This window comes from Gigantopelta aegis, chromosome 8, assembly GCF_016097555.1.
Source record: "Gigantopelta aegis isolate Gae_Host chromosome 8, Gae_host_genome, whole genome shotgun sequence".
Taxonomy (NCBI): Eukaryota; Metazoa; Mollusca; class Gastropoda; order Neomphalida; family Peltospiridae; genus Gigantopelta; species Gigantopelta aegis.
The window spans coordinates 41,829,749-41,890,696 of record NC_054706.1 but is presented as its reverse complement, the minus strand read 5'-3'; the positions used below and the strand labels follow the sequence as shown (position 1 = coordinate 41,890,696).

Below are 60,948 nucleotides of genomic sequence, written 5' to 3'. Positions count from 1 at the left end.
GGGTACAAATTCAAATATAATTTTTTGAAGTAAACGAAATCTTGGCTTAAACCAGGGGGAGCAGACGAAGATGTGCCTAAACTATAAGAAATGTCTTGGATGAACAATTATAAAATGACTTTCCAAAACATATTTGAATAATTTAGCTCCCTGTGTGTACAAGCTTTCATCATGACACTTTCAAGGTATATAAATATAACTTGTTTCATTAAAATAACACCAAATATTTTTATCATGTTTGTTTTGACCGTCAAAACAACGAGGTTTTTCTTCAACAGATGGATAGAGTATTCATTCTAGAGCCGTATCGCAATATTATTTTAATACAGCTGTAAGACAAAATGTACTCACTGTCGTGTATCGAAGCGAGCTTTGTCCGCCATTTTGGTAGTGGTATACGAAGTTCAAGCACGTGTCATACGGTTTAGGTTGGACCCCTTGAATAATATTACATCGTATGATAATGGAAATAACCCCAGTTCACTGAGGGATCCTATATTACTGCATCTTCTAGGCACCTCTAAAATAGATTTAGCAATTTTTATTACAGCATGATTGGTTTTCCCAGTTATAAAAAAAGATAGCTTTAGCGTTTGTTAATTATGTCTGATCCCCAGATTTCATAGGCATATGTATATATTGGTTTGCATATGGCACTGAACATTTTAAGAAGAGTGGCAGTAGGCACTTGTTCTGCTGAAGTTAGTTTACAGCGTATTTTAAACCAGGCTCGAAGTGATTTTGCCTGTAGATCTTTTATAGCCGTTGTGAAAGTTCCAGTGTAAGAGAAGATAATGTCAAGATAGCAGTAACATAACATAATTTGTAGTGGAGTGGAGTTATAGATAAAATTGTAATTTACACACTTTTGTGTAGTGCTACCATAACCATAACTTTTGTCTTATTTGGATTTGATGAGAGATCCCAAGTGCTGCAATAGGTTTAAAGCTTATTAAGACTATATTGCAGACCAGCTTCAGTTGTAGAAAATAACAGAAGGTTATCCACAAAGAGTAAACGTGGGATTTTTGTATCCGCTAATTGATGTGGATTAATTGGTTCTGACTCGAGATAGCAATGGGCTCATAACACACCCCTGTTTAACTCTTATATTCGAAGGTATTTTAGAGGACAATCCATCAGTAGTTTTTATAATATATTGAGTGTTACGATACATGGTTTGAATACTCCTCAATGTGCGACTAGTAACACCTAACATAATTAATTTATAGAGTAAACCATTTCGCCAGATTGAATCAAAAGCTTTGTTAAAATCCACGAAACTGACAAAAAGCTTGCGTTTTGTTAATCTGTATTTATTGATATATGTATGTGTGTGTGTGTGTGTGTGTGTGTGTGTGTGTGTATATGTATATGTGTGTATATATATATATATATATATATATATATATATATATAATGTATGTTCGAAATGGTGTATGTTGTTAGTGCCAACGAGACCTCTCCATTTGAAGTTGGACTTCAATGGCAGAAGGCATCTGTGTAGTGAGACCTTAGAAGTGAATACGAGAACCACATTATTATCTATATGGTTCAACATAATCGAGTTAATAATAATCATACGAAGCACACGTGGACTCAATCTAATTAAAATTAGCTCCACTATTACATGTGGATCTAACAGCAGCCCGTTGGAGCTCATGTCCAGTTGACCTTTCATTCGACCAATCAAAACCTTACTTGCAAAATCATGCCAGTGATTTGAAAAGAATTTGAAAACATTCGGGATTATGCCGAGGGTATACGAAATGATTCGGGTGAATTACGAAGTATGCCGGAATCTAATTTCAATATCAAATTCTATATAAATTCGTTTCAAGACGAAAAAAAACCGTGAGGGTATAGCCATAAAATCTTTTTATACTAGTATACAGAATTTATTACTGCACTTTTTCTCCTGTTTTTGTCAATGTTGAAATACACCAACAAGTTCGCCTATTGCATAAATAGTCTCGCCCGATATTTTTAGAATGTGTATGCTCCCGAATAACGCTATAAAAGGCGAAGTGTAATTGGTTGACCGACCGTTCAAAATTGCGCCAAAATTTCCTCAACAAAATTGCGAAATACTTTCTCTTTGGCATTAACGGCTCCATTCAAATTCCACAGCACCACCACCACCACCACCCGCCTGCTACCGATTCAATGAAGTGACTCTTATTAAAGAAAATCATCCTAAACACGCTCAAGATGTATAACAACAATTGTTTGTTTGTTTTTTGGTTTGTTTGTTTCATTACTTTATTATTTATTAGTGTTACACATGATTGCCAAACCACTTGTCATACTAAGAGAGCTAACTCTTTATGATCGTTACAACGGCAAGACCTGTGTGGTACCAACATGGCCGTTATAACGAGAGTTGACTGTAATACATACCTAGCCACCTTGATATCCTGGTTTGCATGGGCAGTAGGTCGACAATAAATACCTTGGCCAGTGTTTTGAAGCCTTTTTGGGTTGTGTTTGTATGATGATTTTCAAGTTCAAAGCAAATGAAGCCAAAAGTGATAAAAAGACTAAATGGAGATGTTGAAATCGTAACCCCCCCCCCCCCCCCCCCCCCCCCCCCCAGACTAAGTGACTTAGTCTCTCTGGCTTCAATATACTTTTGTTACGGTCCCTTAATAAAAACACAATAAAATTGCTTACAGATACTCCTAATAGGTGTAGTATTAGAATAGGGATAATATCACTGTCTTTCGTTGTTAACAATAAGGATTTATCACAAATCGCTCGGGCAATAAAAAAATTCTGACACTCGTTTTGTAAAACCAGTATGACACACAAGCTCGTATAATAATCTCTATATATGACCGTGATGAATGAACTCTCACCCGGAAGTGAACTGTATAGTGCAACTTAAACCTACACGCGAACATGAATGTTGTATGCTATTTATTTGTTATGTATGCTTTATTTAATTTTTCTGAGACCTATGCATCTAAATATTCCGAGGAAGCTAACATGAACTTGGACGAAGAGGAACGACCATTTCGAATAGCTAAGGTCAACATGGTTTGGGAAAAAGCCAAAAAGGTAACTGGAATGGCGAAGGCCCAGAAATTATCTCCCCCTTAAGGGTCGCGTCGTTATTACAGGTTCTAATAGACCAAATCAATTCCTATTGCCGATAATGTTAACGTTTACTAATAAAACTGAAGTAAGCAGCGTTTCAACACACTCAGGAAGTACAGCAATAGGAAGTGTGGCACCTCACATCTAATCTGCCTGCAAGAAAATGGGGGTCACGTATCATTTAAGAGATTTAAGTAATGTTTTTAATAGCAACCGTAATTTTGCTGAAAATTGCAGTGCCATTTTGAGGGGTAGGCCTACCCCGCATTAGTTTCAACCTCTGATATATACTGCATAACAACTGTATAACAAATAAAAGTGTATTTATTTATTGTCAATGGATAATAGTATTTGCACAAATAATCAATGTCACATATTACTACCAATCACACCCACAGCTGCTTTTACTCTATAAATATTTGATGGTGCACATCAAACTTTGACACAGATACTCTTCTTTGGTACTGACCGGCCTCGGTGGCGTCATGGCAGGCCATCGGTCTACAGGCTGGTAGGTACTGGGTTCGGATCCCAGTCGAGGCATGGGATTTTTAATCGAGATACCGACTCCAAACCCTGAGTGAGTGCTCCGCAAGGCTCAATGGGTAGGTGTAAACCACTTGCACCGACCAGTGATCCATAACTGGTTCAACAAAGGCCATGGTTTGTGCTATCCTGCCTGTGGGAAGCGCAAATAAAAGATCCCTTGCTGCCTGTCGTAAAAAGAGTAGCCTATGTGGCGACAGCGGGTTTCCTCTAAAAACAGTGTCAGAATGACCATATGTTTGACGTCCAATAGCCGATGATAAGATAAAAAATCAATGTGTTCTAGCGGCGTCGTTAAATAAAACAAACTTTACTTTTTTCTTCTTTGGTACTATGCAGCCTATAGTGACTGCCATTTGTAAAATATTCAGCAGCTAAAAAAAAAGGTCCCCAGAATTTGTTTACGAGTCATTGCTCTCCTTAGAAATTAGCATACTTTAATTGGTAAAATGTAAATGTCACCAAACTGATAATAATATTCAACAATAAAATTAATATCTGTTCATGTTTCACTGTCATTTATAATTATACTAACCATCCTTTTCATTTTAGTCCTATTAAAGGAAGGGACAATTAAGGCATTTGATCTGGTATGCATATTCAACGATATATACTCAGCTGTCAAAAAAGAAACACACAGGTGATAGAGAAAGAAGAAAAGTGTTTGATTTTACAAAATATAGTTTTTTTGTACATTGTTGCTGAATGACCATGTTTGTTAATGTTGCTGGAATGGGACAGCATACCCATATTTACCTTAAAACAAATTTAACGCACGTTGTGCGACAATTGCAGGAAATTGGAGTCAAATGGTCAGATTTTGGTGAATGCACGTGAAACTCAGGGAAAAGATTGGGGTAGTGATGGGTATTTAAAGCTGCAGTGCTCGCAATGATGCCTCATTTCCATTTCAATGTAGACGAGTTACAAGATGCCAAGACTGAACCTGCCGAATCGAAACATTGCAATAGGCCGCCTCCAGTTAGGTGAATCGCAGTCAGCAGTCGCACGCCACATGAATGTCCATCAGAGCACCATTTCACGTCTCTGGGACAGGTACCAGCAGTTTCAATCAGTTGAAGACCGGCCCAGAAGTGGAAGACCTCACATAACAACTGCAGCACAAGATGGCTACATCCGGGTTCCGCACTTGCGTCACCGAACTGCCACAGCAAAGAACACTGCTGGACGCATACCTGGTTTGAGAAGGGTGTCTGCACAAACCATTGGGAACCGACTTCAAGAAGCTGGTTTACGGGTTAGGAGATCGTATGTTGGCCCTGTCCTGCGATGTCATCATTGACATTTACGTGTTCGCTGGTGCACGAATGTACAGGGGTGGAACTTGGGGAAACTGGCGGCGAGTATGGTTCAGCGACGAGTTGTGTTTCCTTCTATAGCAACGTGATGGATGACAATGTGTTTACAGACGCCACAATGAACGTTTTGCCAACAACTGCGTCGCCCAAGTTGACAGATTCAGTGGAGGGAGTGTCATGATGTGGGGAGCCATCTCATACACCGGAAGAAGTGAACTTGTGTTCGTACAAGGCAACCTGACAGCTGTACACTACCGGGATGAAATTCTTCGCCGTCACATGCTTCCCATTTTGGATCGACAGAGAGAACTCATTCAGCAGGACAATTCCAGGCTGCATACGGGATGTGTAACAATGGATTTCCTACAGAATGAGAACATTCATGTGCTGCCATGGCCATTAAGGTCGCCAGATCTCAACCCCATTGAACATCTATGGGACGAACTGGACAAATTTGTACGCCAGCGTGACCTGGAGCCTCAGACACTTCCACAACTGTCACATGACTGCAGGAAGAATGGGCTAGGATTTCCACACGCCCAGATTCAGATACATTTAGTCTATGCCAAGGAGATGTCGCACAGTGATTGCTGCTGCTGGTGGCCACACATGGTACTGATTTCAGCGCCCTCGTGTGACACTCTTTGGTGACGAAAACGCTTCCACTGCCATCAGTCCATAGCATGAACATTATCACATACCGGTACTCATGTCAAATTTGACTGATACGATCATTAATAATGAAATTATGCCACTTTGTATTAAAGAGATAATTCCATGAATATTTCGCCTATGCATTTCTTTTTTGACAGAGTATATAATGCACATTACTACTTAATATCAACAAGTATAATCTTATAGTTAATTAATAAAACGGTTAAATGTGACGGCTATTATATATAACGGGCGCAGCCATTTTGTACCATTGCAGTGAATATGCCCTCTGGCGCGCTGGTGGTTACGTAATTAACCTAACGTGTCATGTCAGGAATTAGTCTTCGAACTGAAGAAACAAAACATACCTGATTTTTGCGGATGGATCGCAATATTCTGTAATAATAGCCATCCCATTAAGCCAGCAACAATGACATATTATTTTTAATACAAAATAAACCACCATTGTCAAAGTGTTGAAATAACTGTCTTATGTTTTGTACGTAAATTAACCCACGTACTGAAATAATAATCGGAATGTTTTCTTAGTTAATTGGTCTTTTCTTTCTGTGGCTTGTACTTATGGTTCCTGATTGGCAGGTGTATATTTAGACAGTCCCCAGACACTGTGTCTAGACACACTAAAAAGACGTGCCTCTTTTATTAAGATCACAGGGTATTGTGTGATAACCGCACGGACACCTCTCTAATGGTAGTGGACATTATCAGCCATCCTGCTTTATTACTGTAAGTAATTCTGTAAAACCCTTGATTAAGTAGACTTTCCCATCTAAAATCACAAAACTGACTAATTACGTAGTCCCAAAGAAAAGAAAATTATCACTTGGGTATTGTGAGTGGTCATTTTTGCTCGAACGTAGCATACCAATAGGCCTAATATGCATTTTTTTCTTTGGATTTTTTATGCAAATTGAAATATATTTAGTTAAATATACTCTGTCAAAAAAGAAACCCATAGGTGATGGGGAAAGAAGAAAAGTGTTTGATTTTTCAAAATGTCGTTTTTTTGTACAATGTTGCTGAATGACCATGTTTGTTAATGTTCCTGGAATGGGACAGCATGCCCAAATGCACCCTAAAACAAATTTAACGCACATTGTGCGACAATTGCAGGAAATCAGCATGAAATGGTTAGATTTTGGCAAATGCACATGAAACTCGGGGAATCGATTGGGGTAGTGATGGGTATTTAAAGCTGCAATGCTTGCAATGATGTCTCATTTTGATTTCGACATAGACGAGTTACAACATGCCAAGACTAAGCCTCCAGTTAGGTGAATCGCAGCCAGCAGTAGCACGCCACATCAGAGCACCATTTCATGTCTCTGGAACAGGTACCAGCAGTTTCAATCAGCTGAAGACCGGCCCAGAGACTGGCCCAGAGACCTCGCATAACAACTGCAGCACAAGATTGCTACATCCGGGTTCTACACTTGCATCACCGAACTGCCACAGCAACGAACACTGCTGGACGCATACCTGGTTTGAGAAGGGCGTCTGCACAAACCATTCAGAAACGAGAAGCTGGTTTACGGGCTAGGACATCAACATCGACATTTACGTGTTCACTGGTGCATGAATGTATGCTTCAGCGACAAGTCACGTTTCCTTCTACAGTATCGTGATGGACAACAACATGTTTACAGACGCTGCAATGAATGTTTTGCCAACAACTGCGTCGCCCAAGTTGACAAATTCGGTGGAGGGAATGTCATGATGTGGGGAGCCATCTCATACACTGGCAGAAGTGTTCATACAAGGCAACCTGACAGCTGTACGCTACCGGGATCAAATTCTTTGCTGTCACATGCTTCCAATTTTGGATTGACAGAGAGAACTCTTTCAGCAGGACAATGCCAGGCTGCGTACAGCACGTGTAACAATGGATTTTCTACAGAATGAGAACATTAATGTGCTGCCATGGCCATCAAGATCACCAGATCTCAACCCCATTGAACATCTATGGGACGAACTGGACAGACCCGGAGCCTCAGACGCTTCCACAACTGTCACATGCTCCATGTCAGTAACATCGCGGGTGATTATAAACGTCCAGGGGGAAAATGTCAAAAACATCAAGATCTCAGCCTATTGCTATCTGGTTGTGTTCTTTGCATCAATGCTTCCAAAACAATTCAGTTTAACGAGCAGGTCTACCCTGTGGAGCTTCCTCTTCTTCCCGGCAATGCGTTATGTCCAACCATAGCTGTGCTCTCTTTCATCAAAGTTGTAGGAGATTTAGCACCTTCCTGTCCTCTCTTCTCTTTTGTCGTGAATGGGAACCTTACCATCTCTGTACTTGAGTGTTTTGTAATAGAATCAAGGACTTGTTGATCAAGGCGGGGCTTGATAGTGCCAATTACAATACGCATTCCTTACGTCGAGGGGGAGCCACTTGGCTTGTGTCCTCTGGGGTTCCTCTCCCTGTCGTCCAAGTTCTAGGGGACTGGAAAAGTGACGAAATTTTTGATTACATCCAGCCTTCACCTCAAACCAAACATTTAATAATACAATCTGCTACCAAAACAAATATCTGACTACCCCTAGTTGGGATTTGGGAATTCAATTATATATTAACTAAGTAGTAATACATGTACATTGTTGTGGTGGAAAGAGGAATATCAGATGAATTGTTTTCTTAATATTTTTATTGTTGTAGTCGGTGTATACTTGTAGTTTAATTGAAGCAATAAATGCCTCATGCCCGTATTTGTGTGTTACGTTTTAAGGACATTTTTTACAGTTCGTGTCTGGCTTTCAGGATTTATGCTATCTTTTAGATAATCCCGGAGAAAGAGGTTCTATTGACCATAGATGTATGGGCTCCCATTTTTGTAGGGGGCAGGATGATTTTTGCCTGAATTAAATGAAAATACCCAAATATGGAATACAACATTTATTCATATCAGCATTATTGCCAATCAGCTATACAGGGTTGCAAACAAATTACGATGCTCATTTTGCCTAAATACTTATATCGTTTTTGCCCAAATTTGAGGAATTGTCGTTCTGAAATCCATTTATATTTTAAAATACTTGCTAATTCCCTCGCATTTTACAAGTTTTAAATGGTTTGTGTGGCATTGGAAATGCATAATTATTAAGTAATAAGTAGACATACTTACAACTTATTGTAATGTTTTACACTGTCAGTAACTTGCTATTGGGCGCTAATGATTTACGGTCAGTGCCTTTCTATTGGGTGCTAATGATTTATGGTCAATCCTTTCTATTGGGTGCTAATGATTTATGGTCAGTCCTTTCTATTGGGTGCTAATGATTTATGGTCAGTCCTTTCTATTGGGTGCTAATGATTCACGGTCAGTGCCTTTCTATTGGGCACTAATGATTTACGGTCAGTGCCTTTCTATTGGGTGCTAATGATTTACGGTCAATATCTTTCTATTGGGCGCTAATGATTTATGGTCAGTGCCTTTCTATTGGGCGCTAATGATTTATGGTCAGTGCCTTTCTATTAGGCACTAATGATTTATGGTCAGTGCCTTTCTATTAGGTGCAAATGATTTATGGTCAGTGCCTTTCTATTGGGCGCTAATGATTTACGGTCAGTGTCTTTCTATTGGGGGCTAATGATTTATGGTCAATCCTTTCTATTGGGTGCTAATGATTTACGGTCAATCCTTTCTATTGGGTGCTAATGATTTATGGTCAGTCCTTTCTATTGGGTGCTAATGATTCACGGTCAGTGCCTTTCTATTGGGCACTAATGATTTACGGTCAGTGCCTTTCTATTGGGTGCTAATGATTTACGGTCAATATCTTTCTATTGGGCGCTAATGATTTATGGTCAGTGCCTTTCTATTGGGCGCTAATGATTTATGGTCAGTGCCTTTCTATTAGGCACTAATGATTTACGGTCAGTGCCTTTCTATTAGGTGCAAATGATTTATGGTCAGTGCCTTTCTATTGGGCGCTAATGATTTACGGTCAGTGTCTTTCTATTGGGGGCTAATGATTTACGGTCAGTGCATTTCTATTGGTGCTAATGATTTACGGTCAGTGCCTTTCTATTGGGCACTAATGTGATGATTTATCCCAAAATATATAGACAACAAATTCATCACTGAAATATCAAAATTATAACAATCATTGCAAAAAACAAATAAAAAATCATGTGTAATAACTGCACAATATTTTACTCCAAACCGCAAAATTATTTACTCTATAATGTTTCTAACCACTAAATATTTTACTCAAAAACCCGTTACCTTCACTTAGAAAAAAGTTGATTTATGTTGTGTATTTAATCTACATCACTGTAAGTAATTTTTATTTTTAAAAATATGTTTGCACTAACTCTAATCTTAATAGTTTACCAGTGCCAGCCAATAGGTATACATATGTTATTATATGGCTTCCTTCATTTCAAATACCAGATCCTTAATAGTTTACCAGTGCCAGCCAATAGGTATACATATGTTATTATATGGCTTCTTTCATTTCAAATACCAGATCCTATATTTTGATATTATAGATAGACAAGAAGAAATATACTGTGATAATACTCACAAACTTATTTTGTGGTAGTTTTCCTTGAAATCAACACCCCCCTCAGTAGCATGCAATCTCTCAAAAACGCAGAGTAATTTATCCATATCACCAGCATGATATCACCTTGCAAATTGATGACTGTATTGAACTGACAAAAGTGTTGATTTCTGCCTGTGGAATATTGTTCTATTCCTCAATTAATGCTTGTTGAAGTTCTTTAATGTTTGACGGCGGGTTGGGTCGACGCCTTACATGTCTGTTTAGACTATCCCAGATGTTATAAGTCATTGGTATGTCCTGTTTGATGAAATTGTGTCCGAAGATTCCGAATAGCATGGCCAGAGCTCCCAAAAGCTCTACCAACCTCTTCTTATTTGTCAACATCCCAGCATCAAACATGCTGATAGCACGTTCATGAAAATGTCTTGGTTTTCTAGGCACATCAAAAAATTAATAAATTTCAATAAATTACAAAGTTTTACATTTTATTCTTATTGACTGCATTCTCATTCGGCCTGTACAGGATAAAGCAGATATCTGACGTCATTAACTAGTTGGGACGGGACGTAGCCCAGTGGTAAAGCGCTCGCTTGATGCGAGGTCGGTTTAGGATCGATCCCCATCGGTCGGCCCATTGGGCTATTTCTTGTTCCAGCCAGTGCACCACGACTGGTATATCAAAGGTCGTGGTATGTGCTATCCTGTCTGTGGCATGGTGCATATAAAAGATCCCTTGCTGCTAATCGGAAAGAGTAGCCCATGGAGTGACGACAGCAGGTTTCCTCTCTCAATATCTGTGTGGTCCTTAACCATATGTCCGACGCCATATAACCGTAAATAAAATGTGTTGAGTGCGTCGTTAAATAAATCATTTCCTTCCTTCCTTCCTTCATTAACTAGTTATTATCTTTATCCTGCAGACCATAAAAATTAATTGGAAAAGCTATTATTTCTGTTTTTTCAGTCACATTGAACGATGACCTAGGGGTCAAATGAGTGATTTTGTAATGTACATGTAGGCTATGCATGTGACGTCAAAAGTCATATCAAGCTAGTAGCAGGATATGACTGCTTTATCCGTCATCGTATTCTGTCAATAGAAATGGTGGTTACAGGATAAATCAACTTTCACGTTGTTGCTTTGTTTCCCTACACACTCTGTGAATAAAATGATAAACTCTGACACTCAAAATGACAGGAGAACATTTGTAATAACACAAATAATTAGCTCCACTAAAATCATCTTTGTTAGCAATGTTACCTTACATAATATTGGGGGAGGGGCAAATTGACAAATAGATGGTGGCAAACTGACAATTTGTTAGGGCCGAACTGATGAAACGGGGGCTGAACGGACTTGGGGTGAAATTGGCATTGGGGCGAAACATGTTGTACCCCATTATTCTTGTAGAGATAACTGATCAAACTAAACTAAATGTAGATAAATATAGAATTTGACTTTGATATAATTGCAGCGTATTTCTGGGCTGAGGCTTGCTGAGTTGTATGCTGATTTGAAAATACACGACAAGGAACAGCTTTCTCTGAAGAAGTACAAGGCTGAGAACTTGGATGAAGATGGACTGAAAGAAGCTGCTGTAAATACAAAGTTTAGAAGTATGACAGGCACTGACCGTAATAATTTTCAGTGGTAGCCTGCTGGGCTAACAGTTTATAAAAGCTGGTAGCCCTCAGTAAAAATTGGTATTTTTTAATTTCAATGAAAATAGAGAGATAAATAGCAGACAGTTATTTCAGGCCAAACAAAAGAATTGTTGTGGATTCCATTTACCTGACTGTCCCTAGAAAAACTGTGACTCTAAAGTCTAATGTGTTTAATTAAACTCACAACAAACACAAACAATTGCTGACCATCTGAGTCTAATTAATATCATCAACAAGCAGATTCTACACAATATTAATTTTAGAATTAAATTGCATTTTGATGTTTATCCCAGCTGTGTTTTGAAATTAAGAGAAAAGACAGAAACAGAAAGTAGAAATTTCTACAAATAATATGTTTGTATAGGTTAATAAAGCTACATACTCTTGATTTGGTGTTCAAAAATCACCATATTTTTGTGTTATTAGTATGCAATTGTTGAATGGCCCCATTTTTCTTTTTAGAGGGAGAGTAAACTCAAACATGAGCCTTGTGTGTTGGAAAGATGCATACCCAGACCACCAACACATACTGATACTTTAACAAATGAAAAACTCGTAATTTTAGATAAAAAAACGTGATTATTCCTGCTAACTGGGGGCAGCCATTTTCTTTTCTTTTCAAGGTGTCCAGTACTCTAGCTTGGGGCAAAGTGACGTCAGCTCCAATCAACTCCTGTATGCACAGTGTAAACAAAAGCAGTAATTTACAACAAGGCGCTTTTCTTTGATCAACCTGATTTGTAAAACAACATAAATGACGTGATAATATAATAAACTGTTTATCTAAATATATTTCAAATTGCATTAACAGAATGAAATGGGGAGATAGTATTTTTCTCTGTTAAATAATCCAAAGGAAAAATACACTATTAGGCATGTTGGTATGCTACGTTGGAGCAAAAACGACGATACCCAAGTGATAATTTTCTTTTCTTTGGGAGTATGTGATTGGTCAGTTGTATGATTTTAGATGGGAAAGTCTACTTAATCAATAGTTTTACAGAACTATTTATAGTAATAAACCATGTCCATTACCATTTTAGGGGTGACAGGTAATGTTAGATACTACCGGTATATATTTTTGTGTCTAGACAGCGGTAACTAAGAGAGGCGTATTCACTGGAATGGAACAAAATGGCTGCACCCGTTACATATAATAGCCGTCACATTTAACCATTTTATTAATTAAATGTAATAATATGCTTGTTGATATTAAGCAATAATGTGCGTTATATATCATTGAATATGCATACCAGTCCAAAAGCCTTGCTTAAGCATTCCTTTAAGAAATCACACTTGCTAACACTCTCTATAGATAGTACTAAACCAAATAACTTCCAGCTGGGTCAAAGTTCGAGGTGCACTCAACTTTTGATAGAGAAGTTAAGACCACAAGTCTTGATTGGTGATAAATGTGATTGTGTTGGTTGTCAACAAAAATAGTTACAGGGCTAGCTCTGGCACTCGCCAAATTCCCCAATTGTGAATTTTAGAAACAATTGGTGAATTTTATTTTAATTTAGCGAAATAATTTCAAGTATTAATTGATATTTTGTTACAAAATAGCTGTGTTTCTGTAAGTTTAATAGATAATTTGTCACCAAATAGCTGTGTTTCTCTAAGTTTAATAGATATTTTGTTACAAAATAGCTGTGTTTCTGTAAGTTTAATAGATAATTTGTCACCAAATAGCTGTGTTTCTGTAAGTTTAATAGATAATTTGTCACCAAATAACTGTGTTTCTGTAAGTTTAATAGATAATTTGTCACCAAATAACTGTGTTTCTGTAAGTTTACTAGATAATTTGTCACCAAATAACTGTGTTTCTGTAAGTTTACTAGATAATTTGTGACAAAATAACTCTGTTTCTGTAAGTTTAATAGATAATTTGTTACCAAATAACTGTGTTTCTGTAAGTTTAATAGATAATTTGGCAAAATAACTCTGTTTCTGTAAGTTTAATAGATAATTTGTTACCAAATAACTCTGTTTCTGTAAGTTTAATAGATAATTTGTTACCAAATAACTCTGTTTCTGTAAGTTTAATAGATAATTTGTTACCAAATAACTCTGTTTCTGTAAGTTTAATAGATAATTTGTTACCAAATAACTGTTTCTGTAAGTTTAATAGATAATTTGTTACCAAATAACTGTGTTTCTGTAAGTTTAATAGATAATTTGTTACCAAATAACTGTGTTTCTGTAAGTTTAATAGATAATTTGTCACAAAATAACTGTTTCTGTAAGTTTACTAGATAATTTGTTACCAAATAACTGTGTTTCTGTAAGTTTAATAGATAATTTGTCACAAAATAACTGTGTTTCTGTAAGTTTAATAGATAATTTGTCACAAAATAACTGTGTTTCTGTAAGTTTAATAGATAATTTGTCACCAAATAACCGTGTTTCTGTAAGTTTAATAGATAATTTGTCACCAAATAACTGTGAGTTTAATAGATAATTTGTCACCAAATAACAGTTTTTCTGTAAGTTTAATAGATAATTTGTCACAAAATAACTCTGTTTCTGTAAGTTTAATAGATAATTTGTCACAAAATAACTCTGTTTCTGTAAGTTTAATAGATAATTTGTCACAAAATAACTGTGTTTCTGTAAGTTTAATAGATAATTTGGCAAAATTTTCTGCTGACCCAGAGCTAGCCCTGAGTTTCATCTGGGCAAAAAATTTATGCAATTCTTTTTCATCTAGTACCAATGTGTTAAGTAGCCTTGTGCTTGAAACATGTATGGGGTACCTGTAAAAAAAAGGTACTAAAATTTTGTGCAAAACTACCTGTTTCTCTGATTTCAATGAGCTGCTTGACCCTTAATTTTTACAGATTCACTTTAAGGGTCTGGGGTGGTAGTATTTATATTCAAGCTGTTTATGATGATTGCAGTTAGGAGTTTTAGCCACATATGTTACTATTGTCGTCTATGGGATTTGATCTGGTAGTATACACCCTGTAGAGCACATGTTTATGATCAAAGGATAACATTTACTGTAAAGCAACTATTTTTCACTTGCAACTAGGCCTTTAACACAAAAAATTCATGACAAGTTCATCATTAAGTGACCATACCCCATTTCCCCTTCATTGGTGCTTCCCATAAAATATCCCAAATTCTATATTTTCTTTTTCACAAGAACACATCGAATGTCTGTCACCTGCTTGCTAGTTCTTCATTATTGTAGCTTTCACTTCGTGTGCTTTAGATTGAATCAAAGTCAAGGCAAAGTACAAACATGCTATACTCAAAATATTTCGCCTCAGAACCATTGAAATGTTAAGTTTAATTAGATTAAAATAATTTGAACATTGGCAACCCTTCATCAGCGGTTAATGACTAAACTTTAATAACAAAAAGAACCTTCCTGTGCTCAGAAAAGACCAAAGTTCTCGTGGCCAAATTAGTGAGATCTAAAACCCTGACCACATATTAAAATTAAACAAGGTGTGGTGCTTTGAACATGATAGGGCTTTACTGAATTTTGCTCTTGTAATCCGAAATATCGGTTTCAGAATTGGGCTCTGTAGGAAATTTATTATTTTTGCAGATTCACTTTCGTGTCTTCAAACTTTACGCAATATGAAGCTGGATTATTCCTTAATTGGAATGGTGATACGAAAGTGTCTTTTTATCCATTGCGAATAAAGATATGCCATGTTGGCATCAGGGGTAATGAAAAGGCAGATTCAGCTGCCAAGTCTGCTTTGGATTTGCCTCATACCAGGGTTGGTGTGCCTTATACTGATTTAAACATAGTATCAATCAATTTATCTTTTCGACTTGGCAACATGATTGGGATGGTGCGGTTGCGAACAAGCTTCATGCTATCAAGTCAGTCTTGGGAGAGTGGCAGTCCTCCTGTAGGCAGTGCAAGAAGGCTTCAGTGTGTGTGTGTGTCTGTAACTTGCCTCTGTTTCCCTTTGCAAAGGATTAGCATTAGTGTTTGGTGTTCGGTCTGAAAATGGTATTCGAATATTCAATTGAAATGACAAGCGAATATTCAAATACTAACTAAATAACAATTGACTAAAACTAAAAACTTTTAATAATCCATCACTATTCCCCTCAAATTTTTTTTGTTTAAAAATGAAGTAAGTTACAATGGGAGACAAATAGCTACCGGTAATGATGTATTTTGACTTCTTGTCTAGTATTACTGAATTATAGTAATAACAAATTATGAAAAACAGTTTGATCAAAAACCACCAGATCAGTTCATTGTTGTTTTTTGTGTTTTTTTGTGTTTTTTTCCAAAACATCAGTTTACAATACTAGATAATATTTCAAATAAATATAGCAAGGTTTTTCAATAATTGTGCATTAAAAAAAGACGTCATGCCTTTCATTTTAAAAATGTTAGGATTAGTTCTATATATATATATTTTTTTTTTCCTAATGTTTTCAATATTTTTATTTTAACAATGTTTACATAGTATGTTTTCTTTAGGAATTTTAAACGATCTACAAGTTTCTATTGATAATCTTACATTTGATGTACACAATTTAGTTATCCAGTTATCATTTTGGTACGATAATCTCTTCAAATAGGTTTTTTTTTTAAAGTAAAATTCTGTTTTGAAAGATGTATAAAATTGGCCCCTATAGAAGAGTTTGTAATATCCAAAAGCCACTGTTGTATAAAGTGATCGCAATGTTTTTCTTTTAATTCTTGATTATAGAATTTGAAAAGAATATATTGATTAGTGAAAATATATACCCTATTCTGATATTATCGAAAATACTTTTTATGAATTACAGCTGCCCGTGTGACATCACTACTAATACTCTGTTCTATACTCCAGACATGCTTTATTTTCCCAACTGAATGCACGTGGCAAGCAGTAAGCAGGATCAACCTTAGAAATCAAACAAACTGTATTACCTTTCTCATTTAGAGTCATTTTCCCCTACTATCCCAAACACATATTCGAATACTGGAATATAGTATTAGAATATTTTGAATAGCAAATTAGCAAGCAAATATTCAAGTATTCAGACCGAACACTAATTAACATTCATGGGGTATTGACTCTCTGGGTGTTTTATATCCTTTTGGGCCAGTTGTAGATCACATGCAGAGTAAAATCATCTTATCCAAATTTACATCTGTTGACTGCAAACTTGGAATTAATTAACCTTCTTCAATATCTGAAACATGTAATGACCCACAAATGATTGGACATAGTTGTTCCAGTTGCCACATGGAAATTCAGTGTGCAGCCAATGCCTTGACCTTGTAGTAGGTTATCCCTCCTTTGGATGTTAATGTACCTTATTAGAAGTACTGTACACTTGTTTATTTTGTATTTAGTACAATTATATAGCATGAGTATGTAAACATAAAATTAGAACAGCCAGCATAAAATGATCCCCTTTTTCCCCCAAACTGTGAACTAGTACATGGGATGAAAAACATAACATTTGTTTCTTTTAACCTACTGAAACACTTTCTTCCATAAGAACAAATCTTCTACACTGTTTAGTTTTTTTCATAGGTTTCGGATTTCGATCGCTTAACCGGCAAGTTCCTGATTTATTATAAAATAGTGGCCACACACTTGCCATGGTGCTGCCATCATTGTAAGTGTACCACACATGAAGTAGACTTTAAACTTTTGAGATAACAAATTGGGCTTTCTGCCAGAGGGTAAAATGGGTATGGCACCATACCTAATTTGTTTTGCAGATTTTATATTTTTAAGTTGACCTTTTAACAAAATTAATGACTCTTAGGCCAAAAAAAAAAATTAGTTGTGTTTCCGGTCGACCGACCGTCCCTAGTTTTACCCCCCTGACCATAATTTTTTTTTCTCTTAAACTGAAAAAAAACCTGAAAAAAAATAAAATAATAAAAAATAATAATAATTAAAAAAAAAAGTAAAAATAAAAGAGGACAACATCACCAAACAAGAGTATTTCCTTCCTTGCACACTGTTTACATACTATTATACGATACATTTTGCACATGTAATTCCCTTCCGAAAAACATCGAGAAATTATGGAAAAGCTTTTGTAATAGAGTTCCTTACCCTGATTAGCTACCACCGAACAGCTTGGTTGGTCACGGAAGTAACCGAATGTACGAACATAGCCTTGGTACAGGTTATTTCGATTAAATATAATCGTATCAATTCAGCTTAACTCTCGTCTTCACTTAAATCAACAGGTCTTATTATTAATGCATCTCAAATGTTTGCATAAAGTATTTAAATTAAGAACAACAAAATTAATACAAATGTCCCATTAATTTAAGGAAATACACAAACAGTGCATACCAATACTACTACTAGGCTACTACTACTACTACAACAACGACAACAACAATAATGATAATGATGATAAATAATAATAATAATAATAATAATTATTATTATTATTATTATTATTATGATAGTATTCAATTAAAAAAAAAAAAAAAAAAAAAAACCTACCTACCTACCCTAATTTTTTGGGGGATGCAGTCGGAAACACACCTATTTTTTTTGTTTTGGCCTTATCATTACTGTATGATTTTCTTAACCCTAACCCTAAACATAACCCATTTTCTTTCTAGGGGAGGTCCCCTATACCCCCTATCGACTGCAGTTGCATTAAGCACACACATTGTATATATTTAATTTCATAGTGCCATACCCAAACATTTTCTAGCAGAAACACTGCAAATATTGGCCATTTTTTTAGTTGGCAGTACAAATTTTAGAACTGACCTCATATATCTTTAAACAATACTTTCAGCTCCCTTTAAAAGAATTCTGTATTTAGTTTGTTTTAAAGTGCTGTTCCAGATATATGATGTATTGAGCTATATTAATCAACATATTGTTTAATATGATCAGAAATTTTTTGAATAAACTATATACCGGTATATTTCCGATTTTAAAATATTCCCCTGAAAAACAGAACCAGCTGAATTTGTTTCAGGAATTACCGTAATAGCCAGCGCCATTATTCATTGCTTCTTTTGTGATTATTATGGTTAAACAGTGTGTTGTTTGGTGGCTGTAGCAATACAGAAGCCGATGACTTTAGTCTTCACGCATTTCCTAGTAATGTTGCTGTGAGAAAGCTGTGTGTGAATGTGATTAAAACAACGTGAAAAGACTGGACAAAAGAAATGTCTGAGTACGTTGCGACAGCAGTGGACACTTCAGTTTCGATTCATTCGAACTGGCTTGTCAGCTTAATTTAAGCGAGATATTGGAATACCATGTATTATGTTTTTTTAAAAGATGCCATACCAACAATTTTTCTATGACACAAAGCAAGTGACAACATGCCATTGCCGTCCATACCGAAACGACCTAGGGGTGCATATTGTTAACGTCCCAAACTGTGATATGCTTCCAACTCTGTTCAGTTTGTTTTCTCATGTATGGTTTGTGCAGTCAACATCCGATTTGTTGTTGTCTGCTTCCCGTTTGTGAGGTTTTTCTTTACAGTTCGAGAACATTTTCGTTAACGATAAAGTTAGACAAGTAAATAACTATAGCTTAGTCCGTCCCATCCTCCTACATAAATGTTTAAAAAAAAAAAAATTCAGTTTGGTTTGAAGTAAGAAGAAAAATAAAAGTGTTTTCGAAATAACAAAAAACCAAATACTATTTGTATGCAACTTAGAAAACAATCGGCTCAGAAATAAATAACTTGTAAATTCCATAGTATAAAAAAAGTATTCCCTGTGGGACACTATAAATACAAAACTTTACAAACCCCTAAAACTATTAATTTTACTATACCTTCCCACAAGGAATATCTTTTTTTTCACACTTTGGAATTTACTACAAGTTATTTATTTCTGAGCCAATTTTTTTTAAAATTGCACACAAATTTTTTATTTTTTTATTTTATTTCCAAAACACTTTTACTGTTTTTCTTACGTCAAACCAAACTGAAGTTATTCATAAAAAACATCTTTATAGGAGGATGGGACGGACTATATAAGTCGTTTTTGTTTATTCATTAAAATTACCCATATTGGGTCCACTTGACTTGTAGAATTCAAGTATTGTTTGTCATCTTTTCTACTACGTCACCAGTACCAGAACATATAGTGTAGCAAAATAATTTGCATAAAAAGCTAAAGAACAAAACAAGAATAAAACTTGTCATTCAGTGGTAAGCCTTCTCCCACAACCATTTTGGTCAAGCCGGTGGTTTTTCGGAAGACATTCCAGGTTCAAACTGATAAGGCATTATTTGTTGTTTTGCACAAATATTAGTCAAGTCATCATCACTACACTATTCATCAACGAAAAGAAAAGAATCGCATGATAATTGAGCTTGGCAGTTGCTGTCGGTCAGTCATCTTGTGGTAGGTTTCTATGACGTGAGTTTCCTTAATGATGTCACAACTGTTTACAGGCAAATGTTTTTACCGAGAATTTTACTCAGTCATTTCCAGCAGTGTTCTACAGGAGTGATTTTTTAATACTTTTATGGGGCATTTTTTACCGGTGTAAAATATTATTGTAGTGAATTTAAAATTTTAGTGTATGGTCTGGAACAGTACTTTAAGAAACTGCATCTGTTCATTCCCACTTTTGTAATACCACTTACCTCGTCTTTCATCAAAGTATTACTTTGATGGATCAAACTGACATGCTTCAAAGGTTAAACTTGATAATGATTGATGCCATTTTTGTTCGTTGGGAATTTTATTCTTAGTATATTTCATTTTTTGTTATCAGTAATACTCTTTTTGGTCATTGCATTACTTCAGATTATTTGTATTGATCCACTGTGTTAAAAAATCCTACCATAAATATATATACAAAACTTCACATACGTTGTTTTCGCTTCCTATTTATATTGCACAAGTTTATTTTGCGCAAGAATATATATACTACGAGACCGTGTAGCAGTCAAGTGGTATGTTCTTATGCAAAATAAACTTGTGCAATAAATAGGAAGCAAAAACAATTTATGTGAGGTTCTGTAATTATTACATACCCTTTTTTTATTTTTCACAAAAAAACAGTTTTTAATTTAATGTCATAACTACACTGTCTTAAATTTGTTAATCAATCCTCCTTTCATGAATTTTCTTAACGTTAAGAATCATACCCTGCAGAAATCTTGTGTAATGTTTAGAATAAAAAGCCGTTAATGCCAGTAAATATAAAAAGGGAATTCCCCATTTACAAGTTCCAGACCAGATCACACATATGTGTGATACAGGATAAATTTATCACTATAGTAAAGTTAAATAGGTATCTTTAATGTCACACAATTGCCACCTGTGAGTTAGACTAGGAGAACAATTAACACTGTTACAGTGACTACGGTAATAGCAGAACACGCATCTGAAAGGTGGAATTTCAGACACTGATGAATAAGCATCTTGTTGATTGTGGAGTCACTGGATATGCCAAAGAATCATAGTAGCCCGGCAGCCTACCAGGTTTAGACATCTAGTAGCCCAAGCAAGAAATCGGTAGCCAAAACACCCTGGGCAAAACTGGATGTTTAAAGGATTTTTACCACGTACCTGCTGAAAATTAACAACATAACATTAGAGACGGTAAAACATTGAACAGTGAAATATTATAAAATCTTAAAATATGCAAACTGAGGGAAAGTTGAAAATCAACACTGAATAGATACTCTCAGAACAGTATTAGGCAGTAACTAGTTTTGTATCATGATAGGCACAATTTCCGGAAATTACCAGTAAACCGAATTGGAAGTCATCGTTCAGTGCTTTATTTAATGTTTATTGTATAAAGCCCCCAATTCTGTCCATTTTCATCCAGTCTTTTTGTAGGATATTGTAAGACATTTGTTGAAAGTCTCTTTTTATTTTTGTTTGACAGATATTATTGACACTTACCAGCTACAAGAACATTTTAAGACCGATAAGAGATATGTGAACAGTGCCAATGATGTTCCACTAGAAACAGAACGTGACACAGTGCCAGAGTTCACAGACAGAAAGTTGCAGAAGATTTGGAAAAAAGCACTAATGACTGGTTTTGATGGTAACTTAATTTATTTATTCCTTATGCCCTGTTCTCATGCAGAAATTTACTCATGTAATTATATTTGCATATGGATTATAAATACTCCCATGAGCAAAAGTATATTTACTTTGTATTCACATGTGGTAATACTGACGGATGTAATTTGATATGGGCATATCAATGTTGTCAAAATATCACTTGGTTAACAGCATCCAACATGAGTAGTCTACTCATTGCAAAGAAGAGGAGAGATTTTAAATATTACTTAAAGCGCAGGTCTTGTTCTTGGATTAGTTCAGGAAAAGATAATTTGGAGGAGGGAATGATCTCGTGACTGGTGGCAGTAGATTGTGAAGGAAACTTTTGATAATGATCAATGGGTTAACTTTCGAATGACAAAAGAAACATTCTATTGTCTCTGTGAAGAGCTTCACCATTTGTCTGGCTGCCAGTGTCAAACTATCTCTAGATATGCTACTGTTTGATGCACTAGATTGCAATTGTGTCACTTAGGAAATGTGTTAAATCTGTTTTCAATTCTTTTGCTCACATGAGCAAATAAGAAATCTGTTCACATGACAAGATTTGCATAGCAAGTAAATTTACTCATACTCAAATATACAGTCAAATCCGCTTAATGGCATAGCCCTGGTGCATGTCAAATTTATGCTAATAACCCGTATAACCGATTATCCGATAGAGCCCCATTTCCAGATTATAACCAACGGTAAACTTTACAAATGCCTTGTGGACGGTCTATCTTACTCTTAACTGCAAAACAGTGTCTGAATGCCAATACATGTATGCGTTTCATTTGTTTATACATGTATTTTAAAATAATAATAAATAAAATAACAGTATAAACATTGTAAGATTAAATATTTTTAATTTTGCATTGATACAAATCTGCGCTTGTGTTTATTGATGCTATTTCTAGCTACTAACATTCATGTTGCAGTTTGTTGCACAGCTTTTCTACAGTTCAGACCTATTGTTCTATTGTTCTGAGGGGTGTTGAGTAGTGAAACTGTGTTACTTAAATTCCTTGTAACAAGCTTGGAGTATACAATTATCGGTTTTTAATAACAACACCCAATATTTAATAATACTAATATTCCATTTCCTCCTGCTAGCTTCCTTGTCATACAGTTACAGATAGTGTAAATGTAATTTAGGTTTCATTACAAAATTGTAGTAGGCCTAATAAAGCATGCAGTCATATATGTTGAGTCTTTTGAGAGATGACAATCATAATAAAATAACCATTAGTGTTTATAACTACTTAATAATAACATAAACAACTAGCATTAATAAAATGACACTGATAAGTAACTGTTTGACTGAAGCAAAACATCAATGCTTAAAGCCATGGGTCACACAAACGTTACTCATTGTCATTAAGTGACAGTGATATATTTATAAGTGCAAAATAAGTGGCTTATGAATAAGTTTTTATTGAGCAAATTAAATTTTAATTAAAACAAATATTGGATATACTGGCTAGTATACAAAATAAACAAGAGAATTACATAAAGTGATATGCTTCAACAGTCAGTAGCACATTTTACTTTTACCATCAGAGTTACATAAAGTGATATGCTTCAACAGTCAGTAGCACATTTTACTTTTACCATCAGAGTTACATAAAGTGATATGCTTCAACAGTCAGTAGCACATTTTACTTTTACCATCAGAGTTACATAAAGTGATATGCTTCAACAGTCAGTAGCACATTTTACTTTTACCATCAGAGTTACATAAAGTGATATGCTTCAACAGTCAGTAGCACATTTTACTTTTACCATCAGAGTTACATAAAGTGATATGCTTCAACAGTCAGTAGCACATTTTACTTTTACCATCAGAGGCGGGTGATTTACCCATTTTTATACGCTCGTCTTTGATGGGTCATATTATGGTATGGTGTTGTCTGTCCGTCCGTCTGTTAATGTTTTCTTGTTCGGACCATATCTTGCATACAGATGCATACAAGACCATCAAACATCACATGTAGGAACAACTTGGGATGGTAGTGTGTCGCATACTTTTACTAGGTCACTGTGACCTACTTTTCACGGTCTACTGCACATAGTAAATCCTTGTTTGAAACATATCTTGCATACAGATGCATACAGGACCATCAAAGCTCACATGTAGGAACAACTTGGGATGGCGGTGTGTCACGTACTATTACTAGGTCACTGTGACCAACTTTGTACAGTCTACTGCACATAATAGTAACTCCTTCAAGCCTTGTCTGGATCATATCTTGCATATAGATGCATACAGGACCATCAAACTTCACATGTAGGAACAACTTGGGATGGTAGTGTGTCACATACTTTTACTAGGTCACTGTGACCTACTTTTCACGGTCTACTGCACATAGTAAATCCTTGTTTGAAACATATCTTGCATACAGGACCATCAAAGCTCACATGTAGGAACAACTTGGGATGGCGGTGTGTCGCGTACTATTACTAGGTCACTGTGACCAACTTTGTACAGTCTACTGTACATAATAGTAACTCCTTCAAGCCTTGTCTGGATCATATCTTGCATACAGATGCATACAGGACCATCAAACTTCACATGTAGGAACAACTTGGGATGGTGGTGTGTAGCATACAATTATGACGGGCTTATCATGTACCTCACCGGTACTCTTGTTCACAGAGTCATGGCCTTTGAACTTAGGAGATACAAAAAATATTCAGAATGCTTGTTATCTATGAATAAATAGTCCTCAAATTCTTCACCATTCATTTGTGATTGTGTAAAATGCAAGTTACTGTTTTTACAAGGTGACACCAATGTCGCCTTAAGATATTGGCAAGGGAGAAGTCAAGTTGATCAAAGCGAAGTTTTAGCTCACTTTACCCATTGGCATAAGGCTTGGTTGATCTAACAGTTATCTTGCCATGATAAATACTTGTTATTTTATCTAATACTAATACTATTTCCATGGTTACTAAAATATTGTTATTCTTGTCCATAGCTGAAGAGCTTGACAAGTTGAAAGAGGAGTTCTGGCATCAACAGATGAAACTAGATGAGTACAACAATCTACTGCTGGAGCTTGATGAAACCGAAGGTCAGAGCCAATAAAAACATTGATGATATCTTTGACTGGGAAAATAGATGATGGTAGAATCAGTTGACTGAGTATACTCAGGGATAGGATGTTTCTCAATGTTAGACCACTCACCTGAGATCTGTTAGTGGCAGTAGTAAGCCAGATATTTTTACACAATCCATTTTTGTTGGTTATAACTTTTTTCAATGCTGATTATTCATCTTTAGCATATATAATATTCTTATTCAACTTAGTGTGCTAGCACAACCAATATGCTATACAACCTGAGTCATAACCTCCACTGCAGAATTGTCTTCCCTTGCCGGTTGTAGTAGTACATCTGCGCATGGGCAGACCATCAACCTCGTCTACAATTCTGTAGTCGTCCATTGTTGAAAGTTAAAGTTTGTTTTGTGTAATGACACCACAGACCCTGCATTGTTGAGTTGTATTCTTTTTTCTTTCATCATAAATTTAATTTTTATGTCTTGTAAATGGTGTTTATTTTTGTCTCTTGTTATTACCGTGTGTCGTTTAGGATTGGTTAAGTTTAAGTTTGACTAGGCTGGTGGCGTATGCGGAGAACGGATGCTTTAAGAAGCTGTCGCTGTTTGACTAGCAATGTGACATCTGTTCCATGTGGTCTGTCAGACCTGGACCAAGTTGAGGAAGCAGACTTGGGGTGCTGAACCCAAGAGAGAGGTGATGAGAGAGTGTGTGCCGGCGGTCAGCAAGTCGGGTAGCACTTGAAGAGTATGAGGAAAGGTGGTAGGCGCAAAAGCGCTTCTTCTTCCTTTCTCCAAACCATGGCGATGCCAGTAAACCTGTGATACCAGCCGGTGATGCTGATGCTCCCTGTTTCTTTGGAATCAGGGAAGTCTTTTCCTGCATGAAACTGGTGGAGGGAGGACCAATGAATTTCTTTTTGAGTTTCTTGGCTTGGTTACAGGAAGTACCCCAGTTGGGGTTGATGTTCCAGGCACAGGCTTTAGTGGTGGAGCAGTTTGCAGATCTGCACACGCATGGTCGTTTCCTCTTAGGTTGGTGAACAGCGCAACCTTTATGAGGGAACAATCTTTTTCAGAGGAGGAGTTTCCCCCCAAGTCTGACTTCGGTTCGGGGGAGGGGTCGGCATTGGGGTTGATAATCAGTGATGTCCCTTTTTTGGTAGGTTTTTTGCTAGAGTAGGGATACGATTATCAGGCTGTCTTCAACTTTGTTTGTGGAAGAAGTCCAGCAGTTATTCCTGGATGCTATTCCGTCAGAGGATTGTGTTCTCTCATACCAAGGTGTTTCCTTTGAAAACAGTCCTTTGGCAAGATTTACGCTAGCTGAGATCGCATGTAGCGATCGATTTCTGGGCACTGTGCTTGATGAGTACCTGGGCCCGTATTTATCAAAGAACTTAAGTTTTTAAAATTGACTTATCTAAGTCAAAAACTTATGTTGGTATTCATCAAACAACTTAAGAAAAACTTAAGTCAGTTGTCGTTAAGGAAGTCTTTCCTATTTATAAACATTCGGTGAAACTCTTTTTTTTTTAAAAAGAGGGAGAAATACATTATAATGGTGGGGTGGGGTAAAACAATAAATAAATGGAAAATTATTTAATAAATAAAAATAAGATAAGCTAATGTACATAAAAACTAATTTTTACTATTTACCAACACATTTTATTTATTTTCTTTTATTAAATTTAGAAATGTTTTTATTAATAATTTTTTCTTCTAATAACAGCATTAAAAAAAGTGTCAAAACAACACAATGTCATCTTGCTTGCAAAGTTGATAGATAACAATTTGACTAAATAAAATATCGATTTAAAGGAGAACCCAAGTCAAATATGAGCCGTATGTGTTGGAAAAATGCATACCCGGACCACTAACACATACTGACACTTTAAGAAATAAAAACCGCATAATTTTATAATTAATAAAAAAATGTGATTATTTCTGCTAAATGGGGGCAGCCATTTTGTTTCTTTTTCATCGCTTCCAGTACTCTAGCTTGGATGGAAACAAACACAGTAAAATTTACGACAAGGCGCTTCGCTTTGATCAACCTGACTTGTAAAACAATATGTCTTGATAATATAATAAACTATTTAACTAAATATATTTCAATTTGCATTAACAGAATGAAATGGGCTTATAGTATTTTTTCTCTCTAAAAAAAATCTAAAGAAAAAATGCATATTATTAGGCCTATTAGTATGTTGGAGCAAAAACATCTACCCACAATTACCAAGCAGGGGTGGGGGAAAAGCCCTTTTTTCCCGGTCTGGAAAGGAAAGGAAATGTTTTATTTAACAACGCATTCAACACATTTTATTTACGGTTATATGGTTACAGACCACACAGATATTGAGGGAGGAAACCCGCTGTCGCCACTTCATGGGCTACTCTTTTTGATTACCAGCAAGGGATCTTTTATATGCACCATCCCATAGACAGGATAGCACATACCACGGCCATTGATGTACAAGTTGTGGAGGACTGGCTGAAAGGAGAAATAGCCCAATGGGTCCACCGACGGGGATTGATCCAAGACCAACCACACATCGAATGAACGCTGTACCACTGGGCTACGTCCCGCCCTTCCCCAGTCTGGGACCGATTCTCGATCTCCAAAACTAATATTGTTTTTTAAAAACGTATGTTTGCCGGTCCTATTTCTGACATTCTTGTCAGTCTGAAGCATGTGTCCGTTTTTATTAATGGAATTTTTTTTAATGTTTTTTGGGCATTGCATCTGCACATGTTTATTTGTCAACATCAATAAACTGATGTGCATTTGATTCTCAGGACTTAACAGGTCCCACATTTAATAAAAAGTGGTCACTTGCATGCACCACTCCACTAGGCTAGACATTCATTCAAAGCTGCTGAGTCAGTCACCAGATTAAACAGTTGTTAACAATAACACCATTCTTGGTGAGAAAGCTATCAAAGCATTACACTCCAATTAAAACAAAGGACCCAGAGTTTGCAACTGGTTACAATCATTGTCCTGTCTCTATAGAAGTGTCATTGCAAGCAACACCTGTCATGTCGTGTCAAGAGTTCGACAAAATTGCAAAAGGCCTTTGTGAAATAAACACTGTTTTAAAATAACATAAAATGTTCTGGAATAATCTATAAATGTATTTATTGTGGACTGTTCAATGTAGTGTACCTAATAATTATAAAGGTTTTGAAAATTATAAATGGTTTCAACCTTTTTTTGTTGTTATGAGCACCAGTAATTTCGAGACCCTAAGGTTTGACTTGACCATACTTTGAAAGTGACAACAATACAAATGTCACTTAACTGTACATAAATATGTTTATAGTACGTAATGTCAAATGAAAATAAAATCAATTTGAACACTGCTGATATAATAAACACCATTCCAAACACACAACCCCCTAACACAAATGGCGTCCGGTTAGAGTATTGTAAAGTCGAGAGTACACACACTGTTGCTTTCTATGAGGTCACTTAAAAGAAATGTTTTGTTTCTTGAACATTTTATTACATTTCTTTTGTCTTTAAAAAAAATATCCTTTTTTTAACCAACTGACCAAAAAGACAGTAAAATTCATAAAACAGTGAATATTGAAATATCATAAAAAAAATTAAATGGTGACAACTGTGGAAAAGTGAAAAATCAGTATGGAACATACAGTTCATTGTTTTGACTATTGGACCTACAGTGAGGGCAAAATAATCTATCACCTCTCCTGATCACTCTTTCTTTGGTGCAGTACATTAAAAGCAGAATTTCTGGCATTATATACCACTCTCAAGTAATCTATTAGTGTTTTATTTGCTGTTTATTTGATAAGACCCTCCCAGCTCTGTTCGTACCCATTTAATTACTTTATTGTGGCCTTACAGAGTATCTCCCAATGTGTCACGTGACCGAAAGTTGTCATTTTTGCCATCCATCCCAAACCATTTTTGTTTACTTTCGTATTTTTGATAATGCGGAGTTTCCTTTCCGGGGTGAAAACAAAGATTAATGAAAACAGTTAAAAACTATATAAACAAACATTTTGTTCTGGTTATACCTGTTTGTATCGCATTATTTGTATGAAACTTGTTCGTAACCTCTTGATGTCTCTTCTGGTGTTTTTATTGGCAAAAACAACAACTGAAGTGCGATCATGCTCGTGAATTTCACGAAAATTGCCGAGAGTCATGCTGGCGTATATGTCTGTCCAGTTCGTCCCATAGATGTTCAATGGGGTTGAGATCTGGTGATCTTGATGGCCATTGCAGCACATTAATGTTCTCATTCTGTAGGAAATCTATTGTTACATGTGCCGTATGTGGCCTGGCATTGTCCTGCTGAAAGAGTTCTCTCTGTCGATCCAAAATGGGAAACGTGACGGCGAAGAATTTCATCCCGGTAGCGTACAGCTGTCAGGTTGCCTTGTATGAGCACAAGTTCACTTCTGCCAGTGTGTGAGATGGCTCTCCACATCATGACACTCCCTCCACCGAATCTGTCAACTTGGGTTACACAGTTGTTGGCAAAACGTTCACTGCGGCGTCTGTAAACACGTCATCCATCACGTCACTGTAGAAGGAAATGTGACACGTCGCTGAACCATACTCGCCACCAGTTTCCCAAGTTCCACCCCTGTACATTCGTGCACCAGTGAACACGTAAATGTCAAAGTTGACGTCGCAGGACGGGCCAACATACGGTCTTCTAGCCCGTTAACCAGCTTCTCGAAGTCGGTTCCAAATGGTTTGTGCAGACACCTTTCTCAAATCAGGTATGCATCCAGCAGTGTTCGTTGCTGTGGCAGTTCGGTGGCGAAAGTGCAGAACCCGGATATAGTGATCTTGTGCTGCAGTTATGCAAGGTCTTCCACTTCTGGGCCGATCTTCAGCTGATTGAAACTGCTGGTACCTGTCCCAGAGACATGAAATGGTGCTCTGATGGACATTCATGTGGTGTGCGACTGCTGACTGCGATTCACCTAACTGGAGGCGGCCTATTGCAATATTTAGATTTGGCAGGCTTAGTCTTGGCATCTTGTAACTTGTCTACATCAAAATGGAAATGAGGCATCATTGCGATCATTGCAGCTTTAAATACCCATCACTACCCCAATCTTTTCCCCCTGAGTTTCACGTGCATTCATCAAAATCTGACCATTTCACACCGATTTCCTGCAATTGTCGCACAACGTGCCACAACATTTGTTAAATTTGTTTTAGGGTGCATTTGGGCATGCTGTCCCTTTTCAAGAACATTAACAAATATGGTCAATCAGCAACATTGTACAAAAAAAAAATATTTTGTAAAATTGAACACTTTTCTTCTTTCCCTATCACCTATGCGTTTCTTTTTTGACAGAGTATATATTTTTTAAAACATAACAAAATGTAACAAAAGTGTAAATATGTGTTCATTAAGCACAGCAGGTGTTCTACTTCCCAACACAAATTTGTACTGAATCTTAACTGTAGCAATAATGTGTCCAACAGTGAGGCCCCATTTGCTGAGTGAAGAGTCAGCAGAAGCAGAAACATGGTTTATGGATGGGAATTTCTCAACGGCACCGGACATCTTCTGCCAACTTTACATCATTTGCGGACCACTAGGAAACTCTGCCATCTCAACCGATAACATTGCTATATTTGTTGGAAGAAAATAGTTCTATGAAAACATTTGCCTGATCGACAATGACTAACTTTAATCATTTATTGCAAAACAAAACATACAATAATAATGATGTCTGTCATATATATGTACATGTATATATAATTATGTACTTTTTCAAATAAAATATTTTTCTATTATTAGCACTTCCTTACTTATTTGTGATTACTGGGGAAACAAACAAAATATACAAAATCTTATGACTTCTTTTCCATTGACATTTATTCCTTTGACTTTTTTCCCTTAACTTTTTTTCCTTTTACTTTTTTCCACGTACCCTTGCATACAGATGCATACAGGACCATCAAACCTGCCATCTAAGAACAACATGGGATGGCAGTGTGTCGCATACTATTACTAGGTCACTGTGACCTACTTTTTAGTCTATTGCACATAACAGTACATCCTTGTGCGGACCATATCTCACATACAGATGCAGACAGGATCATCAAACCTCACATGTAGGAACAACTTGGGATGGTGGTGTGTCACATACAATTACTAGGTCACTGTGATACAAATAAATCCAATGATTTGTCTATATTCTGAACATGAATCTTGTTTAGCAAATTGAATCATACCCGTAACATATTCATTAATAACTATGGTTTTCCATCAAACTCCTGATGGGCGTATCATGTATCTCACAGGTACTCTTATTTTTAAATATATAAATGCATTTTTGTTAAATTTGTGTTATTTCATCATATAATGAACTTGAAAAATAAGTTTGCAAGTCTTGCAATTTTAATTATGTAATGTTTGAAAAAAAACTAAACTTTAAAAGGTTCGCAAACAAATGGTGACATGCAACCTTAAAAGACAGGTCACGGTTTGTATTAATACGCCTACACTGTTTTATAGTAACAGCTGTTTGGGAGTTAGTGGTTACAAATCTATTAACCCTACTTCTGTATGTTCTGTAAATTTGTACCGAAAATACAAGAATGTAAACAAAACCCAGACCACCACCTCAATATGCACTTTATGATCACTATTCCTAATTATTAACATGTTATTTGTAATATGTTTATTTACAAGTGCAAATACCACTGACTATTCCAAATAAATTAATATATATTATTTAGTGTGCTATTGAAAAAAATGCAAAACTGGGTCTTTACATATTAAAAAAAGCACATTAAAAAAAATATATATATATATATTCACATTATTTAATTATCTTAAATGCCAAGTGCTCTTCAATTTTTTGCAGGTAAATAAAATATAAGGAATTACATTTTTTGTATGTACTGCCCAAGAAGATCAATACATTGTTTAGATCAGTTTCATTACAAAATGATAACATTATCAGCAATGGAAACTAATTTGATGTACAGTACATTACTGGTTTCTGGTTTACTTCTACAGTGTGTTGCTTAGAAGTAAATAAAATTAAATTGGTAAATAGATTAATTTTTAGATGATTAGATTTTGATATGAGATTGGTAAATAATTGGAAATTTAAAGCTAAGAAATTGGGAATTTTCTGTGACATTTGCTTTTGGGAAGGTGCCGATGTTTGGTACCATACAAACCCTGGAATAATCCCTGTTAAGGATCATGAAGTCACTTAGCCTTTGCAGTTAACATTGATATAAAGTTAGAACATAATATGACAAAAAAGTTTTTTGAGAAAACAACCAATGTACCAGATTTATTTACCTCCACCAAAATCGATTACATGACGTTTTAATATTTAACATTCTAGGCCACACGACCTTCACAAAAAAATATGGGAGATAACTCTCATGTCTTATGCATTTGGCAATTATTATCACTTAGCAAATAAACTGAAAAAGTTACTTCATGGATGTCCGATACCAATGAATACATTCAAGATGTTCCGAAAAGTCGGTAACAAATTTATTATTTAACTAATTCGCACTTCTTTGCAAAAAATATTTTAATCATTAAAGGAGCAATTATGACTACCATAAGGTTGCTTTGTGGAACAGCTGTAAAATTTACATGTGCCAGCTGTAAAACTCACCCCAAGTCACTACAGTTAACCTTAGCTACGATTCCTTTGTGGAACAGCTGTAAAATTTACATGTGCCAGCTGTAAAACTCGCCCCAAGTCACTACAGTTAACCTTAGCTACGATTCCTTTGTGGAACAGCTGTAAAATTTACATGTGCCAGCTGTAAAACTCACTCCAAGTCAATACAGTTAACCTTAGCTACGATTCCCTTGTGGAATGGGGCCCTGGTGTGTCTCATACTATATATACTCTATATATACTACTTAAATTCATTTTATGCAAAATAGAAATGGTATATTTCTCAGAAACTAGGATCAGTGACTATATCATACTATTGCTGAAATTATTTAATACTTTTAGGTGAAGATACAAAATTTAACTGAATTTGTTTATTCTATTTTATAAGAAATAGTATGATGGTGTTTTTTTCAGATACATCAGACAACTCTATAGAACGCTTCAAGAAAACTGAAATGGACCCCAAGTCACTGAAGGAGAAACATGCTGACATGAAAGATGTTCACAAGAAAATCCGAGATGGCTACTTAAAGTTGGAGAGCCTGACCGTCAAGAAGGATTTAGAATTCCAAGACCCTCGGGTCTATCAGCTGTGGGCACTTGCTCAGAAAGCAAATATGAGTGAAAAAGACTTGGAATCATTTAGAGTAAGAGTGCTGATAAAGATGATTGATTTTAGTCAGGTCCAAGAATTTTTAATTGGGGTAGTACCCAGTGTTTAAGATTAACGGTATCCTGATATCCTGGAGATACCAGAATTTAATTTTGGATACCAGACTTCAAGAACCCAGTATCCCACCAGGATACCATATAATGTTGGGATTTTTTAAATTCTGCGTTGTTATTTTTCACTGAAACAATTAAAGTCATCGTTTACTGGTTAAGTAAGTTAAGTAACAGTATTTTTGAGCTCGTACCCAGTCTAATGCTATGCCGTAACAGTATCTCCCCCAACTCGTACCCAGTCTAATGCTACTCTGGAGAATTGGGAACTGCCAAGTCGCTATTGTTTTTGTTGGATGTTTCCTCCATTCAAATTTTATTTGAGATATTGATTCCACATCTGCAGACAATTGATACAGGTAGGTTTATCATTAGTAATGTCAGAAACACTTATAGATTACTGCTAAATATTAATTTATGTCAGTATTCATATTAAAAAATAGATTCAGTAAATCTTTTTGCCGATTCTGTTTGATTGCGAATTTCACGATTTCTATTGCGGCGTAGAAATAGACTGGGAACGAGAACAGTGTCGTCCAAGTTTGTTATGATGTTATTTATGAATTTCGTTTAAGTGGGATACTCAATTCTCAGGTGGGATACCAGATTTTGAAATGTTAGAATCCAACTGGGATACTGCCCAAAATTTTGAATCTCGAACACTGGGTAGTAGGAGTGCTGAAATGGAAAATATTTTCACCAGCCCACTGAACCAAAACCAACAAAAATTTACCAGCCCGACAAAATTTCTACTAGTCTGCCAGACCTTGATTGACAAATCAATAAATTTTGAAATATTCTGGTAAAGACAATGTTTCCCACGTTTTTTTTATATAGATTTACAAAATTCAAGTGACATCCCGCAAGTATTTAAAACCATCTATTCAAAACACACACTGACCACATAACTTGTCCGTTATTCATTAAAAAATTTTTATGACTGCTAAATTAAATTCTATTTGATCTTTTTTAATGAAAATATTGGTTAAAATCACAAAAATACTACTAATAACCCAAAATGATAGGATGCTTTTGGACCTAACCTGAAAGATTTGGTCAGAAAATCCTTGGCAGTGGATGGCCGGCATTAAACGTGATGCACATGCTAAACGTGTAATCTCTAATTTAAAATTTTGTTTCTGACAATCTTCACTGTGTTCCACCAGAATACATTACTATCACTAGAATCAGGTTTATAAGGCTTAAATTACATGTTAATTTGATGATGCATATGTCTGGCCTCATCGACTAATGCGTTGTACTTGTTTACATTGAATATGTTCTGTCATAGTGGGTTTGAATCCCTGACCTGAAATCATAAAAAGTTCAAATTGTATTGTTTCACAGCTGTTAATTCTTGAAAAATAATCTACACCTAGAACAAGATAATGTTTAGCAGTCATAATCTTTGAGAATATGTGTCGCAATTGCCAAATGTTTGACCTCCATTAGCCAGTGATTCATAAATCAAGGTGCTCTGGTGGTGGTGTTAAATTGTTGTTTTTTTATGCCATAGCAAGCCATGAACCTTGTTTTGCATGGGCTTACCTGGAATATGGTATTGGAAGTTTTATATGATATTCTAGTAATGACAAAAAAAGAGATAACTTGTGGTCAATTCTTGAGATTTTATGTGTATGGACTTATGTTTAAACGCCAAACATTTAAGCAGTTTTAGAGGAAAGTAGGGTTCCTTGGTAGTGTAACAAGTGTGTAACGAAGACCCATGTTTCCATTTTTACAAAGGAAATAATCATTTATTTATCTTTTCTTTTCTACTTTACCTGACCTCAAACAATGGCATATTTCCCTGAGGATATTAGTCTGGTCCGAACATCCCAACAGCCAATGGGATGGCCTAAAAATCTACCGATGAGTCTTTCTTCCTGTTCCGTTCTGGTCATGTGACTGTAACTCTTTCTCCTTCGCTGATTTGGTTTGGACATCTTTGCTTTTTACTCCAGTTTAATCTGAGCCATCAGGATTTTCCTTCTTTCTTTTTTTATCTCACAAATGTCATGATTATTGTAAATAAATTTTATTTAGTGTATGTTTTAACTGCAATTTGTATAAATACTGCATGTTCATTTCTCGTGATTGTGATTTGCATGCATGCTCTTGACCATGTGTGCAAAATTAACAAAGACAAGGGAAATAAATGAAACTGCAGTTAAATATTCATTGATGCGAACAACTGTTGTTTTTCACAAATTAACATCAAGATTTACTTGCATGTAATCTTATTGTTTAATGTCCGCAACGATGTCTCTTGACACGTGAGGTCTCAGCTGACTAAAAAGTGTGACCTGTATTAACACTGACAGCTTGGGATAAACCTACTTGTCGTTTGGCCCTAAACTAGCATGTGTATTGAAATTAACACACATTGTCAGTCAGTTTTTATTACTTTGGTTCAGACTTTACAAAGTTAGAATGACATGTTGAACACATGCCATTAAAATTAATAACCGTAATTATTAAAATAAGCAAACATCATTACGCTATAGGCCTATTCTGGATGACACTGTTTCTTGTTACTGGTCGCGAGATCGCTATTTACCAGAATTTGTGCAGACTTATGTTGTTCTTTATCATTACATATTGGTTACAACTATGTCAGATACTAGCACTACTCGAGTGGTTAGAGCGTGCTTGAAATGTAAGAAGTTCATGGCAGTGGGGGGTGGGGGACCGCACAAACTTTGTCCTGGGTATTGCACTCCATGTGACTTGGCCTCCAGATGTGCGTGTATACTTTGGCTGCCGTTAGGAGGTGTCGAGTTTGATACTTATCTCCAGGTGGTGGCCGTTCGGGCCAAGAAGACGGAATGGGTGTCTGAGTCTTTCTCTGCTGCGCTCGTGTCTACATTCCAGGCTTCCATCGCGGACTCTGTGGCTGAGATATTGAAACATATCCTGCCGGCCATGATGAAAGAAACCTTCGATGCCATAACCGCTAGCAAGGCTCCCACTCCTGTTCCTGCATCTGCTATAATTACTTCAGCACTGGTGGAGACAATCCACTTGGAGTCTTCCACGGCTCCCATGCCAGCTTCCATGACGGTGCCTAAATCAGCATCATCTACGGTTTCTGCAGCGACTCCAGCTCAACAGTCTGCCCACTCGTCAAGAGACAGGGGTTGCCAGGGTGCAAGTCATCACTCCAGCCACCATTCCAAGACCACAGCCATTCTCCATGGTCATCCGTGGTTCGGACAGAGCAGCGACACTGATCAAGAAGTATCGACAACCAGCCTTCCTTTGACCTTAACTTGTGCTCGGCTACTGCGGGACTTTCCAAGGATGTTTCAACATACATTATGTTGGTGGAAGATACTCATGCGGCCAACAGGACGACAACGAGGGACTGCTTAGCTGTGGTCTATGATTTTAGTCTGTCTTTGCCTAGACAGCTGGCACCTTGTCACAAGGGTCCTGTGCCCATGATTGCAACTGATGCCATGCCTGATGATGATGTGATATGGTCTATCATGGCAGGTTTGCTGATTTCCAGTATGGCGACGAAACTGGACAGTATCTTCCGGGACACACTGGCATCGGTGTCCTTTCCGCACTAGTCATTTTCAGCTTATGCTGTCTTCAACATGCCTTTCAAGGATGTCACTCCCAGCAATGATGACCACGACATCAACCCTCTGGGGAAACATACATCAACTGTGGAGTTTCTCCGAGAAGACAGTTATGTCGATGGATTCCACTGATGCTGTTTGTCCTGTCTTACCTAGACATATTCCTAGCAGCACTGGCCTTGCAGATTAAGGACATCAAGGACTATGCGTTGCTTCAGTAATCAGCAAACATGTTGCCATACATGACTTCAACCATATGTTGGCTCTGATGACCCAGCAACATCGATTGATGCTCCTGAAGCATTCCAATGTGGATTCCAGTCACAAGCGAGATTTGTTGGCGCAGCCTTGGTTGGCTAACGACCTGTTTGCCGGCAAGGTATTCGAGGTGGTAGCAGATAGTGACAAAGCACAACAGTCATCAGCAACGGTCAAAGCCCTACAGTTTATTCCAACTCAGGAAGCACTGAAGCGGAAGGGTCCCATTCAGGTCTCCTAATCAGCCTAAAACATGAAAATCATCAACTTGCAAGCGATAGCCCTTTTTCCGATTCAACAATCATCTCAAGCCTTTTGGGCCTTGTGGTTGACTTACAGGGAAACTGTTTAGACGATGACTGCAGCCTGCTAATCATGGATTGCTGTCACTCTTTGGACCTTCGCCTGCCACTTGACTTGACTCTGATAAACGATTGCATCCTTACGCTTTCAGTGTGTCCAACACCAGTCAAAATTGCCATGGTCGGAAGCTGACTCCAGCTCTTCTGACAGGACTTTTGTTAGGATAACATTAGCCTTTTAGGGTGTATACTACCAAAGCAAATCCCATAGACGACAATAGTAACATATGTGGCTAAAACTCCTACCTGCAGCTTATCAATCAACATAAATGCCATGGATATAAATACTACCACCCCTCACACTTAAAGTGAATCAGAAAAAATTGGGGGTCAAGCTGCTTGTTTCTGAGATCACAGGTAGCGTCTATGACTACCCTAGTTCCGCACAAAATTCGAGTACTTTTTTTTACAGGTATCCCATACATGTTTCAAGCACAAGGCTACTTGACACATTGGTACTAGATGAAATAAAATTGCATATTTTTTTTATCCAGATGAAACTACTATTTTTTACAACCAACACACTCACATTTATAACCAATCACAGGACTTGTGGTGTTCACTTCTCTATCAAAAGTTGGGTGCACCTCAAACTTTGACCCAGCCGGAAGTTATTTGGTTTAGTACTACCTTTAGCACAGCACATCGGCAACATGTTTCCACCCTGTTGGACTAACAGAAACTTCTTTTACTAACCTGGGGCTGTTTAGTTCAGTGTTATGATGGATGTACACATTATGTTGTTTTTATTAACTCCAGTTGTATGGTTGGTTACCTAACACCAGCATCCTCGGTGGCTACGCCTACCCACTCTGTGAGAACCCTGTAATAATGAATGGCCTGTTCTTGGTTCTCACAAACCATGGCCTAATCTTCCATGGAAAGAAGACGAATACATTCTCTGAGCATGAAACCCGCCACCTACTGTTGAATGCTGCATTTGTTTGAGGTCAGGTGAAGTAGAAAAGAAATGAAGAAAACTTAGAGTGTTTTTTCTTTTAAGAAAACTTCACCTGACCTCAAGGGTTTATACCCACCCAGCTTTCCCACTCAGGGGAATGAAGGAAGTTCCAGTCACGTGACTGGAACAGGAAGCAGAGTATACTCATTGGAAGATTTTTAGGCCATCCCATTGGCTGTAAGAATGTTCATACCAGTCTAATATTTCTTAGGGGAATATGCATTTGTTTTAGGTCAGGTGAAGTATTCTTAAAAGAGAAAACACTTCGTCTACTCCAAGTTTTTTAAACTGGGTAAAATGTTCACCAAATCATCTTTAAAATATTATTTCCATGTCCATTGATACCCAAAATACAGGGTTTGATACCAAAAATCCATTCCTAACTGGTATATAGCCAAATAACCTGATTTGAACTCAAAATGTCATAGGGCATCTGAGCAGTGAGACATTAGTTCTGGTACACATCGTACGCAGGAAGTTTTAAAGAATTAGAAAGGTTGAAGCATTACAGGTCAAAATCGATGCACAAGCTGCTGGACCAGGGCATGCTCCCTGTTTAAGGCTTGAATTGTATAGATCCTCTCACACACTTACTGGGACATGTTAAATGAGCTTTTCTATTATAAATCTGAGGTGAAGAATATAAGCCTCATTCCATGTCGAAAGTTCCACCACCTGAGGTGTACTTTTTCTATCCCACATGACCACATGATGGAAGAATTTTTTCTCATCCATTCAGTAAATAAACTATTGTTGTACACGAACAGATAAAGATGCCTGAAAAAGTAACTTTTATTTGACCATTTTATCATAAATAAACTACATTATCGTATTTGCCATGTTTGTTTCATGTGTTAAATATAATTTAACACCACACAAGTTAACAAGATAGCTATTATAATGTAGGTTGTAATAACAAAATATTGATTTAAAATTGTCTGATGACTTCACTTCAACATCTCGCTTTAATATGATGTCACATTACAAACAACATCATATTAAACACAAGCATGTGATATCCCATGTGGGATAGAAATTTCTTACATAGCTTTCTTTCATGGGATAGCTCTGTCCCATATACCTGAGGATGAGAGAAAGTGAGCTCCTCCCCTTTACTCCGTTTACAGAACAAAAGAACTGATGAATTGCCTTGCTATATACTATTTAAAGGTAAAATTAATATGCAAACATATTATTTTCAACTCATAACATGTTTTGCAAAAAACATTTATAGAAATAAAGACGTTTCTTAACAAATTATCATCAAATTGTATAAATTAAAGCTCATTTTTAATACAGGGGTGAAGACAAAATGCTGAAACGGCCAAGTATGCAGTTTTGCCAGAAGTAATAGATGATACAGTACACAGAGACTTAAGGCAGAATTGAGGTGTTTCACCATGGCTGTTCCATCAGCTGCCTTTATCCCTGTATCAAAATTAGAGGTTCAACCTGTAGTTTGATGGTCATTTGTAAAGAAACTTAGATTTTGACAGATTTTAAACAAAAAAAAGTTTTGCAAGTTGGTATTGGTTTAAAATATAAGATGTTTTGATATGAATTTTAACGTTATTCATTATAGAGTTATATGCCAATTCATCTGGTCCCTTTTTGTCTCACAAAGTAAAAAGGTGAGATATAGGTATTATTTTAACAGCAGAGGCAATGGTGTCAACTTTTGCATTAAAGTTTAACATTATAAAGTATAAGTCCTAGATCAGTGAAACTTGGTTTATAGTTGAACCTATGGATGTTCATCACAAAGCATATGAAACTAATTACATTTGCTTTTTTGCTCAACATTAAAGTTTTGTGTTTCGATCATTTCTCACAAACAATAAGTCCTACATCATTGAAACTGGGTTTATAGTTGTTCCTATAGATGTTCATCACAATGCATGCGGAAAAAAAAGAAAAAATTAATATACTTTTGCATTTAGCTGAACATTAAAGTTTTGCATTTGGGTCCATTTAACACAAACTGTGAGTCTTAGATCGATGAAACATGTTTAGTAGTTGTTATCGCATTGCATGTCAAAAGAATTAAAAATTAATTAATTAAATTTTTGTACTTAGTTTATGGCATGTGGGACATTTAATTTCGTGGAATTCTTTTTTTTATTATTGAAATGGACTATAACAATTTCAATTGTTAGTTGTAAATTTATACATTATTTTATTTTCTGTTCCTGCTACTTGTTTACAGTTGTGACATTGATAATTTTGTAAAGTTTGTACCATGTTTATAAAGTTCACATTTGTTATTTTTACTTCTAGATGGAGTTGAAACATTTTGAACACAGAATTACAAAATACGAATATATCAAAGAACAGGTTTATTACTCAAAGCAGTCGTTGAAAGATGTAGGCAAGGACCGAGAGCTTGAAGATAAGCATCTAGAGTTGGAAGAAAAAGAAAAACATTATGCACTTAAGGTTTGTTCATTGATTGTTAAATTGCTAACAATGGGAATATTTATTTGTTCTTAAACTTATAAATCATTTTAACAATTTCTTTCAATGAATATATACTAAATTAGAACAAATTAAACATTTATAAATTGTCAGTGCACTATCTGACATTGGCAAAGTTGGTTCTCACATTGTTTCCATCTCAAAAGCCCCAAAAGTGCCTATTATGACTTCTTAAACATGCACACACCAGGCCTTTCCTCACGATTTGTTTTTTATTTCGCTTACATTTCAAGCAAAAATAAGTGTATTGGGTTAAATGTTTGCCTTCAAACCAGCAAATCATGTTTTTATTTTTTATAGGTTCTCGGCCTTGGCTTGGGAACCTATTGTTTGTCCCGTTTCAAGCAGGGGTTTTTTCATTTTTAAAACCCAAAGTTACAACAATATTGCTTTCACTGTTGTAATCTACTCTTTAGAGTGTACCGGCCTCGGTGGCGTCATGATTAGGCCATCGGTCTACAGGTTGGTTCGGATCCCAGTTGAGGCATGGGATTTTTAATCCAGATACCGACTCCAAACCCTGAGTGAGTGCTCCACAAGGCTAAATGGGTAGGTGTAAACCACTTGCACCGACCAGTGATCCATAACTGGTTCAACAAAGGTCATGGTTTGTGCTATCCTGCCTGTGGGAAGCGCAAATAAAAGATCCCTTGCTGCTAATCAGAAAGAGTAGCCCATGTAGTGGCGACAGCGGGTTTCCTCTCAAAATCTGTGTGATCCTGACGCCATATAACCGTAACTAAAATGTGTTGAGTGCGTCATTAAATAAAATATTTCTTTCTTTCTTTAGAGCGTAATAAACTGTCGATTTACATTTTTTAATTTGTGAAATTTTTCAGATAGATTTTGTAAATGAAAACTGCACATATTTGCACAGTTTGTATCTTTAAATCTATGAAGTAGACAGAAATAAAATTTATATGTTAGGATTTTTCATTTACTGCTTTATTAACTGTTAACGTGTAAAACATGAAAGAAGTGCAATGTTATTTGTTAATATGGGAAGACATTTAATGAAATAGCCTAACCACAATACATTTTGGATATGTGATTACTTCAATGGTATGGCCAAGGGCTGTTGAACTGGGCAATAATAAGAGGTCAGTCATCAACAGCTGTAACTAGTCTTAAAGGAGCAGTTACCTGTGGTTTAAAAAAAAAAAGTATTGTTATTTGTAAATGAAGTTCTGGGCTGATTTGGCTGAAATTTGGTACTTGGTTAGGTAATAGTGTGTGTGTGTGGTTTGGAGTGGGGGAGTATTGCTGTAATTAACTAACATACAACTATGAGTAATAGGTGACAGTGTGTGCGTGTATGTTGGTGGGTGGGTAATTATTGCTATAACTAATTAACATATAAATATGTCTGAACAATGTACAGCTATTATAGCTTAGAAATCCGTCATTTCCGCATGCGGTTATATTTATTAAGTTTCCAAGCCTTTTCGGATTGTTTTTGGTGGGATTATTATTAGTTTCTGCAAGCCAAGGCTGGGGAACCTATTGTTTTAGCTGGGATTATTATTAGTTTCCGCAAGCCAAGGCTGGGGAACCTATTGTTTTAGCTGGGATTATTATTAGTTTCTGCAAGCCAAGGCTGGGGAACCTATTGTTTTAGCTGGGATTATTATTAGTTTCCGCAAGCCAAGGCTGGGGAACCTATTGTTTTAGCTGGGATTATTATTAGTTTCCGCAAGCCAAGGCTGGGGAACCTATCGTTTTTGGTGGGATTATTTTTATTATTTATTTTATTTTTATGTCACCTCTGTTGTGTTATCTTGTAAGAATGGTTCTGTGCTGATTTAGCTGTTGGGTACTTCAGGCGGGTTGATTGTATTAAAAAAATGATGTCATTGGTTGTGTGTATTGGCCTTAATTGCAAAGGTTGGCCCTTTTGTAAAAAAAACTTTCTGGGCCCATATAAGTGAAATTTGGAAGATAGTTAGGTCCGTCAGGGGGGGATTGGTTGTATTAAAAAATGATGTGTATTGGCCTCTGTCATAAATTTCGTACTGTATGTCAGTTTCTATGAAATTTACGAGTAAAAACTCATGAAATTCTAGATTTAATTTCTACTGCCTATCTAAAAGTGTCATAATATTGAATTACTTCCGGGGGAATTGGGATTTTTAATGTTAAATCCTGCCCTTTTCAGACAGTTTTTTTATTTTTAAAATACGAAAATAAGTGTAAGTCAAGAATTTTTATTTTTACTGTTGTAATCTACTCTTTAGAGCGTAATACATTGTCGATTTACCTTTTTTAGTTTTTGACATTTTTCACATAGATTTTGTAAATGAAACTGCACATATTTCCGCAGTTTCTATGTTTAAATCAATTAAGGTGACAGAAATAAAATTTATATGTGAGGATTAATCATTTACTGCTTTATTAACGTGTAAAACATGAAAGAAGTGCAATGTTATTTGTTAATATGGCAAGACATTTAATGAAATAGCCTAAACAAAATACATCCTGCATGCGTGGCTACTTTCAATTAGTCGAAATGCACAAATTTTTTAAAAAGGATCTACTAGTCAATTCTTTTGATTTCCTTTCATACGCAACAGTTCACTCATGAATATATGGTCACTAGTAATCTGTGCCCACATCCCTAAAATGAATATACCTACTGATGTAATTTTATTAAAGGGACATTCCTGAGTTTGCTGCAATTTTTAAGATGTTATCGATTAACAGAGACTTTTTTATGACTGTAATTACATATCAAATATATTTTTCTGCATAAAATATTAGTGGCTGTATATTAAACGTGTTTCTGATCGTTCTAATATTTGTACTAGGTTAAATTTCATTTTATTTCCTAAAAACTATTTTTTCGTACATACGAAATTATTTCAAGACAAAATCCAGTTTGGGTTTCTTACAAATATTAAGACGACCAGAAACACATTGAATATACAGACACTGATATTTTAAAAAAGAAAATATATTTAATATGTAAGTTTAATCGTAGACATATTTTATTAGTCAGAAACATCTTACAATGTAGCAAACTCGGGAATGTTCCTAAGTCCAAGTAAACAAAACGTTCCCATGAGAGTTTGCCACCACATTTTCCTGTAATCACTGGCTTCAAAACAGTTGTTACTCTAACACAGTGCAGGCACAATCATGCAAACTATGACCAGTCTTTTAAGGTTGCACATAATCATATATTTGTGCAAACTTCAAACAAATTTTTTTGTTTTTTTATATATTTATTATTTAAAAAAATTATTATTTATAATATAAAAAGCAAAACTTGCAAGAATTTATTTTCAAGTGCATTATAAGATGAAATAACTCAAATTTAAAAACAATGTACCTACATTAAAAAAAATTGGTTTCCATTTTATTTCTCATTTTATTTCTAGTTTGTGGGTGGGAGTATTATACTATAAGCCTTTTCAACTGTCATACAATTTTTGCTCACATATTTCTTCTTCTTTTTTTCTCTTTTTTTTTTCTCGGGTAGGGGGGAGGAGAAGGTTGGTGGGGAAGGCAAGTGCTTTTTCAGATACCAATTTATAAGTACTTAACAAAGCTAGCATTTGTTCAATGTTTAATTTCATTCATTACCTTTGTTTCGTTCCAATAGACAATTATTTGTTTGTGCTGGGGTGACTTTAATTATTAATTTATAGTTTAATGCTGTTAAATGTTGTACAAGATAACATTATTTTAAACTGATAAAGCATATTTTTCTAGACCAACTAATAAAAGTAGCCACTGACTAATCCTCCCATCTGTTGTGTAAAGTGACAAGCCAACAAGACCCGTGTACCTAATTGTAACATTTTCAAAGATTTGACATCAAACTAATCTGTACTAATTGTGATATCATATTATCGATGGCGGCGACTTTAGTACTGTGATTTACTAAAAAATTAATTAAAATGTTATTTTAGAAGTGTTATAGGATAAATAGAATTCACTATACTCATGTTTTTCAATATGTAAAATATCAACCTCGTCTAGTTAATCGGTATTTGTCTCAGCAGAGCCTCAACAAATACTGATTAACATAGACTCGGTTGATATTTTACATATTAAAAATACTCGTGACGAATCCTCTATTTAATATTTTTATCAGTGATTCAAATTTAGAAAGTGAATTTTTAAGCATGACCAATGAATGTTTTAATCCACTGGTTAGTATGGGAAGTGATTTTTTTTTTTAGATTCTGGAACCCTTGATATACATACAAAAGTAGGTTTCTGGATATTTAATCATGGCAATAGTGAATTTTAAAATTCACCGGTCCCACGGTTAGTGGATTTTTTTTACTTCTAGAAGCCCTGGATTTCAGTTCAAGAAAATAAATGACAATCAGTAATTCAGTAATATGTATGTGCTTGTGCTTTATGCAAACTGCCCATTGGTTTCATGGTTAAACATTACACATTCTGAAATTAAACTTAGCAAAGTTTTGAATATATATACCCTGTAATTTCTTACACTTCTAATCAGTATTTGAACTACATGGAATATAAGACTCCATCATGTGGGATAGAAAAAGTACACTCGAGGTGGTGAAAATTTTGACCTGGGACAAGGCTTGCCGAGGGTGTACTCTTTCTATCCCACATGACCACATATGATGGAATCTTTTTCTCTCATTCATTCGGTAAATAAACCATTATTTTACACTAACAGACAAAGATAGCTGAACAAGTAACTTTTATTTGACCATTTTATCATAAATAAACTACACTATCATATTTGCCATGTTTGTTTCATGTTAAAGTAATTAGATATCTTTTAAAATGAAGGTTTTAATAACAAAATATTAATTTAAAACTGTGTCTAATGACCTCACGTCACCATCTCACATTAATATGACGTCATATATTACCAACAACATCTTGTTAAATGCAAGCGCATGATATCCCATGTAAGATAGAAATTTCTTACATAGCTTTCTTTTATGGGGTAGCTCTGTCCCATATACCTGAGGATGAGAGAATATCATATTTCATTCCTCAAAAAGAGCAACTCCTGCAGAGTCTGAACATACCGGTTTGAATGGCCACCTTGTAGCATGTTCTGCACACATTACATTGAACCAAGGTGGCCACTCATTCGCACTATGCTTTGTTTGTTGATGATAGTCATTAAGGATCCTACCATGTTGTGGCCATTAAAGCTGTAACGATATGGCGATACAGTATTGTATCGCGATAAGAGGGCCACGATATGATACATCGATTCAGGACAGCTGTATCACGATACAATACACTACATTCATGTTTTAATAATTTTTTGTAAAAAAGTTGAAGCAGAAATTTATGAACTTACAAACTTACATCAGTAGAGGAATGAAAATGTAATTTTAACTTTCAGTTGCTTCAATTCCCCAGGATTTTAGGTGTCTATTAATAGTCCTCGATGCACCATAGGTTTATTTTTTGTTTATGAAATTTACTAAGCTGTCCTTTACTATGGTGGAAGACAAATTCAGTGTACTTTCCTATGCTTGCTACAGTTGCCAAAAACTATCCGTGTGTTCCCTCTGCGTCTGTACCATCTGAAAGGGTTTTCACTACAGTAGGGGATGTTGTAACTGCCCAGCGGTCTGCACAAAAACCTAAACATGTTAACAAGTTGATTTTCCTCAAGAAAAACCTGAAATTCCATTGAACTGCATTGAACAAACATGTTACATTCATTTGTATTTTGAAACATTTTAATTTCATTTTATTGTCAGGTGACAATAAAACTATCCTGTAATACAGTTTGTGTCATGTCTTAAATTTTCAGTAAGACAGTGATGTGATACCTATTTTAAAATAAAAGCTGAAAATATCTCTTAAAAGCTGAAATCTCTCTACAATGCCTACATAAAGGTAATTTTTTAACATTTCCAATCAAATCCAGTCCATTTTGTGAAAATTATTTTACGCAAAAGAAAGTTGAAATCGGATAAAAAGATGCAAAATCACATCCCTGTAAGGTTATCATGTTTTATAAACTTGCCCTAAACATGCAGTTTAATTATTGATGATTGATATGAAAAAATAGGTATTGCGACCCTTACCTCTAGTGACCATGCATTGATGTCCATGAGGATGAAACCAGGAACTAAACCACCTGTATATGGTGGAATAGTCTGATCCAGTATTTCAAAATCTGGATTAAAATCTAACTTTGGTCAAAAACACATGTAATTCTTAGACATTTTTAATAGTATAAAATGCCCAAAATACAGCTTCAAAGTTGTCCAACTCACAATCAATTTACCCTATGTAATGGATACATCTTAAATTAATGGCTTCTAAAATCTTAGCTCTGCAAAACTTGCCTCCATTTAAAACTCAGTACATATAACTTACATAATACAGTTGTGAACCAATCACGGGTTTAACCTAATTTACTTTTATTATTCAACAAGAAATGTGTATGTAATATTACCATATAATATTATATACATGTAAGAAAGAGGTTGGTCGGATAAATTTCATGTTATAAAGATATGTAAATATTTTTAAAAGAGACACTAATATTTTTTACAATACACACATTCTGACTCTTGCATTGTCACTTTGTGCATAACATCATTTTGAAAGAGTACTATTCAGACACATTTCATAGTGTTTTTGCTGAAAATATCATTAATATGGGCTACAAGATTGTATAAAGTGGTAGCTATGCGTGATAGCCAACACTTGTTTTTATAGTTGTTAAAATTATGTTTTTGTGACTTTCTTCTTCTTTTTTTCAGGTGAAGAAACTTCATACAGATCTTAAAAAAATAGTGGATAAAGCAATACAGCATTCAGAATTGTGACCTTGAGAAAATAATAAGTCTAATAAATTTGTTACTTTTGTGATAGTATGGTTTGACTGTGTATTGTATTTGTTTGTTTTTTAAGTGTTATTTTGTATTTAGTGTGAATTTTGTGTCTGAAGCATGTATTCAATTCTTTTATTGAATATATTATGGTACATGAAAGCAACAGAAAAGTAACACTTCAGGGACCTAATGGGTGTGGCCCAAAAGAGAAAATTTTACCCATTTAAAAAAAACGTCTACTTCCAGACATGCTATAGCAAATAGCCTTTGAAAATAGTTTGGATGTCATAGTTTTTATAAATGGATACCCATGCCTAATGTTGTCTCTATAGGGTAAGGTTTGTGGTGAGGATAGGGACACACACAATGTTGACCTTTAAAGGTTAATTTGAGGTCATTTAATGTCATTAAGGGTCAAATTAGAGAAAATTAAGTTCTTACATTATTCATACCTATGAAGGTGGGGCTTCAAAAATGTTATTATAGTGGCATTCTATGTCAAATCAATCTTGGATTTCAATGAAATTTGGTACACTTATAGTAGTCCATGAGAAATATCTGAACCAAAACTTTAGACTTCTCACTCTTATTAAAATTTGAGATACAGGTTGTTGAACTTTGAACTCATTTTAAAAAGGCTCTAACGTTTTTACTATTATAGGTTAAAAAAAAAATTCAAATGTTTTTTTAAAGGTCTTTAATAGTGAAATAAATATTAATATTCACCAAACCTCAAAAAATCAACCCCCGGAAAGTTATAATTCAACATGACCTTTGACTGTGACCCCCCTAAAGTATATTGTTACCAATTTTTTCAAAACTCTACTAGATATACCTCATATATTGCAGAAGATTGCTTTAAAATTTCAAGCTGGGCAATCCATAACATCCAAAGTTACATTCCATTGTGGGTGTGTGTGTGCAATGTTTATCACTTCACACATACTAATTATCAGACACTGGTATTTGTACTTTATCTTGAATGCTAACCTACATGTATTCGAGATCAGTTATCCATAAATCTGATGTTCTCTTCAACATATTAGAAAGAAGTTACCTTTATTTTAATAATTACTGTGTAATTTACAAAGTGCCTTTGTTGCATTCTCTGTGTTTTCATTTGACAAAGAATATGTTCGACCAGTAGCAGTTTGTGGATCAACTGATCAAAACACCATGTTTTTACTGTACATCCTGGTAGTTTTCCACAGTAAATTTCCTTTTATCCGGCAAGCTAATTTTGCTGTGATGAAATGTACAATTCAAGAATTGCTGGTCAATTGGACTGATCTTTGAGGGAGATAAAGTTTTAGATGGGATGTTCCATAAGTGTTCACATGTCTACCATTAACAACATGAACTTATATTTGAAGTAATTATAAACAGAGAAAATATTGCAGTCCCCGTACTTTTTCAACATACCAGTAATAATTTTTGGCACAGTCAAACTTTAAATATTAAAGTCATATTAATTCTGCTGAAATGAACTACTTGTATTTACAACTGGATACCAGTTCTTCATGTTTGGAAATATCAGGCGAGTGATAAATCAGTCTCCTCATAACCTCTAGGTGAGTGACTTGTGTTTCATGCGGAAAATTGGAGTAAAGCTTGCACATATTGATAAAAAGACATTTTGAATATCACACAGTGAAACCGTATAATGATATTGAAACACAGGCTAGTTGGAATGGTATATGTGTGGTAACTATATTTTAGGTGGACACTAAAAACACTTCTGAGATCAATTTAAGGTGTGTTGGGCTCACAAGTGCAGACACGTTCCTCAGATGTGAAGGTCTGGTATATCAACTTTAAAATAGTAAAATAATACCTTTACGAGTCTCATTTGCATTTTCACACAATTTCATTATTGTTTTAATAATTTATTGTATAATAGATTCTATTTAATTATATCTACTTCAATACCAGACTACTAGCAAAAATGTATGTTTTATTATAAATTAATAATATTTTAAAGAACAAACATCATTTTTTGTTGAAGAAATTTCACAGGTGTGCTATACTGAACACCTTTTATGGGCCACAATATGTGCTATTCCTACCAGTAAAACATTGGATCTTTTATATGCCCTTTCCTATAAACAGGATAGTACATACCACAGCCTTTTGAATTTCAGTCATGGGGCACTTGCTTGGAAGGGAAAAAATCCTGAGTTGATTGATATTGCAGCCTATCACACCTCCGGCAAGTGCTGTACCACTGAGCTACATCTGGCCCTTGTGTATATAAAGATAGCACAAGATGTTAATCATGTACTTGAGGCTAGTAGATACTAGGCTCACATCCCTGTACCGGCTCCCACCCAGAGCAGGTTGTAATGATGAAGTGGGTAGATATAACACCACTACACTGACTTCTCTTTCATTAACAACAAACAACTAACCACTACTAACAGCCCACATAACCGAGGTGTGTGTCCAGGACAGCGTGCTTGAACTTTAATAAGATATAAGCACAAAAACAAGTATGAATGAATGAATAATCATGTAGTTCATGAAAGGAACTGATTGGCTCCAACAAATTTAGTTGGTTTTTTAATTCATGCCTATTAAAACTGGAAAGTTTTTCTTATCCTTTGAACCAAATTTGGAGAGAAGGTATTATTTCAGATAAATGGGGGGGGGGGGGGGATAAACAAAAAATTAAGTCTTTAGTTTAACCCAAATAATTATAGACCCATCACCCTTATCTCTAACGTTTGTAAAACTCAAAGCAATGGTAAACTACAGATTGACCCATTATTTGGAATTCAGTAAATTGATTATCAATTTTTATAAAAAGCATAAAACCACTGACCACATTGTTAGGCTTGAAACCCACATTAGCCAAGCTTTTGCTTACGGTAATAAGGTGATGGTATAAATGGGTTTTTCAACTAGGGTGTTACAGGACACATGTTCAATTTTATTGACAACTGCATAATTAAATAACATGATTTTAAAAACAATATTTTGGACCAACTTGAACAAACTATATTTTTTACTTAATTAATTTATTAATGTCGAGACAGTCCACTATTTTATCCAAATTCTCTCCCAACTACATGTACTTGTCTTTGTATATACGGTTTCTGAAGCATGTCAGAAATTGTGCTCATAACAAGCGTGCTTGAACATTAATTTGACATGCACATTAGTTCTCTACACCATATCCAGTTTCTGACACACACACACGCATGTACGTGTTTCAATTTAGATTTGGGATTCTGACACGCGCACGTACGTGTTTCAATTTAGATCTGGGATTCTGGCACACGCACGCACGTACGTGTTTCAATTTAGATCTGAGATTCTGACACACACGCACATACATGTTTCAATTTAGATCTAGGATTCTCACACACACGCACATACGTGTTTCAATTTAGATCTGGGATTCTGACGCACGTACATGTTTCAATTTAGATCTGGGATTCTGACACACGCATGCACGCACGCGTTCAATTTAGATCTGGGATTCTGACCTCTGATTGAAACTATTTCACCAATTTGAATCCGTTTCAAAACAGCCGAAGTCTTGAACCACTGATTTGGTACACTTGTTAGAAGCTGATTTTATATTTATGAATTCTCATAAACAATCCTCATCCTACCTCATCCTCTATTTTTTTATTAGTCATGTCAAACATGCCAATATCTTTGCAGTTTATTTCAATTCCTATTTTACTTCTTTCTATCAATTATAAATTAGGTCACACTTAAAAAATACATGTTTCTGGAAAATTATAACAAAAGCTACAGACATTAGAATCAGTATTATGGATCATATGTAAAAACTTGTTACCACAGTAAAGATTCGGTACAAAATTCTGTTATGAAACCATGCTAAATATGCAAAGTAAGATATAGTTTAAAACGTTTCCTATTTATATAAATCGCATAAACATCTCTCACTTTTGTCATTTAGCAAAATTCTTAATTTAAATGGCAAAATAGGGTGTCATCTATTAAGTTGATTACGTTACGTATAAAGGACTTAGTAGCTTAATGTAAAACGTTACTAATATATGTAGTAGATGTGTGGTATTTTGTTATGACCATTTCATGTTAGACCATCTCAAGTCTCCTTATTCATTCAACAGATCACCTGTAAAAATTATACGAGTTTTAAGGTATTTTTTTTAATAAAAATGTTTTTATTTAAGCATATTTTACTTTTGTACCCAAATTTATTAATGCCTTAAATGTTATCTATAGTTTGAAGGTGTTGATTTTGTTGTATTTGTACCCAGCTACATTTATATAATGTATCTTTCCAAAATTTATTTAATATTCATTCAAATTTAAAAGTACCGATTATGAAATAGTTGCCATGTATTTTTCGTCCTGCCTGTGGGAAAGTGCATATAAATAATCCTTTGTTACTAATAAAAAATATAGCGGGTTACCTTTAAGAATATATATCAGAATTATCAAATGTTTGCCATCCAATAACCAATAAATAAATCAATGTCCTCTAGTGGTGTCACTAAAGAAAACAAACTTTTATTTCTATCTGTATCTCTGTGTGTCTGTCTGTCTGTGTCTCTGTGTGTCTGTCTGTCTGTGTCTTTCTGTTTCAAAGCGGGGTGTAATTCAGTTGCATTGCTCTCATGAGGTATGAAAGACGGGTTTTCCCCCCATCCCAGTTTGTGCCCCGTGACTGGTACATCAAAGTATGAGCTATCTTGTCAGTGGAAAAAATGCCATGAAAGCCCACTGCTGAGGTGAATCAAGCCACTGGTCATACCAGAGATGGGGACCCCCCCTCCCTCCCTCCCTCCCTCCCTCCCTCCCTCTCTCCCTCCCTCCTCTCTCTCTCTCTCTCTCTCTCTCTCTCTCTCTCTCTCTCTCTCTCTCTCTCTCTCTCTCTCTCTCTCTCTCTCTCTCTCTCTCTCTCTCTCTCTCTCTCTCTCTCTCTCTCTCAAGCTAAGCTATTTTAAAATGTTCTTGGGGAAGCATGCCTTCACACCCTCTCCTAAACGTCTTACTAACAACCAAAACTACTTAACAGATGACATATGGTGCAGTTAAGTCCATATAAATAAAACATTCTTATATAATAAAAGTTAGTTTGTTTTGTTTAACAACACCACTAGAGCACATTGATTCTTGATCATCAGCTGTTGGATGTCAAACATTTGGCAATTTTGACATATAGTTTTAGAAACGAAACCCACTACATTTTTCCATTAGTAGCAAGGGATCTTTTATATGCACCATCCTAGACAGGATAGCATGTACTACGGCCTTTGATATACCAGTCGTGGTGCACTGGCTTGAACGAAAAATAGCCCAACAGGCCCAGTCTTCTGTAATAATACTATGCAAAAGCGAAACAGAGCAGTAACCGTTTCAGAGCTGTGTCCAGTGACAGTGGTCAATGCTAAAATTCAAAATTTAGCTATTCAGATCTAAGAGTAACGTGTTTCAACTCCTCAAAATAAACATTATTCGGTTATAAAACTCCAAAGGAACAACTGATCACGGTTTAAAATTGCTAATTTTGCAATTCAGATGCTAAGAAATCATGTTTAAAGCCATCCAATTAAAACAGTTTACAGCCCTGGGGAGCATGTCCCTGGACCCAGAGACATCTCAGACCCTGATCAATGACACCGACACCCATTTAACTGGTCAGATCGTGTGCGTTAAAGGCCATCTAAATAAAAACATTCTTAGGTAATATATATATATATATACATGTATCAGAGATGGGGTAATCGTAATCAGTAATTGTAATCGATTACATTGGTTGAGAATGTCATTGCTAATGTAATCGTAATCAGCAATTACTTTCATGATTACTCATAATTATTGACTAAACTTAGATGTGTTTAGCATCAACTCCATTAACAGTGCCTATAGTTAGAAGCAGTACTGGTCAGTCAGTAGAACTGTTCTCCCATTGTCTACTACTCTCATAGTAGAACTATTATTTGCCTTGAGAAACAGGGGATCATAACGTCTGGATTATCAAATGAATGTTACCCAGGGGATGAAGACACACATTCACATAATGGCATCTATCGTGTTTACGTTTACTATAAAACCACTTGAATGAATACAGTGTTCTAGCTAGCAATATATAAAAGGGCACTGCACCAGTTTTGTGTCCTAATTCATTGCCGTAAAAAAAAATCAATAATATATATATATATATATTTGTTTTTATAATAAAACAATTGCATTCCTGTGAATGCATATACAGCGTTATCATGGTCTGAATTCAACTACGAAACGCTTGACAATATCTCGTTTTGTCACAGGTGTGAAAGTCCACCAATGGTACTGTGGCAAACCTTCTTTCCTTTTGTTAGTGGTTACGACTGCAGACGGGCAGCCAGCCAGTCGTATCAAGCTTGATTCCATGAGTAGTCATCCTCACCCTGTCGCAGACACAACCACCAATAACGTAACTAATTAAGTAAACACCCAGTTGAAAGTAGTCTATCGCAATAAACCTTGGTTTATTTTCCTTTAAAATACTAATATGTCTGATAAAAATTCCCAAAAGCTGATTTTAATAGATATTCTACTAAACACGGCGCTTCTAATGATACCAAAATAAACACACCCAGACCAAGATACGTGTACTTGTAATTTTCACCGATACAATTGGATCCTTATACATGTAATATGGCACAAATTTTAAGCAAGCATGACTGCAAATCGATTCATTAATAATAGTTATTTTTAGAATGTCAACAATTAAATGCAATGAGCAACTTGTGCACATGCATGTGTATGCAGATATCAATTTAATTATTTATTTACCTGTTTGTTCTTTTCTTTCATTCTTTATTTCTTCATTTATAGATTTTTTTTAAATAATAATTTATTTTAATTTGTGGATGGTATTAAATGGTATACGTTCTACAAACAATAAAAAAAAAAAAAATTAATAGTGATCAGACAGTTTGCAATTACTAATTATGCTTATTTCAATAATATAACAAAATATATATGTTATGGGTACCTTTTCGTCAATAATCCAAATTTAAGAATAATAAATCTGATTTTGGAAACTGATTCCCTCATACATACGTTTATAAATGTTTGAAATAATTTAATAAATAATCCAAAATTATCCATTATGTCTTTCAATGAATGAAATCAGTATGGTTGTAAAATAAAGTGCATAACTTTATGATGGTAACATCATTTCATCATTTGTGTAGGTTTGGAAATGTAATCATAATTGTAATCATGATTGCTAGACAATGTATTCGCATTCGTAATCGATTACTTTCAATTATCTTGTAATCATAATCGTGACATTCTAAAGTAATTGTAATTGTAATCAATTACTTTTGTCATGTAATCGCCCCATCTCTGCTATATATATATATTACATATATATGTATATATACATGTATATCTATATCTATACAGATGTACATGTATATATACATGTGTGTGTGTGTGTGTATATATATATATATATGTATGTGTGTGTGTGTGTGTATGTATGTATATATAATATTTAAACGCCACAAACATTTAACACAGAGACAAAGACATTTTTTGTTTTTCGGACATTACAGACATGGATGATGATGATGAGATGAATTGTGAAGCCACAGTATTTCCATTTTAGTATGGGACTACTTGACAGGTCCAAACTTGCTGTCAGTTGAGCCATCTCAGTATCACCCCAGCCCAGGTTACACTGAACCTGCAGTGCATGCCATGTGTATGTGGCCTTACACCTACCCATTGAATCTAGCAGTGCACTCACTCTGAGTTGGAGCCGGTACTGGCATGAAAATTCCCCCATTGCCTCAGGTGGAATACAAACCCAGTACCTACCAGCTTGAAGGCCGATGGCATAACGACTACATCACCGAAGCCAGTTATTCTTAGTTAATATTACTATGCAAACTAATCCTTAAAATAATTAAATATTGTTGTTTAAAAATGGCCAATTTTGCAATTCAGATGCCAAGAAAAGGCATTTAAAGCCATCCAATTAAAACAACTTCATGGACCCCCCCCCCCCCCCTAGACGCACCCTCAGGCAAAGCACTTACTGCTTTGCTTAATAACAGCCCTAATGATTGCATCCCCCCCCCCCCCCCATTTAATAAAAACCTGCTCCTACGGGCCTGATTAATATGAACACAAACAAAATATCAACTCAAACAACATTGACTCATCGGTGCTCAACTTTATTATTTTTATTTTTTATTTTTCAAGTTACATCTACATTTTATTTTAGCTTGTGTAACTAACCTAGTACTCTACAATTGTTACAACATTTAAAGCTATATCAGTCCCACTAAAATATTTGAATTATGTATTTTAACAAAAACATATTGTGTAACGTGACCCGATATTCCCAAAATTATGACCACTTTTGGCCACAACACCAGCGTTTATAATAAAGTAGATGTAAAACGTTTTACATGAACTACAATGTAACCACATGACGTTTAGGATCCAATTTCAGAAAAGAAAATGAGAAAAGATCAGAATTTTTTTATGGTAAAAACAAAATGTCATGACTATGTTAATAAAAAAAGTTAAAAACACCGCGAATATATGTTTCATGATTATTGGAATTAAAATATTATTTACCATCATTTTTAAAAGGGGAAAAAAAGGAGATATAACTATTTATTTGGAAATGTGGCCAAAAACGTGACTATATTTGGCCACCACATCGGGGCCTATGATAAACTAGACATAATAACCTTTCAAATGAATGTGTTTTGTGAAAAATGAGGTCCAACGTAGCTATAATATAGCTGTATGATTTTTGGGGTCATTAAATCAACAAAACAAAAAGTGGCACTCGCCGCTCTACTACTAGTTGAGCTTGCTCCTCACAAATGTGTTGATTCCATCTCTTTGTTCAGATCCATAGATTCCATGCTGAAACTTTGGTTCATCATAGTCGATGGTTTAGTTTTAGTTTGTTCATTTTCAGATATCCCACTGGTGTCTGTCTCAGCTGTGTCATATTCTTTGTTTTCACCAAAATAGGTTTTTGGTGTTGTTGCCAGATTGACTTTATCATTGTTAGCCTGAAATGTGGAATTAAAAAAAAAAAAATGATTATAATAATAATAATAAAATAATAATTATAATAATAATAATAGTAATAATTTACAGTAATCTGCGGAATAGATAGTGTCAATATTTTTAATGCTATCAATCAATTTGATGATTTTGGGTTCCAATCTTGTATGAGTAAATGAATTTGCATATTCCAATGATATGTAATGTAATGTACATTATTGGCATATTCAGTTAATAAAATGGTAAAAATGTGAATGCTGTTATATATAACGGGTGCAGCCATTTTGCTCCATCCCACTGAATCCGCCCTCAAGTGAGCAGATAGTTATGTAATATTTAACCTGTTACATCAGGACCGAGTTCAGTCAGACCGAACAGAAAAACGTCTGCTAGACTGGTTTATGCACTTCACGCTAAACTAAATGGCCATGTCGAGAACCAATCAAATATTTTAACATTAGCAAAAGATTTGCTGGCTGAACTTGGGGCTGATGTTAGTCTTTGAATTAAAAAAAACCCAAATGTTCCAGACTGTTGATATAATTTTGCCAAATTATGAAACAGGCATGCATTACAATATTCTAAGAAAAAAACAAAAAGAGACACCAGACAGGAGGCCAGTATAAGTGTAATGAGCGTTGCAATTGATTTACCTACAATTTTGAATCTGTTGCTATTTTAACAATATTTGACCTATGGGCCTACAATTTTCACAGGGTGTGGGGAGGGATAAAACAGTGCTTGTGTGGTAGTCTGTAGGATCATTTACCTATAAGGGGGACCCATAGTTGTTGCTTTTCTTTTGTTTTTCCTATCCCAACCTATGCCTCCCCACTTGTATATCAGAGGTCATGATATATGCATTCCTGTCTGTGGTAAAGTATATACAAAAGATATTTCGCCACTTTTAGTAGGAGTAGCCTATGTGGATTTCCTTTATTACCATCTAAACCTGATGTCAAAGTAACAATATGCTTATTTAAAAGGTGCTGAAATGTTGTTGAACAAATATTCCTTTTTTTTCGAAACCTTGGGTGCACTGTTATCAATGTATGGAGTGATAGCATGTGTTAACAAAGATGAATACATGTATTTAGCTGAAATAGCCAAATCTTCACCTCAGTCACATCTTCGTGTTGTTTTAGGTTCCGATCTGTCCTCCTCAACTTACTGTAATCCACACCAAAACGGAGAGGTTTCAGGATCTTTTCTGGCAACCATGGGAATATGACATCAAATATAGGGCAAAACAGATGTGGGTCTGAATTAGAAGGTGTATTGTGACCTGCAAAACAGACATTTAATTTGGAGTCAGTTTGGTAGTTTCCTGAGCTTTGAGAATATCAAAGGTTAACTTTATGATAAAATTATGAACTATAAGATCTGCTGCTTAAATTTATTTTACTCTATACTTTGTCTTCCCAATAACAAGTGTTATTCCTACTTTTGCTTTCATGTATTGTAAGTGCTGCAGAGCATATCTTATGCTGAACTTTTCAAACTTTATCAAACAACAAGGACGCTGTATATGTGACATCATTTTAATATCTTCATATATACACCCTACAAAGCAAACAACTTATGTCACGTACTCTTCAAGAGAAAAATTACATTCTCTATTACTATTCTTGTTCCTTCTTCGTTTTAGCTCAAAAGCAATTTTAATGCAGGATTTTTAATTTTTAAAAAATAAAATTGAATTAGCCTTTATCGGAAATGAAAATATGTAATGTTATCTGGTATTTGACATTGGCTAAACATTTTTTTTTTTGTCTCGTTTAACTTTCTTACAAAGTTGATCTTTAAGTGTTATATGAGCCTCGTTTTTGTTTCTTTTTTCAAGAGTTGCATAATTCTTTCAGTAATATAACATTTATTCAAAAGTTATATTGATAAACATTTTAAAAAGGCAAGAGCGTGTTTGAGAACATGTTCCCATGCTAAAATCCCATACCCCTCATCTGGTGGTGTGAACAAAAATGGTTTCAGCCATTCACGAATGCAACTTTGAAGACACACATAGAATGTGTAAATCTGTATCCTGCTAATAACATGTGGTCATGTAAATCATCATCACTATGTGACATTATTTAACACTTTACACATAATTATCATTTTCTGGCAAACCTGTTACCCTTTTTGTTAGAAACAAAAGAGAGGAAAATATCAACAGATAAAGCATTGCAACATGATAAGGGTTAAGTGAACTATTAATCACTTGCCTGTAATAAAGCTCACTATGAGTCCAACAACAACAACGGTTAATACAGCGGTAGCTGTGTACCACATGTAGGATAGTGTATATAGTTCTGTGACCAAGCTTCTGTAAAACAAAAGTAATAAAATAAATAAATCCTTATTGTAGCAAGTTTGAACCAAACGGAGACAGTTGATAAAGAACATTTCACAAATTATTTCCAATCATTCACTCCTGCTTTGCAGCAACATACTAAAACAAATTATATATTCTGTTTTTGGTACTAAAACTGAAACTGTAATATCACTATATGCACTCGCCAATTGGCTAGTAAATGAAAAAAATTCACTAGCCATCACCAGGCAACGTATCAAGTATTAATATGGATATAAATAAATGTAATAATTTTTAAACACCATCCCCTATTTTGCAGAATTAAAAAAACATTATATCATCAGTAATACGTGTTCCCCACGAGATCAATTTGAAGTGAAAATATAACAAGTGAATATTATCATTGTAAATATATCTAAATTGCTACACCATTTTCATCGTGTACCTTATAAAACACTTTATTTTAAAGGAGAGCATTATCATTTTTTATTATTATTTATAATTTTTATTATTGTTTATATAAATTGAAAAATCAGAGATAGTTTTAAAGTATTGTAATAGTATTAATATAAAGTGCAGTAGCTAGTGGGAATTTCCTTATTAGCTCAGTTGGTAGAACGCTACACTCTGGTACCGAGAGTCCATGGTTCGTAACCCTCAGTGACGATTGATTTTGCTGTTACATTTGGAGCCAACATATGGACTGGGTGTGTTCTTTACACAATAATACAATTATAACACATTCAGGACCCATAACAGTTCAACTGCCCATGGCCCACACCTCCGGGACGTAGCTTCACTTGAGGGGGGAGTATGTAGTAGTATTAGTATAAAGTGCTTCTACTGAAAAATCAAAGATAGTTTTAAAGTGTTGTAGTAGTATTAATATAAAGTGCAGTAGCTAGTGGGAATTTCCCTATTAGCTCAGTTGGTAGAAGGCTACACTCTGGTACCATGGTTCGTATCCCTCGGTGGCGATTGATTTTTCTATTACAGTGTTTCAGAAATTCGTTTACAATTGGAACATTTTGATGTGTCACAAGGCTGTCCGATTGTGGTATATGAAGCATTCAAAACATTTTGATCATCGAACTGAACGAAACTCTCGAGTCCAAAACACAAACGTTTATGCTTATAGTTTTGATCATCAAAACATGTCATCTGAATGATACTGTAAATTAAATATATGTCATAATGATAGCTAGGTTTGACAAAATAATTTGCTCGCCAAAAGACAAGTGTTTTGTAAATTTTAATCGCCACATCAAAATTTCACTTGCATAGGAGTGTGTTTTACTTGCAATGTTGCGCCCCAGAGGGTGTGCCTATTTTCTGTGAGTGAATGTCAGGCTGTCCAGTGTTCCTACTTCTTGGTTTAGCTTTGTCCTATTTTTCCTGCTTTTTCTTCAAAATACCTATTTTTTCCTACTTTTTTTGTTTAAAAATGCCACAAATTACTCTTGTTATTATAAAAATCAACAATTATGGGAATTGTTTTTTGCAGTAAGATATATTATCTCCCAATTTGAGGCACCATATTATTTCAACATCATATAATTTACATCCTGAACTTTTACTTTCTGGCACTCAAATGTTACTTTTGCCAATGTCTAAGTAGTGTGCTCCACCTGTACTCAGAACCTGTACATAGGTTACATAGGTTTAATAGACATCTTTGAAGATGTACCAATCCGATCAAAACTTCTTTGCCTATTTAATTTAATATTAATAAGAAACAGTCCACTTTTGTAAGGTAATAGATCACAACGTCTGATAAGGATAACTCATTTATACTGTTCATATAGTTATGACAAAAAGAAAAAAGGGATTGAATTAAATAGTGGCTTCTGCATGTAGCCTATACAAATGAACTCGTTACGGAAATCAGCGATGTCAGTAAAATTGTCTCGATTAGTTCAT

The 60,948-nt window shown here is 35.3% G+C and overlaps 2 protein-coding genes across 2 annotated transcripts in view; one reads left to right on the top strand and one right to left on the bottom strand.

Moving 5' to 3' along the window:
• The first annotated feature begins 2,882 nt into the window (after positions 1-2,882).
• LOC121378875 (alpha-2-macroglobulin receptor-associated protein-like) lies at positions 2,883-47,745 on the top strand. Its single transcript, XM_041507230.1, has 7 exons — positions 2,883-3,060; positions 11,627-11,768; positions 21,641-21,805; positions 24,786-24,881; positions 32,939-33,171; positions 40,696-40,854; positions 47,619-47,745. Exons 1-7 carry the CDS (start codon positions 2,902-2,904, stop codon positions 47,682-47,684), a joined length of 1,020 nt encoding a protein of 339 aa, XP_041363164.1. The 5' UTR covers positions 2,883-2,901; the 3' UTR covers positions 47,685-47,745.
• An 8,103-nt stretch (positions 47,746-55,848) lies between these two features.
• LOC121379046 (sodium-coupled monocarboxylate transporter 2-like) overlaps positions 55,849-60,948 on the bottom strand; it is an 86,127-nt gene continuing 81,027 nt past the window's right edge. The window contains exons 13-15 of the mRNA XM_041507490.1: positions 58,940-59,040; positions 57,836-58,002; positions 55,849-56,722 (exon numbers count right to left, since the gene is read on the bottom strand). Of these exons, the coding sequence (XP_041363424.1) occupies positions 56,522-56,722; positions 57,836-58,002; positions 58,940-59,040 (469 nt within the window). The 3' untranslated portion in view covers positions 55,849-56,521. The remainder of the gene's footprint in view (positions 56,723-57,835; positions 58,003-58,939; positions 59,041-60,948) is intronic.

Bases quoted from the DNA above. Each gene is read 5' to 3' on its own strand.
- LOC121378875 (XM_041507230.1), top strand. From the start codon at position 2,902: ATGAATGTTGTATGCTATTTATTTGTTATGTATGCTTTATTTAATTTT. The intron at 33,172-40,695 runs GTAAGAGTGCTG...TTTTACTTCTAG, and splicing joins AAGACTTGGAATCATTTAGA to ATGGAGTTGAAACATTTTGA. The intron at 40,855-47,618 runs GTTTGTTCATTG...TCTTTTTTTCAG, and splicing joins AAAAACATTATGCACTTAAG to GTGAAGAAACTTCATACAGA.